General features: G+C 38.4%; 1 protein-coding gene across 1 annotated transcript; it reads right to left on the bottom strand.

The window, feature by feature from the left end:
* Nucleotides 1-20,413: 20,413 nt before the first annotated feature.
* Nucleotides 20,414-30,394, bottom strand: LOC149221046 (uncharacterized). The gene is made up of 3 exons (XM_089387302.1): nucleotides 30,263-30,394; nucleotides 20,572-20,715; nucleotides 20,414-20,467 (listed from the first exon to the last, which is right to left on the bottom strand). Exons 1-3 carry the CDS (start codon nucleotides 30,392-30,394, stop codon nucleotides 20,414-20,416), a joined length of 330 nt encoding a protein of 109 aa, XP_089243428.1.
* Nucleotides 30,395-72,089: the final 41,695 nt, after the last annotated feature.

The following is a 72,089-nucleotide window of genomic DNA, read 5'->3' on the forward strand; positions in this document are numbered from 1 at the left end:
TATGTCTTTATCTGCAACTTGAAAATTAATGGTATTTGGGGACTGCAAAGTTGAATATGAGGAGTTTGGAACAAAGTTTTCGTCACCCTTAAGAGGGACCAAATCAATACTTGTTGACAGTTGATTTCTGATTGCATGGAAGTTGTCTCTGATGAACTGACATGAATCAAAGCAAAAAGGAAAAGATCCTTTACTTACTTCAAAATTTTCTGCACTTTCCTCGTCGTTGTCATAGTTGATATGCATCGGTTGATCACTGTACTCGAGCTGTTGTAAGTGAACTTCCTCATCCCACAAACTAGCTGCTGATTTGTCTGCAAGATTAGCTTCTGTTTGGAGAACATAATCATTATAATCATACTGATCAAACTGAGGCAAATCGTCAGTATAAAACACGTCATCAAGCATACATGTCATATCAACAGGTATTTCTTCTCGCAGATGATCTACAAAACAATCCTTATGACAATTGAGGTAAGAAACAAAATGTTTTGGATCAGCAACTTATTCATGAACGTCATTTTCATCTTTTGCAGTCATTTTCCGCACCATCTCTTCTACTGCACTCACCAAAATGTCAAGCTTTTCCTTTGAAGGTGTCGTTTTCTCTGGATCCACGTTTTTCATCACTTCTTCCTTCAATCTTGTCCCTCTGATCAGCAAATGAGCCTCTACATTTACTGCATTGTTCTACATCTCTTCAAGTGTGGTGACATTCCTTTCTCTCAGCTAAAACTCCATTTCTAGATCAAAGGCACTCGAGTAGTGCAAGAGAGCAGATCTAGGAGGGGGTCTTATATCAACCTGCATTGAATAATAAGCTTCATTAAATCTGGCTGAAAATTGTTGTATTGTCTCCCCTCTCAATCTTTTCATCTGGTTATACTCTTCTATGATAAGGAAAAGGTTATGTCTGATCATCCACCTATCAAGAAAAATTTTGATGAACTGCTGTAAACCTGAGATGCTTGCATCAGGCAGGGCTTTGAACCAACTCTTGACTTTGCCTTGCAAAGAAAGAGCAAAAAACCTTATACTGAGATCTTCTTCATCAACTTCAAAAAGGTCTAGAAAAGTCTCAACATTCTGCACATGTTGCTCAGCGTTGACATTCTTACATTCACCGTCAAATCTCGGCAAATATAGATCATAGTTTTTGGGGAAAGCATGAAGTACAGAAGGTAAAACAAGAGGTTTATACCTATGTGGGACTATAAAAGGTGTAGGAGTATATACAAGAGCTATGGGATCAGTTTTGTTTTCTTTAGGCTCATCACTCTGAAGAGAGTCATCATAAGATGTGGGAAAAGTAAGGAGGCCAGGATCAAAGTGAAACTCAATATTTACACTTTTTGAATAGGTCGACCGAAGATTTTGATCACCTTTATGATACAACATATTCTAAAAATCTTTCAGGACAGCTTCAAGAATAGCAAAGAATTAATTTACAAGAAAGCAGAGTAGAACCTTAATACCATTCCACTTTGGATACCCGAACATTGTGTAAAATCCTTCCATTTTCTCAAAGAAAGAGTTAGTCCTCCAGTGGAGTCTTTACAGGAGTCGCCAGGTGAATGATTTCAGCCTCCTTATGCCTGATCGTTTTCCACCATCAACCATCAGGTCTGAACTTAATACATGTACTGGCGCAAGACAATCTATAAGCAAACCATTTTCTTCCCCAGTGGAGTCGCCACTATGTTAGAGCCTAAATCTGCCTTAGGCTGAAGGAAGGCAAAATTCAGGATAACCACAAACCACGCTCAACCTCGTAGCTAGCCCTACGAGGACAGGAGATGGCTCTCTCCGGATCACACTCAGTAAGAATAAACAATGGGGTCTGAGATGACTCAAAATGAATGCTGATTTTAGGCTAGTAAATAGATATGAAAGAGGTAATTTTTTTGAATGACTGAATTTTCTGGGCTGTATGGTACCAACAGGACCGCATGAGCTGGGAAACTAAATCAAAGACAGAATATTTTGTGAGGCCAGATAAGCAGGAGGTTTAGCTATCAGATTGAAATAATATGGGGTGGGAATACTGTTGAGAAAGCTGAAAAGGGCATACACATGAATCCTTTTTAGACAGAAGAAAAAACACAGAGGATGAATGCTTTCCAAGGCAGAGCAATAAATTGGATTCTACCTTTCTTACTTAAAAACATTCAATTGGAAATGACTATGAATGAACTGCAAAACATAACAAGTTACATATGAAATAGAGAAAAAACATATTGCTAAACTCACACCACAGGAATCTCATGAATCAGAGCTGCATCATTTTTATTAATCTCCTGGCCAAACTGTACAGTGAATAGCTGAGTTTTCTCTCCCATCGTTTCCCAGAAATTCCAACCTTTTACAAATGATTTTCCATACCATAAATAAACTCAGAAGTGGGAAAACAAATCGATGAAGATAGGGAGTCGTTTGATCATTATTAATGAACTGAAGCTGAAGAGCCACCGTTTGTTCTAAAAGAGAGCAGCGTTCAATTGATGACCAATGAGTAAGTAAAACCTGTAGCGCAAACCCTTCGAATCATAACTGAAGTCAAAAATAGGCAATCGAATCCTATTCCTCTGCCATGGTGGATACCAACGTTTTGAATTTAGGCGTTCGGTCTTTGATCATTCGCTTTCCCTCTACATTTACCGTTTGAATAAAATTTAACTTTTAATAAAAATGATTTTGAATTCCGCCAATTCCAGTTTCCATCACTCCTTTAACATCGAGGAACACATATCCCACCATATTCGCAACACTCTCTGCACTAACTCTGTCATTTGAAGCAAACATCCAAACTGAGCCTTCCCGTAGCTGGCTAGTTGAGAAAGCAAGAAATTCAAACTTTTTACTCCCTATCACAATTCCTTCATTCAAAACTGAGAGAATCCTTTTGTACAATTTTGTATGTATTTCTTGACCATTAGGCAGTCGCTGAGACAAATCAGTGGAGTAAAGTCTGTTCCAATTTTCATCAACAAAACAAACACGGAGGAAGTCATCGATGTACTCTGCATACTCCCTTGTGACACGGTTAGAAACATTGATTTCAGGTCCAAAGAAGTACACCTTGGATGGAGTTATTTGTACTCGACGCACATACATCAGGCCATTACCCGGAGAAAAATTTGTTGAGTTAGCAAACATGCTGGGCCTCTCTTCAAGTTCTTTAAAGGGAGCAAAATTTTCTTCAATCACGGAAATGTTTGTTCGATTAGGTAACTCCCAACATATTGATGAATATTGTCTAGTTGGAATAGTTCGAATCCATGCATTTTTCAGGTGATTGGAGGTAGTTCTAGAAGTTTCGGGCTTCCTGGCTCTGTGCGCCGCACACAAACCCAGTGTGTCGCGCCCGTGCAAAAATGCACTATTTGTTCGCTCCCAGTGCGCCTCGCCTCCCCAGTGTGTTGCGCCTTCTGCCCAGTGCACCGTGCCGGGGATTTACAACGATTTTTGCCCAATATCCTTACTTGTTCACAAAAATCGATTGTTGTTGCTTCCACTTCCCTAAACAACATGCAGCACCAGCTTAACATCAATGACAAGAGCTCACAGACTGCTTGGAGTAAAGGTAATTGAATCGTTTTGCAAATTTCATGAAGAAATGGTAAGAATCGACTTTGGAGGCTCTGTGCGCCGCGCGGGAGCCCAACGCACTGCGCCTCATGGATGCACTGCGCCAGAGTAATTTAACACGAAGAATTTGCGCCCAATGCATCGTGTGGCCTGTGTGCACCGCGATCTCTTCCGATGCGCCGCGGCCCTTAAATGCACCAGTTCAGCTCTTAAACACAAAATTCACTCCTCCAACACTCAAGTCGATTTCATTTGACCTCTTGGCCTAGCAATGAATGGTTCAAGCAACGAACATGTCTAATGGAGTGATGGGTTTGATTTGTATTGAAGCCATGACGGGTTTTTGTCTTGAGGTTTTGTGCTCTTGCTTATATATGTGTATTTGGGATCTAAATGCTGACAATCTTCCCCTCTGAATGGTTTTCTCTCATGGGATCCTATGTAGCTTGCCGCTGGTTCCTGAAGAAGCCACAGTGGTGGTTTTGTATTGATGTCGAAATGTTTATCCTTGGGATGCATATCAAATGGCCATTTCTCCTTTTTCCTCTTTTGGTTCTGATCAACGTTAATGCTTTCCCACTGAGAGCTTTTCTCGTCCATCTTGTTTCCTTGACTTGGTAAGCATGTTCTTCCAGAAGTGCTTTCAACTTTCGTTGGTATGGAAGCTTGTGGACCAACTGCCGCTGTGGGTTTCATATCCGCTAGCAAATTCACTTCACCTTTCGATCCTCTGAGCCTCTTTAAGGACACATTATCTGATGTATTTCTCTGTGAAAATGTTCCATGTTTGTAATGTTTCAATAGTGGCATTTTCATTTTTAACACAAACTCTGTTCTGCTTGCTTCCACTTGATTTTCTGACTGAAATAATGGCTCCTTTGTTGATTTTTTGTAGGTATGGTAGCATGTCTTAGCAAAGAGTGACCAAGGGCTGCATGTGAACATTTTCAACTAAAAAACCTTGAAAATATACATGGTAATTATTAGACGACTTTTTCTTCAAAACTGGGTTTTGAAGAAAAGTCATGATCAATCAGTATGACAATGAAATTTTTGACATGAAAATATATTTTGAACCTCCCTCTGGCCTGCTGGCATTTGGACACTTTAACGACTCAATTTGTGAAACCTTAGACCTATGATTGACATGACTCTTTGCTCATTATAAGATCAAACATTGACTGTCATGGACTTTAATAAACATTGATGAAAAGACCTAAGCCAACAAGTACAGGACATGAGGGGAATGAATGACAAAGCCCTTCCGTTAGATTATGGCATGCTCCTAATTGACATGCAGGTGATCGAGCAGAATGGGACACCTAAAAATGAAATGCAAAAAGAGTTTTGATCTCCGACGGAGGACTGACAAGACCGACTCTAACAGCATCTAAAAAACTTCACGCGATCATATCATATGATTCGACACTCTAGTGTCCACATACCATGCATTCTCATTGAAGGCATCCTTGGAGAAATGAAATATGAGAGCAAATTCTTCCTCCAACCTTCTTGAGAAGTCACCCAACTCACCTAAAGATGTAGCAGCACCAACTATCTTTTTCCTCTTGTCATTATCTCCTTGCTTCTTTCATAGACACTTGGTTACATAACGACCATACTTTCCACATGTATAAAACTTCAACCTACTTAAATCCTTCTTCACTTTTCCCTTCATATTTCTTTCAAGAGCCACATTATCTTCATTAGACTTCTTCTTCTTGTGAAGATCCTCATCCCATAGTTCTTCTTGGATGAAGTTGTCCCATAACCTATTCCAATCTGGTAGCTTATCTTGAGCAATGATCCCTTTGATAAATGGCTTTTTTTCCTTAGAGAATCCATTCAAAGTAGTCATCCCTAGCTCTGACTTTGGAATGTTATCTCCATTGTCAACAAGCTCATCTCAAACTTGATAAATTATCATCAGATACAGAGCCACACCTTCGCCATCCAACATCTTGGGGCTCTTTAAGTTGTCTCTCAACACCAATAACTGATTCTCATTCTTATTCTTATTCTCACAGTCCCTTTACTCCATCAAAGTGATTGTTCATAGGCTATAAGACATGCTATCCAAACCCTCTTATTGAAAAACCTTCAACACATGACTTCAACACCCAATATCGAACGTATTAGCCTTTCTTTCTTCACTTTATGACAACCCTTATTTTTGTCCCAACTTTTCACTCTTCTTTATGCAATATGAGGTAAGTTTCAACCTCCTTCAAGATCAGACTACACACTGAAAATCCCACACAATATTCCTAAGGCTTAGCGGCCCTATCATAGAGACAAAACAAAGAAAAATATTATCTTCTTACGGTCTCAGCCCTCCCCTTCATGCACATGATACTAGACCGAAATAACTTAACTTTGCGATAAAAAGTTGGATGGTTGTACATGCATAGAAAGAAGCCTTAACTAGGGCATAAATCATCACAGAAGGTGACCTCAATTCATGCTAGTACAAACCTCCATTAAGGGACGAAATACACACTAAAAAAATCATATTACTCCTAAGAAAGTTTGACCATCAAATAGATGTAAGATAACTACAAAATGCTCCAAATTATTCCTTTCTTAAGGTCTACAACTCTCTGAGGTACCTCACACTCCTCTGGGAAAATATCACTTGAGATGTTATGCTCACTTGATGCCAAATGAACTCACTTTCACTCCTTCTTATAGTGTTCTTGGTGGAGTCACTTTTCACTAAGGGTCACGTCTTAAAGCATCATTGGCCTTAGCCTACATGTTGAAACACCATCAATTTAAGAAATAAAATTCTTCTCGTTTTCTTTCATGCTATCCATTGTAGTATTATGTGCCCTTTAGCCCATGAAAGGTGCCTCTCATGCATCCAATAGAATAAACAATAATTTTCCCTTGAGTCTTTCACCCACAACTTTGGGTATAAAGCCCACCACTTGGGTGCATTCCCACAAAACACATTTTTCGTTGTTCAACTCCTCACAAACCTAGTACCCCAAGGGTTGTGGGAGTACTCCCAAGTTACACATCTCAACAAGTTGGTCAAAATCAAGATTAAAAAATATTTATGTTTGATATTAATTATAATAAAGATGACCAATATTAATATTAATATTAATATTAATATTAATATTAAGGTTTATTATTATTATTATTATTATTATTATTATTCTTCTTCTTCTTCTTCTTCTTCTTCTTCTTATTGAATATAATATTAGTAGTTGATAATGTCTAAAATTTAGTCAACGCTGAAATACTACATTACAAAATTACTAATGTGGTTGTAAGGTTTATAACATCGAATATCAACCACATTTACTAATATGATTGTGCTAGGGCTTATAACATATGGGTTCTTAACTTTTGAGGTTATAATATTTGGGTTTATAATATAGGGTGTTTGATATATATGGTTTAATTTATACATATTATAATATTCAGGTTTATTATATAGGATTTATGATATAGGGTTTATAATATTAGCGTTTATGATATAGGGTTTATAGTATTGGGTTTAATATTAGGGTTTATAATATTGAGTTTATAACATTTGGGGTTTTTAATATTTGGGTTTATACTATTGAGTTTAATATTAGGGTTTGTAATAGTAGTTTAATATTAAGGTTTATAATATTGAGCATATAATAAATATGGTTTATAATATTATGGATTAATATTATGGGTTTAATATTACTACTTATAATATTAAAGCTTTATATTAAGTTTTATAATATTAGGGTTTATAATATTAGGGTTTATAATATAGTGTTTTTAATATTAGGGTTTAATATTAAAATTTATAATATTGAGTTTATAATATTGGGGTTTATAAGTTTAGAGTTCACAAAATTGGGTTTATAATATTAGGGTTTATAATATATAGAGTTTATAATATATAAGATTTTAGAATATATAGGGTTTATAATATATAATGGAGTGTTCATGACATTTTAACGATATTAATAATAATATTAATGATATTTACATTAAGATTAACATGCACTCTAGGGTTTCAATGTTAATTGAAAGTTATTCACTTAGTTGAAAGCTTATGTTTATTTATATAATTATATAATAATTAATATTAAATCCCTACCAGACACTTATAATTATTAATGTGGTTGATATACTTAGTTTATATCAATTACATTTAGTAATATGGTCGTACATATGTATTTGATATATGCCTATATCAACTACATTAATTATATAATTATGCTAATTAATCAAATATTTAACATCTTATAAATAATCCTAAATTTGTTAAAATTAAATATTATTAAAAAAATATACTAATTTACTTTAATTGACATCTTCTAAAAACAATTATAAAAAATTAAGATAGAGGAAAAAACAAAATAAAAAAACTTTCCAAATTAAAAAAATATGAAAAATATAATAAATTTAAAAAAAATAAGAAAAAAATTCAAAAATATTATTATAAATTATTAACAAAAATAATTTATATATCTATATTTATATATATATATATAGATATATATATAGATATAATTTTATTTTATTTTAATATCTTTCAAATTTAATTAAAATACATAAAGACAATATGAAAAATTGTAAATTTAACTAAACAATAACATTTGAAATAATATAGTCCATACCTCACTACTTCTAAAGTACCTCGGATGAGCAAAACCAATGGTTCAATATGTATCTCCCTTAAAAACAATAACAGTAATGTAGTTTAAGATTTCTAATTAGTTGAGATAGAAAAAAAATTAATTATTTCCTATTGTTCAAAGATATCATCATAAAAGAAAACAATCCACAAAGAAAAACAGTTATTTCCGGTTGGAATAAAAGTAAGTGTGTGTAAGTGTATATATATATATATATATATATATATATATATATATATATATTTTAAAAATATAACATTTTAAAATTAAAATAAATTTATATAATTTTTTTTGTATGTTTGGTAAGACTTATTTTTCATTAACATTAAAATAGGGTAAGTTATAGATATATCTATATGGTTAAGTGGCTTTAACCTACCCAGAAGGAAACTAGATTTGTTGGCCACCTAACTGCATGATAAACCATTTAGTAACAAAATGTGATAAGTCTAATCATCCATGGCAAATAAGTCTAATTGTCTTTGTGCTGCCTAAAATCTAAATAATTGTAAACATAAATATAAACGTACTGGACATTATATGACTACTGCATATAATAAAAAGAAAGACAAAGGGAGAAACACTAAGCTAATCATCTTCCGATAGAACAATTTGGTCTCAGCCCCACTAGACAAAATTTGATCTAATGCTTTGGCTAGGAGGCTCTTCATCAACCAATACAAGTGAAACGATTACTTGAAGTGAGTTTCTATGTGTCTAGTATGACCAATATTATGCACTAATGTTTGCCATTCATCCAAATCGATGTCCATAATCCCTGCTTTTCGATTAAGCTCTTCTTCCCATTCCTCGATCAACTGATGAACTTGGGCCGAGGTGCCCTCATGATACACTGTTGTCGCTTCATTGATGATGCTTGAAACCAACTTCCGGCCCTGAGCTCTGCCCCCAGAGGAGCTTAGCTGGTTACTCCCAAGGGATTCCTTGGAGCTTTTCCTTCAGTCATGCGAGCTCTGGGCAACTTTTCCCTTCATGGAGGCGGAACGAGCCATGAGAATTCAGTACCTACAATTACTTTGATCAACAAACAGAGACCTCGTAAACCACCTGGATGGGAGCTTTAACCCAGAAACACAAAGTGTCCACGGGTCAACACAGAGCCAGGGACCTGTGAACCAGACCTTCAAACAACCGAAATTGAACTCGTGCCCAGGGAAAATGCATCGGCAAAGCCTTCTCCAAGCCACCTTTCAGCGTAGACCAGATGATGGTGATCCCGAGACAGTTGTGTGGCAAGACTTACGTGGCAACTGGCCTGTCCTTGGTCCTTCCCGCACTGGCAGACATCGAGGTTTGGTGAGGGTTTATGGCGCCTTCAATGCGCATCAGGCTCGAGATTGCTCTTGTTTTGTGTGAACACGGCATCTATGGTATGGCTCAACCTGGGCTCATTTGCATTGTTGTTCGTCTGAGTTATGCTTCCGTTCCTCTGTGGCTCGTCTAGTTCGGCTCTGGAAGAAGATGGGTCTCTGTTGCTCGCTATCCTCTTGGTTCTTCTCTGGTGTTGTTGTGTGCTATATAGCTATACTTCCTCTCTGAAAATCTTCTTGTCACTGTGCAGGTATCCCTCTCCTCTTTGCTGTGGATGTAAGGGGCTGGCTCTCGGGATGAAACGTTGTGGTCTCATCCTTGAAGATTTGGGTCCGATGTGCTTAAATCAGGTAGGGTCCTTCCTTGAATACGCTCTGTGGCTGCATTTTGGTTTTGGGCTATATTTGTTTAACCCTTGGGGTTTCAGTTTGTTGGTCTGTCGATACGTGGTTGCCTCCTGTGCAACGAGCCCATCTTGTCGATTTTGTTTTCTATTTTGGGAATGTGTTTCGGCCTTTTGATGTTGGTTGTTGTGTTTGTTGTTTCGTCTATGTACTGCTTTGGTCTATCTGGGTTGTGGAAACCCTCCTCGGCCTATCTCATTTGTATGAAGGACTGTTGGTTATTTTTTTGAGGGCTCTATGTCTCGAGGCCTACGTGGAATCTGGAAGTTCTGTTTTGTACTTTCGTGGACTTGATGAATATATATATATATATATATATACTGTAAATTTCTAATTTAAATCAAATAGTATGTATTTCGTGATGTACCTGGATTCTTTGGCTCTGTCGTATTTGATCTTTTCAGTCTTGGTGCGCAGTTTGAATGTTAATCACACAATTTGTTGTTTAATTGCTATGCACAGTGATTTATACGTGTTGCTTCTGAAACAGTGAATACCTGTAAGCTTTTTTTAAATTCATTAAAAAAAAAACTTGTTTAGAGTTATGCTTTCTTTCCTTTCTTTTTCATCTAGATGGCAACAACCTCACTTTTGATTCTGGGTTGCCTATTTATGCTTGTTGGTAGCCTCATACTGTTGAGGAACCACCCTCAGTTACATTATAGTTATTTTCTAGTTTCATTCAGTTTCATTTCTAACTTATTTTAAACAAATCCTATTCTAACTACTGTTCAGTTTATAAATAAAAACATTGGCTGTAACAGCCTTCATTTAAAAATAAAAATAAAACTAACTAAAAGTGAACTTAATCAAAACAGCTTGTCCAGCTGTCGCCTCCCTAGTCAGATGCTCCTGCATCAAGCTCCCAGGGTGAATGAATCTCATGGCTCCTGTCCATGAGCTCTTCAATCAAATACCCGACGCTTTGAATCTCGCCTCCATCCAACCAAGAACTATCCTCAATTGGACGATCCTTCCATTTGACCAGGTACTGCAAGTACTCTTTCTATCGAGTCCACCTGGCCATTTGAGTATCCGAGATTTGTTCGATATCTAGAGGCTTGGCTGGAGGCATCTTTTTGACCCATGACATAGTCTCTCCCTCGGTGTCCTGTGTGTGTTATGTTGAACTGTCCTCCACATTAGCAGTAATGTGAGGGTACAGGTTTGCCACATTGAAGATGTGAGATCCCTATTCCTGGGGGTAGTTGCAGTTCATATGCATTTGCAGAGAACTTTCGTAGTATCCTACAAGGTACTATTTTCTTTAGTTTCAGTTTGTTATATTGGCCTTTAGGAAACCTTTCTTTGCATAGATGTGCTAGTACCAGGTACCCTACATTGAATTGCACTTCCTGCCGTTTTAAATCTACCTTTTGTTTATACCTTTGGCTGTTGTCCTGTAATTTGGATTTCACTTGTTCATGAATTTCACTAATCACCTTCGCGAAGTCTTCACCATCAACACTCCTTCGTTCCAACTGACCCAAATCCCGTAACTCATGCACACCATGGGGGTGCATCTCGTATACGATCTGGAAAGGACTTTTGGCCATAGTCCTGTTGGGTGAATCATTATAAGCGAACTTTGCTTGTGTGAGTACGTGATCCCATTGCCGTGAAGTTTCACCAACTAGATTACATAATAGATTCCCAAGACTTTGGTTCACCACCTCAGTCTGCCCATCAGTCTGTGGGTGATAAGCTGAGCTGAAGTTTAGTTTGGTATCTAGCTTTCTCGACAAAGTCCACCAAAAATGACCTGTGAACTTCACGTCCCGATCTGAAACAATAGACTTCGGCAAGCCATGTAATTTGACAATCTCTGTGAAGAACAAGTGTGCTACATGTGTGGCATCGCTGATCTTCCTACAGGGAATTAAATGTGCCATCTTGGTCAAGAGATCCACCACCACCATGATTGAATTGAACCCCTTCTATGTTCTTGGCAAACCTAACACAAAGTCTAAACTGACTGAGTCCCATGGTCTGTCCAGAATAGGCAGGGGTGTATATAATCCTGTATTTTGACTGTCCCTTCGCAAGCTGACACATATTACACCTAGCCACAAATCTTTGTACGTCTCTACGCACTTTCGGCCAATAATAGAAGTGGCTCACTTGATCCAAAGTCTTATCAATGCCAAAATGTTTGGCTGAACCCCCACTATGTTTTTCCTAGATTAATTTTTCCCTCATCGAACATTCTAGAATACACAACTGTCCTCCCCTGAACAATAATCCTTCCTGTATGTTATAATCTAGCCATGAACTGTTGTCTCTCAATAGCGGATTATGGCAAGCTTCATACACTTCCTTAAAGTCTGCATTTTTTTCATACAGATCCTTAAGATGCTCAAATTCTAACACCTGCACTCTGCTTTCTTGTAAAATCAAATTTCTCCTGCTTAACGCATCTGCCACTTTGTTGGCTTGACCGCTGATGTGTTTCAATACAAATGTAAAACTCTGGAGGTACTCCACCCACTTCGCATGTTTATGGTTCAGCTTGTGCTATTGCATAACATACTGCAATGCAGAATTGTTTGAAAACAAAACAAATTCATTCGCCATCAAGTAATGTCTCCAATGTTTTAGTGCTTGGACCACTGCATAAAATTCCTTGTCGTAAGACGTATACTTCTGCCTACTCTCATTCAACTTCTCGCTGAAATAGGCCACTGGCTTGTCCTCTTGGCTGAGTACTGCTCCAATGGCTGTCCCACTGGCATCGCAACGAACTTGAAAAAGTTTGTTGAAATCTGGCAACCTCAAAATTGGTCTTTCGGTGATCTTCTTTTTCAGCAGCTGAAAACTCTTTTCCGCTGACTCTGTCCAATGAAAAGGTTGATTTTCCTTTTTAATGGTATCCACCATGGGTGCACAAATCCCACTGAAATCTTTTATAAATTTTCGATAAAAACTCACCAACCCATGAAAACTCTGCACTTCAAACAAACTCCTGGGGGATGGCCAGCTAACTATGGCTGCAACATTTTCCAGATCCATCTTTAATTCGTTTTCCGAAATCACAAATCCTAAATAAATCAATTCTTTCTTAAAAAAAAGTTCACTTCTTCAAATTTAAGAGCAATTTGTTTTGCTACAACTTTTCCAAGACATACCTGACATGTCGGAAATGTTCTTCCTCCATCTTAGTGAAAATAAGGATATCATCTAGATATACAATCACGAACTTTCCCATGTATTCCTTTAGCATCTTGTTCATCAAGCGCATGAATGTGCTGGGTGCATTGCTCAATCCAAATGGCATGACGAGCCATTCATACAGGCCTTCATTGGTCTTGAAAGTTGTATTCCATTCGTCCCCTTCACGAATCCAAATCTGGTGATATCCCCTTTTTAAATCAATCTTCAAAAAATATGGTGCTCCACTCAAATAGTCCATCATGTCATCCATCCGTGGTAAAGGAAACCTGTACCTAATAGTGATCTTGTTAATTGCTCGAGAATCAATACACATCCACCATTCACCTCCTTTCTTGGGAGCTAAAAAGTTTGGGACCGCACAAGGACTTCAACTCTCTCGAATCAACCCTTTATCCAACAACTCCTGTACCTACTTCCTGATCTCTTCATTGTCCTTTGGACTCATCTGATAAGCAGCTTTGTTTGGTAAACTAACCCCTGGAATGAAATCAATATGGTGACCGATACTCCTTTCTGGTGGCAATTTTTCTGGTAGATCATCCACCACAATGTCACTGAACTCCTGCAGCATATCCCGTATCTCCTCAGATAAGTCAGTAATCTCAGTATGGATTAACACCACTCTTGGCCTTTGCACAATTGCATATTTTACCTCATCATCTCCAATCTGTTGTAGAAACTCTTTTCCTCCTAACATTAATGCTTTTGTTCCACCGTTTTCTACCGTATCCTCCTCTTTCATGGGTACTAGTGTATGCTTTATCCCATCCTTAACAAACTTGTAACAGTTTGTCCTCCCATCGTGGAAAACTTTCCTGTCATACTTCCATGGTCTGCCCAGCAGTATGTGGCACACATCCATCGACGTGATATCACAAGTTACTTTATCCTTATACCTACTAATGTGAAACTCCACTTCGCACTGCTCATCAACTAACAGTTGGTGTCCTTTTTGTAACCAACAAACCCTGTATGGTGTTGGGTGCTTCAATCTTTTTAAACATAGTTTTTCTACCATTTCAGTGGCTACTAGGTTGTCAGTGCTCCTGCTATCAATAATCAATTTGGAACATTTCCCATGTGATTTACAAATAGTTCGAAAGAGTGCTTTCCGCTGTGTTTGGTCAGCTAACTCTTTAATCAGTTTCAACAATACCCTGTTTAACACTAAAGATTCTCTCGTTTCAGGAATGTTCTCCACTTCTTGTGGCGATGCCTCTGCTTCTTCTGGTTGAGCAACATATGCTCCTCTTTGCCCTGGTTGATCACTTTCAGGACATTCAAAAGACCTGTGTCCCCACTTGTGATACTTGTAACACTGATAGGCATTTCCTCTGCCTTTGCCATTACCTCTTCCTTGTTGGTAAGGCCTTCCTCCTCTAGTGTTACCTTGTTTTTCAGTTGGTCCTGTAGTTTTTGAACTACTGCCCTCTTCATTGCTGTTGACAGTTCTTCCTCTGCCAAAAGACTTTCCTCTTCCTCTGCGAGATCCATTTCCTTTTTTGGCATTCTGCTTTCTGGCGATCTTTTCTTTTGCCTTCAAAGCACTTTGATAGGCTTCCTCTATGGACTTGGGGGAAAGAATACTAATCTCATCTAGTATCTCCATCTATAAGCCATTCACAAACCTTGCTGTCTTTTCCGAGGTATCTTCAACATAACCTGCTCACAGGTTCACTCTATAGAATTCTTCCATATACTCCTTCACTGTCATTGCTCTTTGCTTTAGGTTCTGCACCTGCCTATACAGAGAAATCTGATAATATTTGGGTAGAAACTTACTCTTAATCTTTGCAGTCATCCCGTTCCACTTTTTGATCAACGGTTTATTTGACCTCCTCCTTTCTTCCTGCAAACTATCCGAGCACAGTGTTGCATGTTCCTTCAATTTGGTGGCTACAAACCTAACCTTCTTATCCTCACTGATTTATTCACACTAGAAATATTTATCCAGCTCACTAATCCAGTCCAACAATACCTGCGTAGATAAATTGCCATCATAATTCGAAAGCTCTAGCTTTGGCTTGCTACTTGCCAACAAAACTGATCTCAATAATTTTATCTCTGGTCCCTCTTCGTTTGACCCATCCGTCGTGGCTACAACTTCTTCTTCACTATCATCACCACCTTCTGGATCGCTACGCCTCCCTGCTTCCACTGCTGCCAATTGGGCACTTAGGATCCTAATTTCTTCTTGCAGCCCTTCATCGGCTACTCTCCTGATAGCTCTACCTCGAACTCTTCTTCCTACTTCCATTTTTTTTTCTTTTGAGAAAAGAACTTCCACTGATACCAAAATTTGATGGTGATCCCGAGACGGTTGCATGGCAAGACTTATGTGGCAGTTGGCCTGTCCTTTGTCCTTCCCACGTTGGCACATACCGAGGTTTGGTGAGGGTTTATTGGGCCTTCAATGCACATCCAGCCCGAGGTTGGTCTCGTTTTGTGTGAGCACGATGTCTATTGTATGGCTCGACCTGGGCTCATTTACGTTGTTGTTCGTCTGAGTTATGCTTGCGTTCCTCTATGGCTCGTTTGGTTCGGCTCTAGAAGAAGATGGGTCTCTATTGCCTGTTATCCTCTTGGTTCTTCTCTAGTGTTGTTGTGTGCTATATAGTTATGCTTCCTCTCTGACAATCTTCTTGTCACTGTGCAGGTATCCCTCTCCTCTTTGTTGTGGCTGCAAGGGGCTGGCTCTCACGATGAAACACTGTGGTCTCGTCCTTGAAGATTTGGGTCCGATGTGATTAAATCGGGTAGGGTCCTTCCTTGACTATGCTCTGCGGTTGCATTTCGGTTTCGGGCTATAGTTGTTTAACCCTTGGGGTTTCAGTTTGTTGGTATGTTGATACTTGGTTGCCTCTTGTGCAACGAACCCATCCGGTCGAATTTGTTTTCTATTCTGGGAATGTGTTTCGGCCTTCTGTTGTTGGTTGTCGTGTCTGTTGTTTCGTCTGTGTACTACTTTGGTCTATCTGGGTTGTGGAAACCCTCATCAGCCTATCTCGCTTGTATGAAAGACTGTTGGTTATTTTTTTGAGGGCTTTGTGTCTCGAGGCCTGTGTGAAATCTGGAAGTTCTATCCTATACTTCTGTGTATATATATATATATATATATATATATATATATATATATATATAGATATACTGTAAATTTCTAATCTAAATCAAACAATATGTATTTGGTAATGTACCTGGATTGTTTGGCTCTGTCGTATTTGATCCTTTCAGTCTCGGTGCATAGTTTGAATGTTAATCACACAATTTGTTGTTTAATTGCTATGCACATTAATTTATACTTGTTGCTTCTGAAACAGTGAATACGTGCAAGCTTTCTTTAAATCCATAAAAGAAAAAAATTGTTCAAAGTTATGCTTTCTTTCCTTTCTTTTTCATCTAGATGGCAGCAGCCCCACTTTTGATTCTAGGTTGCCTATTTATGCTTGTTGGCAGCGTCATATTGTTGAGGAACCACCCTTAGTTACATTATAGTTATTTTCCAGTTTCATTCAGTTTCATTTCTAACTTATTTTAAACAATCCTATTCTAACTACTGTTGAGTTTATAAATAAAAACATTGGCTGTAACAAGCTTCATTTAAAAATAAAAATAAAACTAACTAAAAGTGAACTTAATCAAAACAGCTTGTCGAGCTGTCGCCTCCATAGGATGCTCCTCCATAGGATGCTCCTGCATCACGAGAGCTGAGGGAAACAAAGTTCACTATCAAGAAACTTACTAAACTTACCATGGAAAACACTTTATTCCATCCACACTTATGCCCCTACCATATTCAAGGATGGCATTAACTCCTCGCATGCAAAGAGCCACCGCTCCATGTGCTAAATGCATATGGAGGATGGCAAGAAGGCACTTTGGGATTATCAACCTCATTAGTATGCCACTGCTCCATATGCTTCATGCATGTGGAGGATGGCAAAAAAGCACCTTGAAATTATCAACCTCATTCGTATGTAAATCTTATTACCATGGGCTCCCACCCGAATGAAGAAAATAAATCTATATAATTAAAATAATTCTATACTATTATTAAAATTTAATATTAACCTTATAAAAAACAAATATTACTACTATTAAACATTTATATTAACAATTTTTAAAATAAATTTTACCCAAATTTAAAAACATAAATATTAAATTTATATCATTGAAGTGATGTTCTGAAATATTTTAACTCATTTATATATTTTTTTGACCGATCTCCTTGTTGTTACACTACTAGTTTTTTCTTTTCATCAATTTTAACGCAATTCAATTTGCTTCCATGTCCACTCTAGTGGACTAATTCTTACAAAGGAATGACAATCTTACCAGTGCAAGTGAATACATTGGGTTATGGGATGTTTGGTTATGCTTTTCAATTAAAATTGCAATAGTTTACAGTAATAACATGCCCTGGAATGTCAAATGCGGGAATACCGTGCCTTTTCAACAATCCGAAATATGATACCAAAAATATTAACCAAAGACATCACGCTTTCTCGTCATGAAACATATAAATATTGTTTCAACTGTGGTATTTTTATAATTATAATTAAAAATGTTAATATAAGGATTTTTATCAAATTATTTTCGCTTTTTATTTCACAATTTCACCCGTTAAAATTAAATCTGTAAGTTATTGCAACAGTTAAATTAGATGTTCAAGTTATTTTACTATAAGGGTCGTAATTATATCCATGATTTTACCATCCATCTCGATGATCAGTATTCTAGCTTGTTACATGTTTTATTTTGATTTGAAATTTAAAGATTTTATATATCTTGGGATAAATATGTTGAATAAGTTAAAATGGTACTAGCTTTGTAAAATGGTTTTATTGATTTTCTTGGGGTGGTTTAAAGTTATTATCTTTAATAAAATTTTGAGATAACATGGTTTAATTAATGAATAAAATGATTTTTTTTAGTATTTTTGTGGTTAATTTTGTTCAAATTTAAATAATAAGAAATTATAATCATGTTCAAAATAATATCACACTACTTTTGAGGAAAATACTATTTTATCTATTATCTAGATTATATTTTTCAAATTTACAATCAACATAAAAATAACACAAATAGATAGATGTGCATGCAAAAGAAAAAAAAGAGAGAAAATTCATCTTCAGTGGACCTATGGGTTATTTAAATTATATAAATTAGACTCATATATGAATAATAACAATTTTTATGTTTGCCAAGGAAATGCATGTTATGATTCATCTCACTTTTAAAGGAAAGTCATAAAATAGAGTTACTAGCATTGATGCTCATACTAAATCTTAATCTTTCTCATCTATTCTTTTTTGGATGAGCAATGCTATGATTGATCCCAATTTTAAAGGAAAGTCATAATGCAGAGTTATTAACATTGATACTAATACTAAACCTTATTATCTTTCTCATCTATTCTTTTTTGGATAACCCAAATGGGTGAAGCATAATCTTGGGTGCATGCAGAAGAAAAAGAAATTGAAATAATTCTGAAATTGGAATTTTTTTTTTCAATTCTACTTTGGTCAAAATGTCTAGAAAAAAAAACAAAAATGACAATAAAAAAGAAAGAAAAAAGAGAATTTGTGAAAATGACTCTTTTTTAATCAAAATTATCAAATTTTCTTTCTATAAAATATCAATTTTCTATATTTATGGATTTTTTTTTTTATAAAATATCAATTTCCTATATGTGCATCTACTTATTAGCGGAAGATTTTACATAAATAAATTTTGAAATTATTTTAGATTTAAATTTAAAAATAACATTTTGAAATTATTTTAGATTTAAATTTAAAAATAATATAATTTATGAGTGTAGATATTTTTGAGAGAATTTTATAGGGAAAATTTTTTATTACTCAGAGAAAATAGAGCAAAGATAGAAAAAAAATATTCCCCGTATATTATCCAAAACAATATCTACAAAACTTTTTATATCACATTCGAATTTGGTAACTATGTAATTAAGAAGCCATTGCTAGATGACTGCGATTTTTATGGCATCAGTGTTACGAGGTAGTATGAGCATCACATGCACATACACACCAGAGAAACTGGTCACCAACATATATTCTACAGAAGAGTACAGTGATACTGAGATATATAAAGTGGTTATGAATCGTAAACAAGAGAGTATGGATTCATTTATTTAATTCATACTAGCGTATGGCAAACAACACCAGAGAAACTGGTCGCCAACATATATTCTACTTCTTCCTATCGGTACTGACCGAACATTCTTCAAAGCTTTTATACATATATTTTGATCGGTCACTTGTCGCTGCTACGATTCTTCTGGGCTTCATTCAACAATTTTACAAGTTCCTGCAGCGATATTCCAGTTGTCCCCATGTCCATGGTTGTTGAAGACTTCATACAAAGGAAAGGCAACCAAAGTCAATTACACTGCAGAAAAATAAATTGGCGATGATTTTCAATTTAAATCACAAGACTGTGAAGTAATAACAAATATCAGGTAGTAAATTAGTAAATTAATAAGGGTTAAAGTGATTTTTAATAGATAATTGTGTTTAGAAGTGTATTTTACAGTCTTGTATGTAGATGATGTGTAAGTATGTTGCATCTCCAATAAAATAATATTAAAACTAACAAAATTTAATGTTTATCTAAAACAAAAATGAAAATAACCATATAAATAAAAAAAGTTATAATAAAATTCAACACAAAAAGTCTAAAATCTTGTTCCAAAATCTTTTAATATTTCTTTTAATTAAATATCTGTAAAATGAATCTTTAAAAGGAAAAACCATATAATATAGATATATAAAATATTTAATAACATAAATATCTCCACATCAAAGTTGTAATATTAGAAAATATTAATTTTGTTATCATGCCATGTAAAAAACATCCAATATTAATATTAAAAAATTAATATCAATACAAGCTTATGTCTATAATTTTGTTATCGTGCTATGTAAAAGACATCTAATATTAATATTAAAAAATTAATATCAATACAAGCTTATACCACGATCTATCAAGAGGGATCAAATACCTTGAGATACAAATCTCTTTTACTTGAGATACAAATCTCATTTATTATGAAAAGAGATTTGATCCCTCTTAGAACATGATAGATGTAAGGCTAAAATAAATCTATGTTAGTAAATAAGATGAAAAATCAGTGAATTGATTATTAAATTTGCATGACCCTAAATAACTAGTAATTAGTTATAAGATAAAAATAAAAAAATAATTTATTACATCATGCTTAATATTTAACGGGATATATACTTACTTTACGCTCTGCTTTGAAGACTGCATTTAGAGCTGTGGTGCTATGTTGTGAACCATGGCAGCTTTTAGCAGGCCTGTCACCTGTACCCAAATATTAACACAAAAATGGTTATTTGTTTTAAGGTATGTAATACCAATCTGTGAGTGCCATGAGTGAGAAAAGGTGCTATAACAAAATTGAATACCTCGTTGGGGCCAACTGTGACATTCTGCTCTTCCAGTTCCGTCGGCTCCTTCACATCGAGTTTATTCCACAACTGAACTATTGTGGTAGTGGAACCAGATGGAATTACACTTAAGTCGTCTATGATGAAAAAGTTTACATTCTTCTTCACATATCAAAAGCTAAGGTGCAACGGTTTATCAACAGCTTGTTGTTGTTTATGAAAGAGCGCCTTAAGTTCGATAACCCGAAAACCATGGATAAAGCCATATGAAAGGCTCGAATATGCTATCAGAAAAACAAGCTAAAAGGGGATGGAGGTAAGAGATGGAATGACAAAAAAGGGAGTAAATTTTCCTCTAGTAGTAAGGGGAACAAGATTGTGGTCAATAAATCCCCTAAGGGGAAGGCAAATAGAAACATGAACAAAATGAGCCTGGATTCAAATTTCCCAGTGAGTCCAAGACAAATGAAAAATCAGTGAGGACTGAAGTGGAGATGGCAGCTAAACCCCCAGTACAGGGCTGGGGATGTCGAGGACCCCATTATGTTAAAAATTGTCCACGCAGTAAGGGAACCAATTAGGTGGCACAGATTCAAGAAACATCAACGGTGGGAGAAGTGGTAAGAAGCATTCCTAAAATCAATGATGCTCTTGAAGACCATCAGGCAGAATACCAGCCGACCATGATAGAGTTTGAAGGTAAAATCTTCGACCGAACTGTGTCTATTTTAATTGATCCAGGAGCTACTTTGAGTTATATTAGTCCCAACATAGTATAACAATGTTGTTTGCAAGCTGTTAAGTTTAAAATTCTTTAGTTAGTGCAATTAGCTACAAGAGCCAAAAGAAGAGTGTTGGCCAAGGTCAGTAGTTGTTTCCTACAGTTAGCAGGTCAGTCTATTATGGCAAACTTGAATGTGTTTCCCCTAGGATTGTATGATATTTTAGTAGGCATTGACTAGTTGGAAAAATATTGGTCTCTCATTAACTATAAAATCAAAGCAATTAACTATATGGATGAGGAAGGAAAGAGGTAAGAAATTCAGGGGATAATAAGACCCTTAAAGCTGAGATCGGTAACAACCTCTCAATTAACAAATTGTATCTGGAAAGAATGCCAGATTTACGCAATACAAGTAGGATACACTAACTCAAAAGAAAAGTCTGTCTCCTTAGAAAATATACCGGTAGTGAAGAATTTTCCGGACATGTTTCCTGAAGAAATTCTGGGACTTCTGCCAAAAAGGGATATAGATTTCACCATTGAATTGATTCTAGGAGTTGCTCCGGTATCCCGAGCTCCTTATTGCATGAGTATACTGGAGTTAATAGAACTAAAAATGCAATTACAATAACTGCTTGATAAAATATATATTCGACTAAGTGTATCACCTTGGGGAGCCCCGACGCTTTTTGTTAAAAATAAGGATGGAACCTTGCGAATGTGCATGGATTATCACTAGTTAAACAAGTTAACCATCAAGAACAAATATCCTCTACCTCATATAGACGAATTGTTTGATCAAGTGAAGGGAGCAACTGTATTTTCAAAAATCAACCTTCACTCGGGTTATCATCAAATTAGAATAAAGGAGGAGGATATAGAAAAAACAACCTTTACAACTCGATATGGGAAATACGAGTTCGTTGTACTACCCTTTGGGTTAACTAATGCCCTTGCGACCTTAATGTGCCTTATGAACAGTGTATTCCATCAATATTTGGATAAATTTTTGTTGATTTTTATTGATGACATACTAATTTACTCTCAGAAGGTAGAAGAACATAAATAACATCTATGTATTGTCCCACAAGTTTTAAGAGAACATCAACTGTACGCTAAGTACAACAAATGTGATTTCTTTAAAGAAGAAATACAATATATTGGCCATGTCATTACTAAGGATGGAATAGTTGTAGACCTAGAAAAGATAAAAATTATAATGGAGTAGCCAATGCCAACAGATGTGGCTGATGTAAGATAATTTATGGGTTTAGCTAAATATTACAGGCAATTTGTTGAAGGATTTTCCAAGGTAGCATATCCTATTAGCTCTCTATAAAAGAAAGGAAAAGATTTTAAGTGGAGCGTGGATTTCCAAAAGAGTTTTTTTCAACTTAAACATTTACTCACCATCGTGCTCATTTTAAGAATTGTTGATCCAAATAAAGGTTACGTGGTTTGTACAGATACTAGCAAGGAAGGTGTAGGTGGCGTACTAATGCAGGAGGGCAAGGTTGTTCCTTATGAGTCTAGGAAGCTTAAGGAGTATAAGAAAAAGTATTCGGCCTATGACTTAGAGATGAAAATAGTCATTCATGCATTAAATATGTGGCGACATTACTTGATGGGCAAGAAATTTTTGTTAATGATTGATCATCATAGTTTAGATAACTATTTTAAGCAGCCCACTTTGAATGTTAGGCAAGCTGATTGGGTTGATTTCTTAAGCGGATTTGATTTTGAAATTAAACACTTGAAAGGAAAAGAGAACCATGTCATGGATGCTTTAAGTAGGAAGATCAATTGTTTATATGAGGTATCATTCAGTGAGGTGAAAAACACATTTAAAGAGAAAATTAAAGAGGCAACAATGCAGGATCTGGAATATCAATTTTTATGGCAGTAAGTTAAAATTCTGAACAACAAAGAACAACAGCTAGGATACGAAGTAAATCAAGAAGGTATACTGATTTATAGAGGAAGGATGTACATACCTAACCAAAGGTTATTAAAAATTTAATTTTAGATGAATATCATAAAGTTCCCTATGCCGGCCACCTCAGATATTAGAAATTGATAACCGCACTCAGAAAGGAATATTTCTAGCCCAACATGAAGAAGGAGGTGGCTGAATATTTGGCCCGCTGTTTGGAATGTCAACAAGTAAAAACATAATACTGTCACCCAACTGGATTGCTCCACCCATTACCTATTCCAAAATGGAAATGAGAAGTTATTTCTATCGATTTTATAACAGGGTTGCCCAAATCAAAAAAGCAGAATGATTCAATAATGGTGGTAGTTGATAAATTGAGTAAATCTACTCATTTTATACTAGTACAATCTACTTATAAGGTAGTTCAGATCGCTAACATATTCATGCAAACTGTTTTTAGGTTGCACAGTATACCAAAAATTATAATTTCAGACCGTGATGTAAAATTTACATCAGCCTTCTGGAAAGTTTTGTTCAGAGGTCTAGGCACTCAGCTGCATTTTAGTACTGCCTACCACCCTCAAATGGATGGGAAGACTGAGAGAGTAAACCAAGTAGTGGAGGATATGCTTCGAATCTATGTAATGCAACAATCGTCTAAATGGGAGGAGTATATATATCTAGTAGAGTTTGTGTATAATAACAACTATCGCACTTCTCTGCAAATGAGTCCTTTTGAAGTGCTGTAAGGGCGTAAATGTAGGAATCCCTCAAATTGGAGTGGCCCAGAAGATAAGTTAATGTTAGGACCTGATATGCTAGCAGAAACAGAAGAAATGGTCAAAAGGGTACAAACCAATTTAAAATCTGCTATGGACCAACAAAATAATTATGTTGATCGGAAAAGAAGTTTTCGAGAATTCCAAGTGGGAGATCATGTCTATGTTCGTGTTCGAACCAAGAAAAGTACAATGCAATGGAATGGATGTGCTAAATTTGCACCTCGATTTTGCGGTCATTTTCAAATTTTAGCTCGAATTAGACTTGTGGCTTATCAACTTGCTTTACCCAAACATATTCGTGAGTATAATGTATTTCGTGTTTCCGTATTAGAGAAATATATATATGATCCCAAACATATAACAAATTGGCAGGATATACAGGTAAGTCAAAGGAGTTAAATTCTTAATGGCCTATATATATATATATAAATATTGCAAAGCTGATTTTTATTTTTATTTTTAAAAAATGGCTTGACTAAAGTTTTACTCTGGCATACAGGTCGAACCCGAAGGCGAGTTCTTGGTCGAACTAATGGGTATACTCGATCGAAGAGAAGTAATGTTGCGGAGATGCGTTATCACCCAAGTTAAAGTGCAGTGGCAGTGCTTTGGGCCAGAGGAGGCCACCTGGGAAGATAAATAGGCTATGAGGGAGATTTTTTCAAATTTATTTCCAATAGAGGAACATTGAGACGATGTTCAGCCTTAGGGGGGGAAGATGTGATGTGCCCCGTGAATGTAAATATTTATTTACTGCATTTTAAACAAACTAAATACTATTAAGTTTATATAATTAGTTAATTTTGATTAAAAGTTCATGGAAAGTGAAATGCCATAATGATGGCAATAATTGTTTGATTAAAGTTACATGGGAGTGAAATGTCTGAAGGTTGACAATTTTATTTTTCTCAAGTAGTTAGGTTGGACGGTTACCCAACCCTAACTACCTCCTTGGAGATTTATTCAAAGAAAGGGATCAAAAGGATAGAGGTATATGAGAACAAGAAAAGAGGATTTGAGATTTAATTCAGAAATGTGTCAACTGTGCTGGAAGGACAAACATATCGAAGGAGCTAAGTTTGGTTAAGATCAGATAGCTGCTATTATTCAAGACTATAAGTCTTGAGGAGAAACCCTGTGAGAGGGTAGCTCTGGGGGAGACATAGGCAGAATATCAAGGTTGGAACTGCAAGTCTCATGGTTGGGAGGAAAACAAAAAAAAAGGGTAAGGTCTATTACGAACGGAAAATAGGAGCATTAGCGACAGACATATAAGTATACTCTGGAATTACTAGAAGAATAATCATAAGATTTATCTTGTCAAATAGAATGACTGTTTTGTGTTGGGCATCAGATTTCCCCACAGCATGTTTTGGGGCTCAAAGCCCAAGTTTTGGTCAAAAGTAATGTAAGACTCTGCGAATTGTGGGCGTAGAGCGCAAAGTATAGGTTGAGTCATAGGGTTGTGCGCTCTAAGTTTTGTAATGTAATGTAATGTAATGTCAGCCTACCCATGGTCCGCGGACCATGGGATTGTATTAATATATAGAGGTTCTAAGTTGTAAAGATAGCTAAGGAATAAGAGATAGAGGAATACGAATGGTTCGAGCATAGAGGAAGAGTCTAAGTGTATTGGGTCGTAGTGGTAGGAAGAGGCTCTACAACTGAGTGCGCAGAGGTCTATTAGAGTCCGCAAATGAGTCTGCGAACCCTTGCAACTGAGTGCACAGGGCGGTGTCGTGTCTGTAACCTTAAACGAAGAATAATAAAGAGAAGTTGATTCCAAATTCGGTGCATCCGCTTGTGTATTGCATTCTTTACATTTATATTGTTTTGTTTATCGCGCGCACTTATATGATTGCTGGATATACTGTTAATTATCACTATTCTTACACAAATAAGTTAAGAAATCGGGTAATAACATATTAAATAGTACGGAACTTGGGTGTAACCCCCCAGTAGCGCTGCACGAAGGCAACATCATAGGTTGCGAGGGACTAATAGATGCATGTAGCGACGTGCACGCAGGGTTAAACCGTGGACTGCCAGAACCTCATCAGACATCCCCAGGGTGCGGAAACTTGGTTCTAGCACCCTCCCATACTACATCGGCTGAGACCTTAGTTCGCGCTCCACGGAATGTTGCCGAAAGGGCCAGTAGTACTGGGATTTGCTTGGCTAAATCACCTCTGAACCTGGGTCAGGCCCATACAAGCCAACAAATGGTTTTGTTGCCAGGACCGGGATCTACATAAGGGATGTCTGATGTCGTGCCACTGGAATCCAACAAAGAAAGAAATTGAAGAGTGGTTGGACAAGAAGATTCATGAGTTCACGGTGCAGGATAACAGAAATCCGCGAGTATCTAAGGAACAGTGGTTGGAGTGTTACTTGTATATGGAAATCCATGGAATTTTCTTTGCATCCTTTCCTTCTGAGTTGCATGAGTGGATCACGAAGCTAGCAGATAGTTAGGGAAGGTATAGGCTCGACAAACCAATCATGTGGACTCCGGAATTAGTGCTCAAACTAGAAGCATCAGGAGATAAGATCACGCGAGCTGTGGACCATTGGCTCGACTGAATTATAGGAGGATTTATCACTAAGTTTGCAGTAGATGCGACCGTCAGCTACAGTGAGGCGTAGCGATGCTTCTTCAAAGGATCGTGAGGTAAGTATATTAAATCTTTGAACACTTGGATTAAGATGCTATTGTGTGAAAAGTGGGTGATGCGAATAAGTTAATGTTTGGAGCGACACGAAGTGGGAAGATATATAGAAGCGGAGGTAGTGAAGAATTAGAAACCAGTCCTTTAATTTCAGCCTCGCGGGAAAGTGAGGAAGAGCTCGTGAAAGTTTCTTCGAGAAGCACGGTCAGTTTGATAAGGCAGCGAATTCCGCGCTTACCACCTCCACCTACACTGCCACTCGTCTCACCCCCCTCACCTCCATCTCCACCCACCCCACCTTTTCCACCACCACAATTCAGTATGGCGAGTGTGATCAAACTATCAGTGTTGAGAGAAGTAGGGAATGAAGATCCAGACCAGTTCTAGTTCATAGTAAGGGCGGTATGGGAAGCACAAGGAGTCATGGATGACAATATAAAAAAGGCTACGCTGGTTAGTGTGATGCAGGATTGCGCGTTAACATGGTACATCAAGCATTCTAATGATCATCCAAACGCAGGAATCACAGAAATCCAGACCACGCTGAACAGGGAATTCAGCAGGCCAAAGTCGGAGACACAATCAATTATCGGGTTTAAGGAGATTGCGATGCTCCCAGGCGAGACCCCCTGGGATCTGGACCAAAGACTGAAGGGTATGATTCATGAAGCCAATATGACTTTGACGGATGGACAACACTGCGCATGGTTTATAGCGACACTAACACCGCACTTAAGGATGACGTTGTCACAACAAAAACTTTCCACCCAGGCCGAAGCTTTGGAGATGGCAATGAGATTGCATGATACCCCTATACAAGACCCTAGGTTGGGAGTCCAACAAATCCACGTGTAACTGCAAAATCTGTGTTTGGAGATGTAGAGTTTGAAACAGGACAAGACACCTCGGCCAGAGGCGCGCGAGGAAGTATGGCACATAAAATGCAAAGGCCAAAAGCGTGACAAGGACCACTGTCCAGTTTTCGCGAATTACTTGGCAGGAGGAGGGCCAATGCCATTAATACTTGAGGCATAGACAGGACCAAGCGCGGCGCCTACATTATGGTGTGCGATCTGTCAGATAGGAGGAGAGCACACTATGGATAATCGTCATCTATTATAGAAGTATACGTACACGTCCCAACAATTGTTTTGTAATTTCTGCAGGTCGGTAGGCCATGATGAACGCACCTGCAGAAGCTACGAACTAATGATGGATTAGACTCCTGCCTAGAGGGTGCAGACCGAAACGCGATCCCTCGACCCAAATGGAGGAATGGCGCGTGCTAGATTTCAAGGGCGCGGTTGAGGTCGAGGTGGAATGGGACCATGAAGGGGTCACGGACAACTAATCTGTTACAATTGCGGAGGGCCAAAGCACTATGCTCGCGATTGTACAAACCTGACAAGGACATCATGTTTGTATTGTACTCAGTTTGACCATGAGGCAGAAGACTGCCCTTCGTTGATAGCGAGGATGCATGAAAAATGGGTACTCCAGCCCCCTCTGATTCAGAATTTACAGATGATAAGGTCTAAGCCGCATGAATAAGACCCAAATGTAAACATGATGCTTAGGAGCGGTATGACCACTGGTGATGGTAAAGGGAAGTAGTCAGAAGAAAGTGTGTGGGTTCGCAAGGCTCCTACAAAGGAACCTAAATTTTATTTAGAACGCGTGAAGGAGACATTCATGGAAGCTAAAAAGAGCTTCACGGAGGCCTCCACTTCAGGTAGTAAGGATCAACTAGAACCAGGGATGGATCCTTCAATGCTCACTAACTTTCTGGAGACATGCATGAACTGCTACATGATAGCAAAGTAGTAAAAGGACTACAGGAACTTATCACTAGGTGTGTGAGGTTAGGAGAACCGCGCGTGGTCTAGAAACTTAGAAAGCATGCATTACGGACAGGAAGGGAAATGAGGTTGACTGCGCAAATTAGTGAGTATGAAATGGATCAGGTAATCCTGGATCTCGGATCGGACGTGAATGTACTGCCAAAACAAACATGGGAACACATGGGCAGACCCACGCTACAGTGGTCTCCTATTTAGTTACGAATGGTGAACCAACAGAAGATCTTGCCCATGGGAAGATTGCAAGGGGTAACAGTAGATATTGAAGGTGCGAGCGCGTAGGCGGATTTTGAAGTGATAGATATTGTCGATGATAGTAATCCCTATCCCGCGCTACTAGGAATAGACTAGGCCACCGATATGAATGGAGTCATAAATCTGAAGAAGCGCAAAATGGTCTTTGAAAAAAAGTGACTTTGCGTAGTAGTACTGCTAGATCCAGCCGAAGGAGCATGATACACTGAATTGGTGCATGGCGATGATAGTGATGATGATCTTGATTATATTTACAAGATAACTGCGTGAGAACAGAATTGGGTGAATCCGACTGCAGATGGAATAATTTCGTGGGAGCGCGAAAGCTCCTGCACTTCAGATTCAGACGAAAAAGTAGAGCGATGGCAGAATCGGTTGCACGAAGTAATAATGCTTAATTGAAACATGATGGTTCGATCAATGCACTGCGTGACAACAGACGCAAGGGATCTGCCTACATATGATGGGTTGATAGAGGTGGATGAATTCTTGAACAAATTTGAAAGCCTAGTACCAGAACAACAACGGTTCGATGCTCTGAAGTAGGCACTGCACGCAACGCCCGCACGATGGTGGGGTACACATCAAGGAAGTTTTGAGGAATAGCACGGATGTAGAAGGATGATGCACCTACGCTTTGGAGAACCCCAACTTAGAACGAGAGCCAGTCACCAGGGGTTCAACAACTTGCGCGCCCACCTTTCCCGATGGATACGAACATATGTTGTACATCCCACACAAGCACACACCACTCCCATAATAGAGAATCAGAACAAAACGCAGCAACAGGAAAGGTGATGTGCGCTACCAATTATCCACGGAGAAGCATTCGATAGGGTGTGCGAAGTACTGAACATGGTTCAGTAGGCGAAACACACAAATTGGGACTTGCATGTACCAATGGCTCAATGGGCCTATAGGACCATGTGTAAAACCCTGACCATGGAAATGATTCCAAAGGTGCAGAACAGAGTAGCAACTGTAATTTCTGAAGAGAATGCAAAGAGGAATCCACACGTAATAGCTCCCGCAGATGTGATAGTGCGCGAAGACTAGGACAAATAAATCACATAGCTACGTAAGGTGGAACACATAAGGATTCAGGAAGCCATTCAGCGAGGGAAACTTAGACTTCACGAACTGGAAAAAGACCAGGTACGACTGAGGAAGAAAATCATTTTGATGGATGCAGAGGTTAAAAGGCTAGAAAACAAGATCAAGCAAGCATGTCTCGTCAATAAACCAATGTTGACAAGCCAAGGTGTGGAAGATCATACCACTGAATTAGAAGATTGTCGCCGAGAATTTATGACTCTACTGCCATGGCTATGAACCACATCTCACCAATGTAGCAACTAGGGGAGCGCACTACATATGATAGAATGTGTAGCGTAGGCTGTCGTGAGGGTAATTCAGGATTTTCCGTGGACTTTACTGGAAGGCAAGTTGAAGCTTCGCACAGGTGGTGCGACCACCTGACTAACCGTAGGAAGCACAGTTTCAACATTCCAGGTAGTTGAAAGAGAGCGCGGGACTATAAAAGAGTCTGTTTGGAAGCTGTGCGATAAGGGAGGTGCGCACAGAATCAGCATGTCACAAGGTTCGCACCCGCGCATGGGGGCTGCACTGTCGCGCGGTAGGTTGGGAAGTGACCGTTGGTGTCACTATTCATGACGGGATGTTCGATTTAAGGCCAAATGTAGTGGGCGGCGGGAATTTAAGACTCAAATTAAGGGCAAGATTTGGGACAATCTACGGCCAACAAAGCATTGATGGCCCATAATTGGGGGGAACGGTCGAATTTGAATTCATAAGGCGCTACAAAACTCCAGGGGCTAGCCACAAGACAACACTTGTTCACGTGAGATTTGAGCAGCTGATTAGAGCCCAAAGTGTTGACCTCCGAGCAATATTGAAGCCCCGAAGTTGGTGAACGACTACATATAGCTCAAACAAGATGGCAGCTACCAGGAGAGGTTTGGGATTTGTAAAAGGAATCGCCGATGAGGCTGCGCAGAACCCCATGGTACACTGTGTTCCCAAAGATACTAGGGATGTGCTAGAAATCCCGAAATCACATCGGACGCCGAGACCCAAAAAGGATAAGGAAGTAGCGGGACCAGTCCGCATATCCTCGAGGAATCCGTGGTTTGGTAAGCTCTCAATGGAAGAAAAGGGCAACACTATCACCATTGAGTCAGATGATGAGGAGGAGGACTTACAGGCTTTGATTGCCAAGGTTGAAGAGGAAGAAGAAGTGGAGGTGGACATCCAACCAATGCACTCTGCAACAAAATCGCCCGAGTATGTCCCTCCGCAAAAGACGAAAGTGAAGGTACCAAAGGATCTGGATGCAACGAAGACTGCAATCCAAACCCCGCTCCTCCCCAACGAAATTACCTTTGAAGGTCCGCTCCTAGGACGTGTACCTACCCTAAAATTCAAAGATTGGGACCTCGCGGACAACGAGAAGTTCCCACACTTAGAGACGGAGAGCCTAATGAAACAGACTATGGAGGGGTCGGTGATCACATTACAGCCGCGAAAATGGTTGTGCGGTGTGGAGAAGGCTGGGTTGCTGCATCTGCTGTGGATACCACACTTTCACCGTGCGCCCATCACCATTTTTGTCATCAGGCAGCTACTTTTCCTAGTGCATGATGGGTACTTATGGCTGGAGGAGCCTATTCCCATCACGGCGGATCTCATCCATAGAATTTCTTGGCTTCCTTGTAAGGGAAAGGACCCCGTGACGATAGCAGGAAAAAGTGACGATTTGGCTCTCATGGAAGCCATGAAGAAAAAATATAAGCTCGAGAAGAAAAAGAGGGGTTACGCCATCAACAGTATCAAAGATAAAGGGGTGCGCGTAGCCACCCAACTCTTGGTCGGGAAGGTAATGAGAAAATGCCGCAGCGATGAAGTACCAACGCCAATAGTTGTGTTGGCCGAGCAATGCACAGAGGGGGTCCAATTCAACTGGGCTGAGTTCCTCTCCGAGGAATTCTTGAAAAAATGCAAAGAAGCCCAGGAGTAGAGCAAGACCTTCCACTACGCGTGGCTGCTCTTATCCATTTTGCTGGTAGCGGGAGAACTGCGAGAGGACAGTCAATTCTCGAGCATTGAGCATGACATATTAGAGGCTGCAAAGTACGCGTCGCTCTGGGCTACCAAGGATGCAAAGCGGATTCGCGATACGAAGATTTTCTGGGTGCTCATGGAGGCGAGTGTCTGGATGTGGATTAATAGGAGGCTGCACCTGTCCCCCACAATTTACAACAGTCTGCGGAGCTTTGCAGACTTCAAGGCAGACATGCACAATGTTTACATCAAGGTGCGAAAGGATCCGCTGCAGTAGTGGGCCAAGCTCCCCTTCATCGCCACTGATGAAGCAATTTTCACAGTGTTAGAATCATGGCCTCCCAAGTGGCACGCACCAGATTTGGCAGAGTTGGATAGGACAACAGCACAGAAAAGAAAGGATGAGGCCAAGTTACACGTCACACAACTGGTCGAGAAGAGGCGCAATGAACAAGTGGCATCAGAGGTAAGGGTAGTCCGTGAGGCAGCACAGGCAGCCGCGGAGCAGACAAAGGCTGCCGAAGTAGCAGCAACAACACAGACAATAGGGGCCACAACAATGCAGGAATAGGAGGGCCAGGAATTGTTTACAGGACAGGAGGCAGAGGACACAGACCTTTCCGAAGAAGGTGCGGACACAGGCACAACTTCCACCCAACTCAAAAGGCCACGCGTCACAGAGAGATCAGGTCCACGGAAAAAGGTCAAGGCCTTCAAAATTGACCATCGACTCGATCACGTTAATAGAAGCTTACCTCTACGACATTGGCGAGACGGTTTGCGATGTCACCAAGGAAGCGCTCGAATAAGTCATGTCAGAGCAATAGACTGTGTTGGGAGCCCTATGGGCGCAGCTGCAGGAACTACAGATGCAGCCCCCACAAGAAGGAACCATAGTTACCAACGTCGCAACAGGCACATCAGCAGCAGAGCAGATGCTATGTGCAAGGATGGCCAATACCATAGTACTACTGGAAGGGGCGCTAGCAGCAGAGAATGAGATAGACAGAGCCACGGTTGGCAGGATCAAGGGACTTGGCCTCAATTCGGTTGCCCTTCCAAGAGACACGGTACCAATTGCAAAATAGAATAACAACAAAGCTCCGCACCAAGGAGGGCCATGCGATTCAGGTGATGAGTGAGCAAAAGAGAAACATCAAACAACTCAGCCTGCAGTGTGACCAACTGGTGTCACAAAACCAGCAGTTAGTACAGACAGTGGATGAAGCGTGCCAGCGTGTCCTCGCCGCGGACCTACGAACAGAAGTGCGGATCCACTGTTTGGAAAGTGGAGTCCGAAACGTGCGCGAGGAAACAACGTGAGTGTAGTTGGAGCTGAATCTCCAGATTACCGAGTTGCGGTTGAAGGTGCAACCTTCCACTCCCCCGGAAGTTCGAGAGCAACGCGTTAGCGCTATCCAAATAGGGTTGGAATAAATTGGACGGGCAGTGCAGGACTGTACCAGTATGTTGGACCAAGCCTTTGGCATCCTCACATCCTTGCAGGAGGACCCCAACATACAACGCCTAGAAACAGAGGCGCATGAACTTCAGGAGTAGTACGATAGTGTCTAAGGAACTGCGCAGACAGTCGTCCTCACTCAACGGCTCGCAAAGATGCAGCAAGCAAGGGCACTGAAAGAGCATGTGGATGTCGAAAGACAGAAAGAGGCACTTCTCAAAACGTGCATCCAGCCATGGTTAGATGAGGCCTTCACCATTATGATAGATATTGAGGGCAAGCTCGCACAGATGTAGAGGCTCTATGCACTAACGTAGGGATTTGATCCTCACAAAGAAGGATCGGAAGAGCGCATGCAGCAGGTCCAACAAACCGTAGAGTAGTGTGTAGCGGACCTCCGAGCAGTGCGAGACTAGTTGGAGGGACTCCACGCCAAGATCTCTGTGTCGACAGAGTGACTCGAGGGCGAGTCACGATGTTTGTGTTGGGGGCCTGTTGGGCATCGGATCCTCCCACAGCATGTTTTGGGGCTCAAAGCCCAGGTTTTGGTCAAAATTATTGTAAGACTCTGTGAATTGCAGGTGCAGAGTGCGAAGTATAGGTTGAGTCATAGGGTTGTCCACCTTAAGTTTTGTAATGTAATGTAATGTCATGTTGGCCTATCCATGGTCCGTGGACTATGGGATTGTATAAATAGAGCGAGGCTCTAAGTTGTAAAGATAGTTAAGGAATAAGAGATGGAGGAATACGAATGGTTCGAGCATAGAGGAAGAGTCTAAGTGTATTGGGTCGTAGTAGTAGGAAGAGGCTCTGCAGCTGAGTGTGCAGAGGCCTAGTAGAGTCCGCAATTGAGTGCGCGGACCCCTACAACTGAGTGCATAGGGTGGTGTCGAGTCTGTAACCTTGAACAAAGAATAATAAAGAGAATTTGATTCCAAATTCGGTGCATCTACTTGTGTATTGCATTCTTTACATTTATATTGTTTTGTTTATCGCGCACACTTATATGATTGCTGGATATACTGTTGATTATCATTAGTCTTACACAGATAAGTTAAGCAATCGGGTAATAACAGATTAAATAGTAAGGAACTTGGGTGTAACACGGATCATGCCCCGAGTAGGGCTGCGTGAAGGCTGCATCACAGGTTGTGAAGGACTAATAGATGCGCGTAGTGACGTGCACGCAAGGTCAAACCGCGGACTGCCAAAACCTCACAATACATTCCTAGGGTGCGGAAACTTGGTTCTAGCACCCTCCCATACTACTTCGGGTGAGACCTCAATTCGTGCTCCGCAGACTGTTGCCGAAAGAGCCAATAGTACCGGGATTTGCTTGGCTAAATCATCTCTGAACCCGGGTCAGGCCCATACAAGCCAACATTTGGCCTTGTTTCAAGTAAAATTATCTTTCTTATTTATAGACTCAGTAGATAAAGAAAATATTGTGTGTAACCCTGTAGATAGGGTAAATGCAAATAGTTATTTGCTGTTATTTCATAGACTCAGTGGATAAAGAGAAGTCTGTGTGTGACCCTGTAGATAGGGTAAATGCAAACAGTTATTTGTTGTTATTTCATAGACTCAGTGGATAAAGAGAGACTGCGTGTGACCCTGTAGATAGGATGAATGTGAATAGTTACTTCTATTATTTGATAAACTTAGAAGATAAGTATAGACCATGTCTAACCCTGAATATTGGGTAAGATGTGAGTAGTTGTTTTCTGTTTTTAAACAAGAATCTTAAAAACCTCAGAAGGGAAAAATAAAGACCGTGAGTAAACTTTGAAAGGTAGCCTGTCGAAAAGAAATAGGTAGGCTCGAAGACATTAAGAACTTAAATAACCATGTAATAAGGCAGAGCTGAAAAAACATTCTATGGAACATTATAGTCATTAAAATTTGCAACTAAGTAAACTAAGGTGGATGGAAATTCTGCTTTAACAATCCAGGGTGCATAAATCATAACGGACGTGAATAACTTTGTATAGAAATATCAATGTACAACACTGGATGCTAAGATGTTGTAGGTCAACAAAAAAACAAAAGGCCATAGTAAAAGTCCTAAACCGAAATTGTCGTTAGAGAATTCTAGAATTCCAAAACAATAGTGGAACAGGGTTACGAATCCCAAGCAAAGGAAAACCTTGAGCATACAAGCATAGTTGTAGTCAATATCTAGAAAGGAAATAACTATATATATATGAAAACTAATGAAAAATCAAGTTTAATTCCGAAAACACAAGCACAAACCAAAACCCCCAAATCAAGGGTTTCTTCATATGTCATTGAACTTACAGTGCCTAACCCCCAAATCTTACATTAAACACTTTATAAGTAAAAGCAGGAAATTACACGCTAGAACATAAACAATGCGGGCCACAACCTCTTAGTTACAAAAATCTGGCTCTGGGCCCTTAAATATTTACATAGTCCAAGTAACCGCTATTGAAATTACACAGTCCAAATTAATTTAATGGAGGATAAATCTAAAAACCGTTTTCCAAAATTAACCTAAATCCCTCCGTAAGTGCTCATGCATACCCGATGATTCCTTGCTTATAGATTGTGGGGTCCAGTAGATTGGGCAAGGGCTCCAAAAGCTTCAACAAACGAGCATGAAAAGCTCTGGCAAAACCCAGAGAGGCAAAGCAACGAAAATTAAGGATTAAGCTTAAAAAGGAGAAAGGGAAAGAGGAAGACGAATTGCAGAGAACTGTAGCTAGCTAAGGGAGCGGAAACACATACCTGACCGAGCGATAATAACCCACAACAACACCCGAAAGCAAGAACATCAACGATGGGCGATCTACGGAACATAGGAACAGACTCCATGGTCAAGAAATAAACATGCCACAGAGGGTAAGCATGAACAGACAAAGTCATTCACCTGAGAGGCATCTCAACAGAGAGCCGGAGCCTAACCCTCTGCATGGAAAACACAACAAATGACCGGCCTCCCTGCCATGAAAGAGCTTAGACCGGCGGGAATCCATCTCCACTATCAATTATGCCGGAATGGCAACTCCTATTTCCACCTCTATAGCAAATTTAATGCTATCTGACATGCAAGGGGAATATGAGCTGCCTTGCATTTATATTTGCCTCAAAGTTGACTTTGGCATGTTAGTTGCAACGCAACTCCTATTCCCCTTGCATGTCAGACAGCATTAACTTTGCTATAGAGGTGGAAATAAGAGTTGCCTGCCGGAATACCGTCGATGAAGCGCAGTTAACTAAGCACGGAGAACGAGTTGTGAAACACAGAAGACTACAAAGGCAGTGTTCCCGCGTTTCTAGGGCATTCAGCCGCCCAAAAAGATAAGAGAGTAGTAAAGTGTAATGACCCCAGATTTATGTAAATTTGAAAGTTACTGTGGTAAAAGACTAATACAGTTGTTGTTATGTTTTAAACAAAACTGTGGCAAACTAATTCTGATTGAATAATTTAAATTTAAATATTTTCTTGGAATTGCTGGCAGCCTCTAAGAGGTGAATCTTAAAGAAAATGATCAGTTGGGATAACTGATGGAACTACCCTCCAAAAGGGGGAAAAGCCCTGACTGAGGGATTCTGTGCTGTTGGGACAGACAGAGGAAAAACAAATCTTGCTCCAAGAGTAAAGGAGAAGAGGGAGGTTAAGTCTGGTGAGGACCAGATAACCTGGCACAAGAAGTGCACTGTTCCTGTTGAGGGCTGGAGGCCTGCAGGATTGCTCGGGGGGAGAACACCGTCTGAAGGATGGATTCTCATGGCTGGGAGGAGAGCAGAATTTAAGCTCAGGTGACTTTTACTTGAAAAACCATTCGTGACGTTGGAAATCAGGTACGGTTCCAAACTGGTAGTCCCTGATAGAAAAATGAAAATGCATTAAAATTGCAGTAATTTGAATAGGAAAAGACTGTTGTTTTTCCTAGATACTGTTAATAGAATGTACCATGTGAACTTGAGGTAGAAAACTGTCAGTTAATGGACAGACTGGGATAGTACCCGGATCAAGTAAAGGTTACAGAGTTTGAGCAAGGCTGTATAGGAGTAGGTAGCCTGAGTCTGAGCACTGGTTACAAGTAACAGTCTCGACTCATTTCCATTAACAGAGTTCTTTACGTCCGACGAAAAGATAATGAAATTAGAACGTAATATAGCAGACCAAAAGACTGAATCTCGAGTCTAGATTTGGGAAAGATCATTAGCATCCAGACTTAGCACTCTGAGCTAAAAAGCCGACTGCGGTTGGAAACAGTTCCGAATAATGGAGTAGTTAATAACATAAACAGACATTAACCTGTGCAAAACTACTTAATGACTCTGTGTAGAGAGTATTGTTAAACGGGCGTACTTATAAAACAGAGAATAGCTATATTCTTCCAAATATTTACTATCGGGTCACTGTATTCACTGCATAAAAAGACTCCAACAAAGAACCTGTGACAAGGTCTTAACCGTGCACCGGTGGAATACAAACAAGTGAAAGAACTGTGTGATGTTGTACAGGCAAGACAGTGGTATTAAATGTACGTTACATTGCATGTAGCCAAAAAAGAAACATTTAAGCCAACCCGAGAACTGAAGCAAATAACTGTAAGAGATGATTTAATCACAGCAGAGAACCTGTGCAAGCACACGGTGATGGGTATTATTCATAGTATGGCCGAGAGGCGATGCATGCAAATAAAATTACAAACCCTCGTATTTAACACATGAACTGTGAAAAACTATGCATGCAAATATAAAATACAAACCCTCATATTAAACAGATGAACTGTAAAAAGTTGTGCATGAAAGCTCGCTGGATTCCTTAAGGAAAGGGCATGAGCGTTCAGACGCTGAACAGCCACCGAGACATATCATGTAGAATGATAATATGCAATCTTAGAAGTCACAGAGAGCGTGAACTGAGACTGTCAACATAACTCAGTAACACAGAGGCGGAGGCCGCGTGTGAGCAAGCAATGCCATAGTAAAATATAACCCACATATCTATTTGCAAAATCGGCAACCAAAATGAAAATTCCATTAAAACACAGGAAATGCCCGAGGGCTTAATGTCTATACACTGTTGCAAATACGAGCAGCTTCGACGGAGCACTGTCAAATATAAATATATCATTACATTCAAAAGGGGGTCAAGCCCCATAAAACTAAGACGGGTTCTGACCTTAAACCCAAAGATTATATGGACAATACAATCAATATCAAGTTGTTACAGGACGGCCTGATAACTAAATAGTAAAGATTGAACATACATAACAGAACCGGAGGCTGTCTACAAGCGTAAATCTCTCAAGAGAGGATTCTCCGTCGTATGCAGCGAAGGCAGCTGTAAGGGTTTCCCACAGGGAATACCCGGCAATGGAAGCAAGGAATCCGTGCTGAAACAATAAAGATTCATACCAAATCATATGTAACAGCTTTAAATTGAAACCTCTAATCACTATAAACCAGGACAGGGTACGAAAAGTCATAACATACCTGTGTAATGCCGGTGAGATGCGCCGCTGGAGAGAATGCCATAGATTGATCTTCAGCGTAGCAGGTTGCAGCTATACAAACCCGACAATGAAACTATGAGAAAACTGTAAGCGGTACCTCCGGGTTAACAAAGCTTTAAACTTAACCAAGGAATGTCAACTAAATGTACCTGCGAGGATTCGATGCTAAACAGGGAGAAAACCCTGGAGGGTTGCAGTCTAGAAGCACAAGGGAGTTTGGTGTCGAACTGTGGGAGGAACATCGAACCAGGTCCGCAAAGACCGCGGCACCAAATGAAAACAATGACAAACTGAATCCACTTAAAAGTCTTAGTAAAACCCTTGACAATTGCCAACCCTTCGATCACCAAACATGATCTGAACCGTCGAAGTAAGGCGGGAGCCTGTGGTGATAAAACCAAAGTCCGCAATCCCAAAGCATCACGTGGCTGGTGAAACCAGGTCATGCCACTTGCCCTGGAAGTACTGCCGCTTTTATGGTAAGGATGAGTTGTCATCAGGCACTGCGGCGGGACATCAAGTCCACACCCTTAACCATTGGAAAATATCTCGAGCAGATTGTCATGGGTAGAGTAAATCCAAAGTATGGGATATGTTAACTCTGTGCTGTATGTATATAGAAAGACATAGACCTTAATCGAATATGTATACCCGCAAACATTTGTGCATATATTAAGATACTCAGGCTTATGTATACGTTTTAATAATTGAAAAAAAGTAAAGTGCACTTGTAAGCATATAGATTGGCATGTTTATGGGTATAATGATTGGAAATCATATGAGCGTTATGTTTAGGAAAGTTGATATGTATAACTTTTAAAATTTTCTTTATGGATATATGGAAATGGTCGTGACATAAAGACACTCTACCAACTACAAGTTTTAAGTGTTGCTAAGTTATAAAGTTCATACATGCAACTTGAATGCACTTTCGAGCAAATAAACCTTATACTGACATAATATGACGGGTATGTAGCATCAAGGCAATGAAAACCGTATACCGTAGTGCAACAATATACTTTGAGATTATAACTATAATTGGCTCGTTGAATGATAGAATATATATTGTTTGGTTCGTTGAATGGTAATATACATATTAATGTTACTGTTATTGACTAATAATTAAAAAAAAAAATTGCTTATGGGTTTGTGACATTAACGTAATTCAATTTGCCTCCATGTCCACTCTAGTGGATTAATTCTTACAAAAGGATGACAATCTTACCAGTGCAAGTGAATAAATTGGATTATGGGATGTTTGGTTATGCTTTTCAATTAAAATTGCAATAGTTTCAGTAATAACATGCCCTGTAATGTCAAATGCGGGAATACCGTGCCTTTTCAACAATCCGAAATATGATTCCAAAAATATTAACCAAAGACGTACCCTTTCTGGTCATGAAACAAATAAATATTGTTTCAACTGTGGTATTTTTATAATTATAATTAAAAATGTTAATATAAGGATTTTTATCAAATTATTTTCGCTTTTTATTTCACAATTTCACCGGTTAAAATTATGTCGGTAAGTTATTGCACCAGTTAAATTAAATGTTTAAGTTATTTTACTACAAGGGTAGCAATTATATCCATGATTTTACCATCCATCTCGATGATCAGTATTCTAGCTTGTTACATGTTGATTTTGATTTGAAATTTAAAGTTTTTACATATCTCGGGATAAATAAGTTGAATAAGTTAAAAATTTGAAATGGCACTAGCTTTGTAAAATGGTCTTATCGATTTTCTATGGGTGCTTTAAAGTTATTAGGTTTAATAAAATTTTGAAATAACATACTTTAATTAATAAATAAAATGATTTTCTTTGGGTGGTTTAAAGTTATTATGTTTAATAAAATTTTGAAATAACATACTTTAATTAATAAATAAAATGATTTTTTTAAAATATTTTTTCTGGTTAATTTTGTTCAAATTTAAATAATAAAAAATTATAATGTTGTTCAAAATAATATATTTTATTTTTAAGAAAAATATTATTTTATTTTTTAGTTAGATTATATCTTTCAAATTTACAATTAACATAAAAATAACACAAATGGGTAAGCCAGGGACATGCAAAAAGAAAAAAAAGAGAAAATTCATCTTTACGTGACTTATAGGTTATTTAAATTATATAAATTAGACTCGTGGATATATGAATAATAACAAGTTTTATGTTCCTAGCATTGATGCTCATACTAAATCTTAATCTTTCTAGTTTATTCTTTTTTGGATGTTTGGATGAGCTATCTTATGATTGATCCCAATTTTAAAAGCAAGTCATAATGCAGAGTTATTAACATTGATACTAATACTAAATCTTATTATCTTTCTCATTTATTTTTTTAGATAAGTCAAATGGGTGAAGCTTAATCTTGGGTGCAAGCAGAAAAAAAAAGTAACATAACTTTTAAGAAGAAAAAATGAGTGTAGATTTTTTTTGTAGAGAATATTATAGCGAAAGTTTTTAATTATTCAGAAAAAATAAAGCAAAGATGGGAAAAAAATGTTTACCCTATATTATCCAAAACAATATCTACAAAACTTTTTATATCAAATTCGGATTGGGTAACTAACTATGTAATTAAGAAGCATATATATATCGGTCACTTGTCGCTGCTACGATTCTTCTGGGCTTCATTCAACAATTTTACAAGTTCCTGCAGCGATATTCCAGTTGTCCCCATGTCCATTGTAGTCGGAGACTTTGTACAAAGGAAAGGCAACCAAAGTCAGTTACAGTGCAGAAAAATAAATTGGCGATGATTTTCAATTTAAATCACAAGACGGTGTATTAATAATAAACATGATAGTAGTAAATTAATAATAGGTTAAGTGATTTTAAATAGATGATTGTGTTTAGAGGTGTATTTTACAGTTTTGTATGTAGGTGATGTGTAAGTATGTTGTATTTCTAATAAAATAATATTAAAAATAATAAAATTTAATTTCTATCTAAAACAAAAATGAAAATAACCATATAAATAAAAAAGCTACAATAAAATTCAATACAAAAAGTTTAAAATCTTACTCCAAAATCTTCTAATATTTCTTTTAATTAAATATTTATAAAATAAATCTTTAAAAAGAAAAAGCATATAATATAGATGTATAAAAATATTTAATGACATAAATATTTCCGCGTCAAAATTATAATATTTGAAAATATTAATTTTGTTATGAAGCTATGTAAGAAAAATCTAATATTAACATTAGAAGATTAATATCAATACAAGCTTATGTCTATAATTTTGTTATCATGCTATGTAAAAAACATCTAATATTAATATTAAAAAATTAAGATTAATAAAAGCTTATATCCATTTTAGCTAGGATCTATTAAGAGGGATCAAATATCTTGAAATACAAATCTCTTTTACTTGAGATACAAATCTCAGTTATTATGAAAAGAGACTTGATCCCTCTTAAAACTTGATAGATCTAAAGTTAAAATAAATCTATGTTAGTAAATAAAATAGAAAATTAATAAATTAATTATTAGATTTACATGACCATACATAACTAATAATTAATTATTATTTTTTTGTAAGCTAAGGTAAAATTCTATTACTAAAATTGAAAACTATGTACATATACATATTGCCACCCGCCCAACAGGGAAACCGGGTGAACTCCTAATAATATATAACCGCCATCGTAAAGAAATAGAAGTTCAGTTCCTCAAAACAGACTAAATATCCCGCTAATCTATCCAAAAGCATACTGTTCAACACTAGAGATAGATCCATACTGTTCAACACTGCTAACATTTAAACTACTACTATCTGGAAAAAGCACAAAAAACTCCATATAAAAACCTTTAAATGTCTGCAACTGCTTTGGCTACGGATGCATGGCATCATTCTTAAATGCATTTGCTGCATCTTCTGTCTTCACGGCTATTCCATTCTCTTTCAACAACTTTATGAGCTGATCCATTTTCCTGTCCTGCATTAGAAGGGTCATTTGTATATTTTTCAATTCTCTTTTGAACATCGGCATTCCCTGTGCGAGCTCAACCATTTCTACTGCTACCTGCTCCAGGGCCTTAGCCAGTAAACGCTTCATTCCCCAATATACATGCAGGGACTGCTTATAGAGGGACATCCGCCCTCTTGTATGTCCAGGGTCAGGTAAAAAGGTCTCCCAATCAGCCATCTCTGGGTCAGATTGATCTTGCAGAGCCTCTTCTTCTAACTTATCTATTATCCTGCGGATTTTGTAATTAGTTTCCTTGGTATAAGCGGCCTCTGCATCCTATAATTTCTGTCGCATATCCTTCTTGGCCCGACCGCGAACACCACGGCCAGAGCCCTCCTCAGAACCACGATTCTCGTCCCGTCCTACATACCTCCCTCTGCCCCTAACTCCTCCGCGACCCCTTCTCCCTCGACCGTGCCCTCTCCTTCCTTCATCTTCCTCGTCATCGTCCTCAGAATCTATGTCTGTGTCGTCCCTGGCCTCCTCTGGAACCGAGTGCCGCATCCACCTAACAACTTTTCCGCCAGAGGACGGGCGTGGAGTATCCTCTGCAAGAAACTCACGAATATCTACTTCCGGCTCATCCGAGTCTTCAGGGATATCTAGGAAAACGGGAGGGAGGGATTCATCGACCACCTGCTTCCCTTTCTCTGCCATCGTGGCTCCCTGACTGCGAGTTCGCCTACCTTCAGGTCGGTTTAGATGAATGTCCATAGTAGTACACACCCAGGCAATTATCCTCTGCAAACAAGTCTCCCACGGCTTCCTCAGTGACAACAATTCTTTTTCCCACTCTGAGCTTATAAACAGGACAACAATAACCCTTACTTCCACTCGCCTATCTTCAGGAAAGAAATTTGCCTCGGTGCCGCTATTATCATACCATCTCCTAAAGAGATCGTGCAGCATAAGACCCTCAGTCGACCACCTTCCCACGTTCTGAATAGTTATTCCCCAGAGCAGCTCATTATTACACGTTTCATAGCCCAAATCCTGATGTGATGCGCTCCCTCCCCTCCGGACGCCACCGTTCTTCCACCTCAGTACCTGCCCTGCATCCAGCCTTGGGATGATCATGCCTTCGTATGCCTGGATATATTCATGCCGCCCATTTAAATTTTCAATACATCTATTCAGTAGACTTCGTATGTCATCATAAATGCATTCGTCATATTCGTTTGAAATCATCAGGAGAAGGTGGTTAAGTCGTCCTATCCTCCCCTCTCGCCTCATGATTCTATTTAATTTTTCAATGCATCTATTCATTAGGCTTCGTATAGCACCATAAATGCAGGTGTCATATTCGTCGAAAATCATCAGGAGAAGGCATTTAGGCGGTCCTATCCTCCCCTCGCGCCTCATGATTATCCTGGCGCAATATGGCTGCCAGGTCATGCCATCTCAGCTCCTCCTGTAAGGCTACCCAGCTTCCATCCAATACACAATGGGAACCGCCACATGCCCAATTTGCCAAATAGTCGGCCGCTCTATTACCTCGGCGCAGAACATGGGTGATTGTAATATAGTCAATCTGCTGCATTTGATCTTCAATATCCTAAATAATTGCAGCCGTCCGCCAGCTCTTCGCTACATGGTCCCAGGCTTTACCCCCCTGCAATTTCCGCAACATTTCAATGACAATTTGGGAGTCACCTTCAATATCCAGGTTGCGATAACCATTCCTCGCAGCAATCCGAATACCATGATAAATTCCCCAGAGTTCCGCCTCATTATTTGACATTTCACCACCCCATTCAGCATATACCCAGCGCGAGATACCCCCACTATCTCGGAAAATACCAACCCATCCTGCATCCCCAGGATTGCCCTTTGATGCACCATCGAAGGATAATTTCATGCAGTTGTCTGCTGGGAACCTAAAACGATTTGGGCTTTGTATACTAACTCGACTACACTTATCAATATTAGGATAGAGCATTGTATAATCTATGCTCAGTTGGCGTAAAATTCGTTGCTCATCCAAGTTTAATTGCCAATCCTCCTCCCGCCATGGTTCAGACAAGATCGTCTCTTTAATCGAACAACAAACCGCATCCCATATGCTGGCTACATGGGAACTTCGATCTTTAAAAATTCGTCTATTACGTTCCTTCCACACCTCCCATATTACAAAACCCAGCGCTAAACTCCATATCCTCCTCACCAGTTTGCTATGGAAATGACCTGTTCCCCATTGTAAGATGGTATTTCTTAGACTATGAGGATCCCTATTGATCTGCCCGAAGAGAACTCGTAGCTCTTCCCACAAATTTTGAGTATACAAACACCTATTCAACAAGTGTTCCTGGTTCTCAATATCATTATTACAAAGATAACACCGCGATGGACCAATCATCCCACGTTTCTGCATATGATCCCACGTCAAGATCCTTTCTCTACACACTAACCATGCAAACATAGTTACTTTGGGCCACCATTTACCTTCCCAAAGTTTTTTCCACTCCACTGGGTCCTCCTGTCGATCCTCTCTTGTGAGCCAATAATAAGCTTCTTTAACTGTGAACATACCTTGCATGGCCTTACCCCAACGAAGAATATCGCTGCCTGGACGGATCTTGATTTTCCTGGAGTCTAATTCTCTGATGAACAGGGTTTGAGTCGCAGGACTGATTCTCTGCTGCCATTCCGTCGGGTGTTTCCATAACCTCCACAGTTCATTCGGATTAGCCGGTCTCCAGTAATCCTTAACAAATTCGAGTCCCGCACCTCTCGCACCTTCTTAAAGATCATGTAAATGTGGATTACTTTGCAACTTCTCACGTTGTTGCCATCCATCCGTCCAAAACCTCGCTAGATTACCTTCCCGTATTTCCCAGAACGCAAACTCCCGAACTATATCTTTGTTACTTCTTGCTAGCTCCCAGATTTGGGATCCTCGTGGAGTTTCTTGTACCCGGACTCGACCTTCCACCGAGCCTGGCATGTTGTATTTTTGATTCCAGATACGTTTCCATATATCCCCACCCCCCTACACCCATCTCCACCAGAGCTTCGCCCCTAAAGCCTTATTCACTATTTCCAAATCGCGAACACCCAGGCCTCCTTCCTCTTTCCACCGGATTACCTGCTGCCATGAAACTAAAGTCCATTTTCTTTGCTGTGTTGGACCCCCCCAAAGAAATTTACCAAAGATTTGTCGTAATTTACAGAACACTCCCTTAGGGGCTGGCATGATTGACAACGGGTATATAGGAATGGATAATAGTACTGATTTTAAGAGGACCACTCGACTTGCTAGATTCAACAATCTGAACGACCAGTTATGTAATCTTTGTTGTATCCTATCAATCAAATTTTGCCAATTGTTTATGCGCTTAGAATTACTATCTAACTGAATACCTAGGTATTTTGTCGGTAAAGCTCCCTGTCTAAAACCTAACACTCGAGTTAAATGGGCTTTTACAACTGCAGGAGAATTGAAAATAAAAGTACAGGATTTATCATTGTTAACTGCCATACCTGAAGCTGTCATAAAAACTTCCAAGATATTTTTAAATCCCCTTACCTCTCGAAGTGAAGCTTCACCAAACAACATCAAGTCATCAACAAACTGCTGATGAGTGATGATTAAATTTGACCCCCATAATCTCAGACCTTTGATTCTACGGTCCCTGACCTGCTGCTTAATTTTCCTGCTCAAGCCTTCCATTGCTAAAATGAACAGAAATGGTGAGATTGGATCCCCTTGCCTGATACCCCTAGTGGCATTAAACGTATCAGTAGGTATCCCATTGAGCAATATTGAGAAGTTCGGAGTAGAGACCAAACTACTTATCCAAGCAATCCACCTGCTTTCAAACCCAAAAGCCTGAAGAACAGCGCGGAGATAATCCCAATTCAGACGATCATATGCCTTTGATAAATCAAGCTTCATAAGCATTCCTTGCTTCTTCAGCTGTTTTAAAGAGTGGATAACTTCCTGTGATACCACTATACCATCCAGGATTTGCCTACCTTCCACAAAACCAGTCTGTTCAGGCGCAATCAAATTAGGTAGGAGAGGTTTCAGCCTTTTTGCAATCACTGATGATATTATCTTATAGATTACGTTGCAGAGGGCAATGGGTCTGAAACCCTGTGGTTCTTTAGATGCATTACTCTTAGGAATCAAAGTGAAAAAGGTTGAATTAATACCTGGCCAGACTTGCTGTCTGAACCTTGATTCCTCCACTGCGTCCACTATATATTTCCCTATAAAGTGCCAGCTCGCCTGGAAGAATTCAATCGTATATCCATCCGGCCCTGGGGCCTTATTCTTTGCCATGTTCATCACAACCTCCTCGACCTCCTCCATAGTGACTACCCGCATTAGTGCCTTATTCTGGTCTACTGTTATGATCCTTGGTATTTCACGACAGATAGTATGAATAGCCTCTGCTCTATCCCTTCGAGTTTCTGTGAGCACCTCCTTAAAATAATCCACCAGAGTCCTTGCAATACCAACCTGCTCTACCTCTCTTTCACCCTCCGCATTCCTGATAGAGAAAATTTGATTCCTCTGTCTATGTTGAATCATGGCTTGGTGGAAAAATTTTGTATTCCGTTCGCCTGCTCTTAACCATCGAACCCTTGATTTTTGTTGCCACAAAATCTCCTCTTGTTTGCGTCGTTCCTCCAACTGGCCAAGAATCCGTCCTTCCTCCCTACTATTATCTTCATCTCTGCCTTCCAATATTATCTTCTGCTGAATCTCTTCCATTGCTCCTTCCAGCCGTTGTTTAGCTTCCAAAATGTTCCCGAATTCCTTCCGATTCCATGCCTTAATTCGCTGTTTTAATTCCTTTAGCTTCAACTGAAGAGTATGCATTCTCCCGTTCCCTCTACTAGTACATTGATTCCACCAGGTTTCCATGTTTTGAATGAATTGTGGATCCCTTAGCCAAAAAGATTCAAAACGAAAAGGTCTGTTCCCTTTGATCTGCTTAATATCTACCTCCAATTGAATGGGCCAATGATCTGAACCAATACTAGGCAGAATTTTCGCTTCAATAAACACATCTCTATTCAAAATTTGCTCTGATAACAAAAATCGATCCAAACGAGATGCAATCTGGCTCTGCCCACCACGGCGATTATTCCAAGTATGTACACCATTTATTGTTTGGATGTCTACTAATCCTAGATCCTTTATCACATCATTAAACTCTTTCATACTCGGGTCATCTCGCCTTACCCCTCCTTTCTTCTCCCCTAGATGCCGAATTAAATTGAAATCCCCCCCTATCATCCATGGGAGATCCGGAATGAGAAGTCTCATAGTACGTAAGTTCCTCAGAAAATCCTTCCTATCACTACGATTATGAGGGCCATAGACCCCAGTAAACAAAACTCTTTCCCCCATCCCAACAAGTCTAAACCTTCCTGAAAGAATTCTAGGGAAGGAAAGCCAATGCTCAAAAATGACCTCCTCGGTATTCCACAAAACTGCCAATCCCCCCGCTGTCGTTGTTGCATCTAAGGCCATAACCTCATATCTGAGCTTCATTCTCTTAAGAATTGCTTCGATCTGCTGACCAGTAACCTTCGTTTCCTGAACCACCATAATACTCGGCTTGTCTCTTTGCATTCGATCCTTCAAGTATCTCTGTTTCCCCTGACTATTAAGTCCACGGATATTCCAACTTACAACAATCATTTAAACTTTCGAGGGGTTTGAAGAAATACCTCAGACAGAGGTATCACCTGTCCAGAATTGACCAGAGTCTCGCCCACTGCTTGAATGGATTCCGTCAACGTTCGTCGACCTTTTTTCCTGCCGGTCTTACCATCAAGAATTGGGGAATCCTGATTATCCGTCACCGACCTGGATTCCAAACATCCAGCCATCTTCTCCTTATATCGTTGAAAATTTTCCTTGTATAATTGTTTCTCGGTGTTTGGTATGAACCTCTCATCCAATTTTTTCCAATCCGTAAGTAGTTTCTTCATAATTATTTCTTCCTCTGTTCCACCCTCTTTAACACCTTCCTTCCCCTTCGCGGATTGATCTAAATGTTTATTAGTTTTACCCTTTTCCTCTCCTTCCGGCTCGCGGCTAGGGCTTCGACTTTTCCTCTTTCCATCCTAAATTATTTCCATCGGCGCAGTCACATTACCCTCTTTGTTCGATACAATTGAATTTATTTCATTTCGGTCTTTCCCCTGATTTCCGTCATCCTGTGTATGAAGAACATTAAATTGATTTCGACTCTCTGGAATAACATTCCTTTCCTGGGAGGGGGGTTTAGGATTACCAGGATTAGGTCGTCTTCTCCGCTGAACCTCATGAAAACCATTTGCTGCCCCCACACTTCTCTCAGACGAGCGAATGTCCGCTGGTTTATCCTGTGTACCTTTCTGATCATTACCTTGTGGGCAATCCCTTGCAAGGTGACCATAGACATGACATCGACGACAGCGAAACGAAACATGTTCATAATCAAGAGGCTGCTGCCAAATTTCATCCTGATACTCCAGCTCAATGGATTCCGGTAACGAGGTCGAGATATCCATGTACACACAAATTCTAGCATACGACGTATATTTCCCCCTTTTCGTAGTCTCTGCAACCTTCACAAAAGTGCCAATGGAATTTCCAATGCCTTCTAATATCTCTGGATCCCAAAATTCATCTGGTAATCCAAATAAACGCACCCAGAGTGGTGCAGCCTTAATTTTCTCTGCGTCAGGGTTGTATCTGTCTTCCCAATACCGTGTAAATAAGCCCGCATTATTCATAAAATAGGGCCCCTCCTCAAAGACCTTTGCCTTGTCCTGTAAATTAGCAAAAATTACTGTAAAAAATCCCTTAGCACCCAATTTGAGCTCAATATCCCCACGAGGGTTCCAGCATTGATGAATCCACCGCAAGAGATCTCTTTCAGACGGCCAATATCCAATAAATTTACAGATTAACGCATGGTCTCTCATATAACAGCGATATTCCTCCAATTTGTTGTTTGGAATGACATACCTGGGTTTCTTCTGCGCCCTTGGAAGACATTTATTAACCAGGCGAGCCTGCCACTGGTTGCCCAGAACTGGGGTAGCATCAGCGGCATCCGAGCCTTGCCCATTCGCAGTACTAGTTCCAGCATGACCCATCATGACATCCCGAAAGGAGGGGATTTCGCCCCTCCCCTGCCGTACTTCCATTCCTAAGGTCAAAAAGTAAAAAACCCTGATATACTACGATTCCCAAGAGAGTCTGCTGTGTTATGTTCACAAGGAAGCCCTTGTGCAAAAATACCTCCTGAATCTTGTGCAATTATTAAGCAGAGCGTTTTATGTCTTCCACATCTCACAGGCATTATAACTAATAATTAATTATAAAATAAAATAAAAAAATTAATTTATTACATTATGCTTTTAATATTTAACGGGATATATACTTACTTTACGCTCTGCTTTGAAGACTGCATTTAGAGCTGTGTTGTGAACCATGGCAACTTTTAGCACCCCTGTCACCTGTACCCAAATATTAACACAAAAATGGTTATTTGTTTTAAGGTACCTAATACCAATATGTGAGTGCCATGAGTGAGAAAAGGTGCTATAACAAAATTGAATACCTCATAATAAAATGGTATATTAAAGTTTTCTCAATCATTTTATATTAGTTGTAAAAATTAAAGTTAGGTACAAGGATTTTATTCCTTCTTTTTAATTGTATAGAATAGCAATATATATAAAAGATAATAATAATAATAATAATATAAAATAGCTTTATATATATATATATATATAAGAATAATAATAAATTAGATGAATATTTCATATATTATCTATTCTATATATATGAATAATAATAAATGAGAGGAGCATTTCATATATTATTTTTTAATTAAAAATGTATTTTTTATTAAAAACTGTGTTAGAAAGTTTATTATGCTTTTTTGTGTTGTTTATTTTGTTAGTCCCTGCCTCAGACTAATAGCGATCGATTCAATGTTGACGGCGTATTAATCCTCTATTTGACCAAAAATATTGACGTGCATCACAATTTTAACCAAAGTTTTCATATTAAAAAATAATATAAAATTTATTATGTAATTGTTGATTGGCCAACAAAGTTGAGGGTCTTATTGCGGGCTTCGCAGGTTTCAAGACGGGTAAAAGTAAGATATCCTAAGTTTTTGGTACCTCTTCTGCGTGTCCTGCATGCAGGACAGATGTTTGCATATGGTTGAAGTGTGCCAGATGTTGCAGATGTTTTGTTGTGGAGTCCGAAGGGTCTGAAGGAGTAGTATCAAGCTTGCTCGTAGCTCACCCGTAACCACCAGCTAGTTTTCCGAGCAGAGGAGCAGAGGGTGTCGAGCAGCAGGAGCAGAGAGTGTCGAGCAGCAGGATCTGTAAGTTCCATTTTACAATGACCTAATTTTACTTTCCACGATTACAGCAGTTCCACAATTACAGAAGTCACGATTACAGAAATTGTTTTTGTTCATACCATTTTTTTGGTTTGGCTTCAGTCAGTTTTTCTGCAGCTAGTAGACACCCCCGGAAAGGGCCGTTTCCTTGGAGCCCCAACTGCATGCGTCAAACATCCTACCTAGTAAGCAGGCAGACCAAGGACGAACACTCATCGCTTACGTCATGGACTACCAGGGTATCTGATCCATGCTTTCGCACCCCAGCGTCGGTGGGGACCCAGAGAGCTGCCTTCGCGGTTGGCGTTCCTTCGTATATCTTAGGATTTGAGATATGGTACCCTAAGTTACGTACGTTGCTATCTAGCCCCCCCTTGCTCCGTATATTGAATATGCTCCCTTCGTTGTCTGCTATAGTAGGTAGTAGGTGTTGCTGCTTTCACTGGATCACTTGCATTAACTGGATCATTCACTGGTTTCGGATCAACTAGGTAAACCGTCTTTGGTCCCTTCGCTGAAAGCACTTCTGGTGCATCTGTATCTCGATCAGGAACATCCGGAACAGAATCACGATCTCAAGTACCCCCACCCTCGGTTCATGAGCCGACTTATGCCCTAAAGTTCTTTCGCTTCCTTATAGCCTTCCACCAACAACAGATTCGTGTGTAGCTTCTTCCTTTGGTGCCTAGTCTATAGGTCCAATCTCATCTGCTGGCACAATGAACTCGGAACGCTTCGCTTCTGCCTTTCATTTTATACCCCCGAATCGGGGAAGCCAGGTGCGATATTGAGTGATTTTACCGAGCAAAAATAGCAGTTTCACCATTCTTTTTTTCATTTCTAGGCTTATGTTGAATGGCTCTAGCCCTTCCCTACTGGCTCGCACAATTTTCAAGATCAAGTCAGTTACGATATTCATTACCAAACTCCAGTAATTTACTATCTTTATTAGATCCGGTGGATTTCGTCGGTTTTGGGGTTTTTCTTTGGCCCCTACCGGTCAATGATTTTTCCCCTTTTTTGATTTCGATTTATTTTTCTTTCAAAGTTTTAGTCTGTCACTGTGTATACAAACGTTAGGGTTTGAACTCTGGGAATTATTAAAAAATGGTTATATTGATGGTCTATTTTTTTTTTTCAAAGTTTTAATGTGTGGTTGATGTATATACAAGGGTTACGTTTTCGAAGTCTAGGAATTATTAAAAAATGGCTATATTGATGGTCTAAAATGAATAAATGGAATCCGTTTGTTTTAGTGGTCGAATACTAGCTCTAGCCCCCCCTCCCTGGTGTGTTGGTAGGGAGCCAACAAATCGGACCAACTAGTCTGGTTTTCAAACTAGTCACGTACTAGTTGGTCTGATTTCAAAACTGGTCACATATTTTCATTAAATATTGATAAAGCAACTAATTTATTCTGTGCTAAATTTCATTATTAAGAAAAATCAGAAGTCATTTTGTTGTGCAGAAATTTTCATTATTGGAAAAAAAATAATAATAATTAAAAAAAAAGTTTGTCATATCGTGTTTTTAAAATCTAGTTCTCTGGTGAGAGCCGGAGTGAGTGAAACTAACCTTCCTTCATGATATTCAAGTAAAAAAATTGCAATAAGGTATAAGCAGGTGACCAATATAAAGATCAAATTGAGACCCACATTGAAAATAATTTGCAGGTACCAGATCAAGAGCTTCCAGATCCAATTTCACTGCTAAATATTGCATACATTCCTTCAGGGAGAGAATGCAGAGCTCTGTTTCTCCAAGAGAGAAAATGCACGATAAAAATTAAACTTAACAAGACTGGAATGTATGAATCTATCGAACAAAGATTAAAGGTAGTAAACACTGTTAAATGAACACACATAATCCACAATCTGTAGTATAACAACAAGAAGATCCATAAGCAAGAAGATGCCATACGCAGTGAAAAGTGGATGATACACAAGGCAGATATGATAGTATAGGAGAAAGAAATAAGAATTCATCAACGAGTAATCGCATGCCGAGTAGGCTCCCCTTGTCTGTAATAGACCTCGAGTTAGGTCAGCCCTTCCCCAACCACCCCGTAAATGCGATTTCCCGGTCATCTGGCGCATTCCCGGGTTCAGGGTTAAGCCTTGTAATATCCAGTGGTGAACCCTGAACTCCTACTTTCGCGTTGGTTAGCTAGGAGGTAGACACATTGGACATTCTTCCTATATTATGCCTGAAAACTATGAAGTTCTGGAGCTGGTATTTCTTATTTGTTTTTTTTCCCAATTTTCCCTAGTTTCAGATACATACACTGAAATGCTACATTGCAACAATGAACTTCCATGGGCTTAACTGCCACATTCCACCAAACTATTTAGCACTTTCAACCTAGCCTCCTCTCTCTTTGCTACTCTACTATACACGTAGGGTTGGATTATAGGGAATTGGAACCCTAGTGAACAGTTGTAATGGTACTTTCATCTCACTACAAAATCGAGATGCATAGATGTCCCAAGTATCAATAGCTGGTTTAGTAGCTAAATATATCAAAGTATTAATAGTTGTTCCAATAACTACATCAAGTATTAATATCTGCTTTAATAGCTAAAGCTAAATAATCCATACCTAGGATAGATCTATTAAGTATTAATAATTTATTTTTCTGTATAGATCTATTAACTGTTAATAATTTATTTAATTTTCTGTACTATGGCACTTTCCTCTATTATATTAAGTACTGCAAACTACTCAGAAGCAATATGTTAGCATACCAGGTAAACTTTATAAATACCACCAAACTATATGAACTTTAAAATGAATTTATGTTGTTTGAAGATGGAATTATCGCATAGTGCTATACAAAATCTACTGATAACTAGCTATGATAAGAGAGCTTTGCTAATCAATGGACAGCGTGCGTTATTAATTTCTGGCTCCATACATTTCCCTCAAGGCACTGTAGAGGTTTGTATTGCATTTGGTATTATTTTACCTATGTTTTCATTTATTGTTAACTGTACAATTTGCTTAAATTTTTAGCATGTTATTAAACAGATGTGATCCAATCTTATTGCCAGGTCTAAAGATGGGGCAATAGATGTTATTCAGACATATGTCTCTTGCAATGGGCATGAGCCAGAGCAACATCAGGTAATAACCATTTAAAATATTTTAACAATCTTGAAATATATGTTTGACTTCGAACTGAACCTATAATAACCTATATGGTTGAACATTCTACAGGTGCTTGTTCATTGACCAAGTGGAGTAAACCATCCATATGCACACAAGTCCAAGGAGACATGTTGCAGAAGTCTGATGAGTCTACAAGTGTGAATACAGAGGCAAACCTTTTCAGTAAGTTTAGAATAGAATCAAAATCCATTTTTCCCATAATTCAATCCACTTTCTGCACTGTAATGGCATGTATTCCTCACTCCATAGGACAATATCCAGCACCAGGCCTGCTTCTAAATTTCACTTGTAGCAAGCTATTTGCTTCTTTCAATTTATTGAAGAGAAGAGTTTGGAATAGCTGGATCATTTCATTGACCCCCTGAGAAATCTGTGTAGTGAATTGAACTTTCAGTCACACAATTCCTTCAACCATGCGTGGATATTAGATATGGTTGGGTATGCATATACTATATAGGCATGCTTCTGAGGTGGGCAATGATTGTCTTGGAGCATCCTTCCCTTAGGTATCATTTAAACATGTCTCTAATGAAATGTCAGGGGACCAAATCACTCTATTAGAAATAAAACCCGGTTTTTCTTTCTTAAAATACCTGAACTCAGAAATCAATGTAGATGCCCAAGGTTCAGCATAGCTAGCTAGGTTCATAACGATACCTATACCTTTTGAAAATTCAATATGACCATCGATAGCCATGCCGTTTATTCTACCAATATTTATTCTACCAATATTCAGCATTGTTTTGGTGCTCTTGGATTGCTTTTCCTTTCTCCAAACCCGTGTTTCCTAGAATATTTTTATCATAAATTAGATCTGCTATCTATGGACAACAACAAGGTTGGGTGATATCTAATTTAATGGGTGAGCATCATAGCCTTCAGTCTGTTGGATTAGTAGGTGCATGCTAAATTAGGTAGGCTGCTCTCACTAATTATGTTACCCTCTGGATTATGAATACAGGGAACTCGAACTCTTGCATAAGATCGTGCAGGATGTGTTGAAACTTTTTCCAAACCTACCGGCTAAAATTGCGTGTGAATGATGCTGCAGCACCCTAGGCATCGCTGAAATCCTACACCTAGGTTCCTGAAATTGCTGACAGCGGTCATGGCGAATTCCAAAAGACCTGAATTAGTGATGAACATAAATAGTGATAAGACTGCTTTTTTATTGCAATAAAAGAATTTTATTGCTTATTCTAAAAGATGCCAACAGATTTTATACCTGTCTTACAGGCAAATATATTGTAATCGAATTGAAAATCAATGGATTATTGTTGATTGGAAAATTTATTTCTATATCCAACTTGATTTATTTTAGATTACAAATTTTGAAAATGGGAACTTTTTTTATTGTGTTTGTTATAGTTTAGATGATTTTAGAAATGATGCAAGAATATTTAAGGCTTATTATCATTTTATGGCTTGCTTACAATGGCTTCCCAGTGCTTCCTTTATCAAGTTATATTGTTCTCCAGAGCAAATTTTCCATTTCCAACAATTTTCCCATTTCCAATTCCTTTATTATTTATAAATATGACTTATGTTAGGTTGTTATTGCATGCTAAATTCATTTCCCTATCAAAAGCAACCAAGGCATTTGTTCTAAGTGCATTTTGGTGCTCTTGGATTGCTTTTCCTTTCTCCAAACCTGCGTTTCCTGCATATTTTTATCATAAATTAGATCTACTATCTGTGGACAGCAACAAGGTTGGGTGATATCTAACTGATCTAAATTAACTTTATTTTAAATGTTGCACTGACTAATTAGCTCTTAAGGCATATTATCACTTATTGGGCATTGGTCTATTTGACAGGTTTGCTTCCATAGACAGCGGAAACTTCCATGCTTTCAAGGAATTGACCTAAAATGAAAGGAAAATCATATTACCCTGCATCACCATGGTTATGAAATTCGTAAGGGTGCTAATTTGACTAGCAACAAACACAAAATGCAGTTTGTTTCCTTGGGTCATCCGCTTACGGCAGGGACTACTAGCTGCATGCAGCACTTGTTAGAATACACTTTTTGAATATTTTCTTTATTTTAAATGCTAATGAATGAGGTTAAGAAGATATGGACATCCTGAATATTTATGGTGTTTTAGTTAAATTAAAAAAAATGTTTTATAGATGAGAGAGATTTTAAAGAGATTGATGATTTTGTTAGTTTATCTTATAGTATTATGATGTACCGGAGATTGCTTTCTGTGGTTTTATTTTTTTATTAATGCTAATGAATGAGGTTAAGAAGATATGGACATGAATAATATTTTATTTAGTGTTTTAGTTAAATTAAAAAAAATGTTTAATTAATGATAAAGATTTTAAAGAGGTTGATGATTGTTGTTAGTTTATCTTATAGTATTATGATCTACTTGAAATTTCTTTTTGTGATTAAGACATCTTTTAATGAATTATTTTTCTATATAAATACTATAATCTACTTGAAATTTTTTTTTGTGATTAAGACATTTTTTAGTTAATTATTTTTCCATATTAAAAAATATTAATATTACAAAAATATTTTTAAAATATATAAAATTTAGAATTATTTAAGTTAATAACAAGTATTTAATAATGAGTATTTTTAGAAAAATATTTAAAAGGGATATTATAAAATATTATTAGTAAAAGAAAGAAAACCAGATATAAAATATATAGTTTTTTATAAATTTTGTATTTTATATATAAATAAAAGAGACTAACTATATTTTATATTTTATAATTATAAAATTTACTTTGTTTAAAATTTCTATATTTTATATAATTATAGTTTTATTCAAATTTTAATGATTAATTAGCTTTTGTATATCTACTAAAAAAAGAATCAAGTTCTATTGATTATGAGTAGTTTGATCATTTAATGTTTTTATTAAAGAACTATTTCATACATTAAAAATAATGAATTTTGATTAATAAAATACATCTATTAGAGAATTGTATCATACATTAACAAAATTTAATTCTAATCCATTCACTTGAAAAATTAATTAATAAAATAAATCGATATAAAAAAAGAAATAAAATTCTATTATTCATATAATCTCAATTTTTTTATTTGTATTTGTGTTTTGTTTATGAATAACTAAAGCAATTTAATTGCTTAAAGATTTAAAGGTTTTGAGAATTATCAACTATGATAGCAACACATTCGTGTACATTCCTCACGCTTATCATTATATCCATTGAAGTGATTAATGTGAATTGTGAGGAATTCAAAATCAAACTCTTGGAAGAATTATTGATACTATTTGGACAAGGGGATATTATTAAAGGTTTTTGGATTCTCTTTTCAATAGTTTGGTAAATTAGGAGTAAGAAATAAAAATTGTAAATTTTCTGATTTTGACATTTCATCGGTGTAATGTAATGTAATTGTGTTTACATGTCATTACATGAACCTTGAGAGATTTGATTTTTCTATCTACATTGGATGCTTTGATGGGTGCATAGGGGATATATGGTGTTTGGAGTTGAGTATGTTAGAGTGCTTTATTAGGTATTTTATCTTTTTGATAGACAAAATAATGATGAATTAGCTAGATCTGAAGTGGGATATATTTTATTGGGTTTCCCCCTCTCCTCTTCCAATTTCCATTTCCCATTTGTGGAGTAAGAACTAGATTAGTGAATGTAATACATCAAATATTATTTAGGCCTAGGAGTTAGTGAGGAGGCTTAATATGGTCATTGCTTCTTGTACACAACTTAAATATGATCTCTTCTTTGTGAGAAGGATACACACCTAGTGCTCTTCACTTGTTACAAGGATGAAAACTTAGTGCTTATTGAAATTCTTGAATACAAAGTGTTTGATGAAATGCTTGACATCGAGAAAACTACTAGGGTGGCCTTTATCCAAGAGGGTTTTAATAATAGAGGTGTTAATGATCCCGTGGAGGCCTTTAAATTAGTCGTTAGGTCATATGAAAGTAAGACTATCCTATTATAGATACAATTGTTAGAATATGTTGCATCCATTCATATAAACCTACAAAAAAGAGGGGGGTCTCAATGGCCTGAAAACACATTTTATATGCTGGTAGGTAGTGGTACGATCATTTTTTCTTTCACATTATGAAATTGGTAAGGATTTGATGTTATTATTGGTTCTTCATCTTCATGGATATATGAAAACTCATTAGGGTACCATCTTACCATTTTTTATTTTTATAATTGCATACAACAATGTAACCAAATCTAAAATCATCATAGTATATATAAATAAATCCACCAAGAATACAATATAAGAGAGCATGCCATGAATCCAAAAATCATACACAATTACACCATGAAATCATGATAATCATCAATGCATAAATAAGTCATAAAAGAAAAATACTTGTAACTCTAAGCTAATTAGATTCCAAGAGCTAATCCAATGGTGCTCCAACTCCCACTAACCACTCTTCTACCAATGGTTGGGGGATGTTGGGGGTTGAGGGATCACACCACAAGGGATTCACTTGGGCAACAATACTATACCATGTGCATTCATATTGGGGGATATATAATGATGAAAAAATGACATAATATATTGAGCATATAATAGGGGCTAAATGTTTTTTATATTGAAAGGTATAAAAATGAAGCTCAAAATTATTGAAAAAATTTAAAGGGGTCTAAAAAATGTTAATGAAAAAATAGGTACCTACAATATCTAGTGAAAGTAAGGGTTTTTTAAATTGGGAAGGAGTATTGGGTTCATATTGGTAGGGGGTTAAATAATTTGATTTTTAGAAGTATTTTCTAATATGTAGTCAAATTAAGGGTATTGTTTAGTATGCCACAAACTCATGTGATATGTCAAAGGTTCATTGAGTGAATTCCCCATGGATCACACTAAGGGTCAATTTCCTTGCAACCCATGCAAATACCTTCACAATTGTTATCCCTTGAGTAGGGATCTTAGCTTAATTAGGTAAGGGAGGTATGGGCATATAATAAATATCTATAAATACCTTATTCCCATAATAATTTGTTATGGGTGTAGGGATCTTGCTACCATTCAAGCATTGCATGCATACTCGTGGTTGGTTATGTAACATATTTAGTAGTGGCACCCTCAAAAAATAACCTACACAATTTCCAAGAAATATTACATATTAGATTATTAGATAATTAGTTTTAGTGTGGTGAAGAGGATCCTCAACTTGTAGCACTCCCAACCCCATGAGGTTATAGTCTCTGGGGATATTACGATTACACCCAACCCCTAGTGATTGAACCACACTTTAAAATGCCATCTTGTAATGGGCCCAAAAGAATGGCACAAGGATATAGGAATAATATGAGCATAAGTAATCATAGTTGGTTAAGTATACACCTAACCCTTATTCCACCAAAACTAGATTATAATAACTAATAATATGCTCTATCGAGTATAAAATTTCAAATCGTACTTTCTCACATAACAATGAGACATTCCCATAACATTTTGTCAAGAGTCATACAACCCCTTATGTAAGGCAAGAAACTCCTTATATATTCTTTCCCAATGTAACATCTTCTCAAGTTTTGGCTCTTATCCTTTCCCCTTCTCATGCAAGGGTGAAATTGGACATACAAGTGAATTTACACATGTCAAGAATGTGATACAAGAAAGTTAGAACACTTTCACTTTTGCCTTGTTACTTGAGTCAAATTTGAGTTTACTTTTATAATGTTTTTCCTTTTCCCAATGTTTCCTAAGCTCTAGTGGTGAGCGCCAGTATTGTAGCAAGAATGCCACAACTCATGGGCTACCAAATTTACTTTTATCAACCCGGTAGTTTGTAACAAACTTGGAAGCGTCGGTACTATATGCACAAGTATTAGTTCTCACTGCAGGTTGTCACATGGTCAGCTGACGCGAGATCACTAGGAGCTCAAGCCAACTTCTATAGATTTCAGAAGAAGCTCTATGTGTGATGAAAGGAAAGAAAGATTACTCTACAGATGCTATTCAGACTGTAGAAAGGAGAAAGACTGGAATATAAAGCAAAACCTAGTAAATCCTAATTAACAAGCTAATTCTACTTTTCCCAAAAACACTATGAAAACCATGAAAGAAATTCCATTACCTACTCAAGGAAGTAAACAACATCTAACCATGCTATTTCTGGAAGTAAATAAGCAAAAAACATGTTTTTGGATTTTTATGTGTTTTTGTGTGAATTTATCTTGCATCTAATTTATTGTGTGTGAGTGTGGCATCGAACAGGTGGCGGTATAGGGCGGTTTTGGAGCTTGGGAGGATGTAGGATGATGTGGATGGGTCCTAGGAGGTCTTAGGTGGACTTCTGGAGGCTTTTCCCACACTCGGACTTCAAAAGAAAGCCTATAGGAAAAACTATAGGACACAGGAAAACTACAGGAGGAAAACAGGGAAACTATAGGAGGCCTACAGCAATTTTCGCTATTTTGAGGGTGTAAGAGTGGGTGGAAAAGGTGGATGAAGGTTCGAATGAGGTGTTAGGGCGTCTAAGGTCTACCATGAATCACCAGGAGAGAGAAATATGATTTGGTTTTCTCAAGGAGAGAGGAAGAAGTTCTATGAAAAATGAAGGAAAGTAGGGCATAATTGACGTGAGGTTTGGGAGACCTATAGGGCATGGATCAGATGGAGGGTGTGATTACTGGTAAGCTAGCCTACTACTGGAAGAGATCTGCTGCATATAAACTGACAGTCAACCAAGAAAATCAAGAAACCAATGAAATGAGTGCATCTTAGGAAAAATAGAGTTTTGCATTAAAATGGCCTAAACTATGATGTATAGAAGGAAATGCTGGGAAATACTGTAAGAAAGGAAAGCATGAAAAAAGACTATTGCAAATCAAGAAGTCAACATGATAAAGAAGATCTAAAGCAAAGCAAAACTGGACTATCAACCTACTAGAGAGCTGGAAACACTAGAAGTCCTAGGAATCAGGAAAATCTGTGTTTTTGGGGCAGCAAGAGAGTGTTTGCCTCAAATTATGGTCCCAGAGGGAGGAAGAGAGGCCAAGGCACTATTGCTAGCCTTTTGAATCTTCTCTAGTCACTGCTTAACCTGCTACAGAAAGCACAAATGGAAGCAAGCTACTAAATCATCAAAAGCAACCTATTCTTAACCATAAGAGAAATACATCTAACAACAAACTAATCTACAAATTGAAGTAAAGCATACAAATACAAGTAAAGAGAAGCTTGGATGCTTGGATTGGGCCCTAACCCAAGATATTTAGCCCTCTGAGGTAACTCAGTGCTAGCTCAAAAAGGATTCCACCTTCATTATCAAAAAATAGCAAGATTACGTGAAACTGTCATAAAATAGTAAGCTCGAAATTTGAGCAGAGTTTACACAAGAAAAAAAGTTGACCCTAGTGAGGCCCTAGGCCTCTCTACTTATACATCTGAAGCTACCAACATCTTCCTTAAAATCAAGGAGGCTTGGCTCCCAAAACTTGAGATAACTATCAATCATCTTCCACTTGCTCGGCTGCCTTCTAGTGCATGGTTCAACTGCTTGTACTCAGAGTTGAATGAAGAGGAATTCGTGGTGAGGAGCAATAAAAGAGGGGGATTCCCTCCTATAAGTCCTCTCCTTTGTCTACTTCGAGTTATTACTATAGTTTGACCACTAGATCCTTGACTTTGACCTTGAAATCCATTAATAATCTCCATTAAATACATGTTAGACCACATAGCATAATAACTAACTCAACTCACCCTATAAGCATAAATATAATCAGAAAATCATACAATAAGCTAAGAGAATGGTTGATTTGACTAGGTTAGGAGGTAAAATGAGCCCATATAATTACCCATTTATGAGGCTCATCATCACCCCCTACTGAAGGTGTTTCTCATCCTCTGAGCAACCTAGTCAATCTCTTGCTCTTTCATGGCCCTGGTGGCCTCCCTAGCATTCCAGGCTTCTGATGTGGTCTGCTCATGTTCTCCATAAAATCCTACCTTTCTGTCTATGTCCTTCCACTGCTCCTTCTCTTCTTCTTCTCTTTTGCCTTCCAACATGCCTAATATGAGTGGAGGACTCAGTTTGAGGCCAATCTAGTTGACATTCAGCCTTTGCATGGAGCGCTTGTACATTGGCACTCTTTTCAATGCCTCCTTCATCCTCATGGGGGAATGGTATTCTCTGATCTGCAAGCTGTGGGGTAGGGTATTCCATCTTCTCATGCATGCATGCACACAGTCATCCCCAAGTAGCCTAAGCATATCTTCAAAGTGTGCAATGGCTTGTTCCTGATTGGCTAGATATTTAGGGGCACTCTGAGGGTCATCGGAAAGCAGGTTGTGTGTGCTGATGAGTGCCATAGGATTTGATGGCTCAGCTCTTATCATCAATGGTTCATTCTACTCTTTTATTAACAATCTTTTCATTTCTACTGCCCTCAATTCTTCATGGTTCATCCATGATGCCATGGCCATTAATTGCAGATCCCCTAGCTTGGGATTGGGGTCCCACACATTCAAGTCTGTGAGGGCCATGTTGTGTAGATAGAACTCTGCCATCTTTGCTTTGTCCTTGAAGGTTCTTTGGTAACACAAATCCGTGAATTGCCTGTAGTCTTGGAAAGGCATTATGCCTCTTTGTGCCAAAGTTTTTATTTGGGATTGAAGCCATTGATCCTTCAGATAGAGGCCATAAGATTTGGTTGGTGTTCTACATTGTAATGCTTCTATGGATAAGCTGGCCATGTATGCCAAATGAGTCTCTTTCTCCTACAGCTACCTCCTTAGTAATTCATTCTCATTCTCAAGGTGGCTTCTTGTAATGGCTTCTCTGTCTCTGAGAGCACTTAATTCCCTGCCTATTTCCCTGAGTTTGTCTTCCATGTGGTCAATATCCTCAACTCCTTTGGACTTGGCTATTTGCATCCACCTATGCGTTCTCACCCTCTCTTTTTCCAATTCGAAAAACAGTGGAATTACAAATTTCTATGGGATTATCTTGCCTCCCTCAAGTAGTCTGTAATAGGAGTCAAGATTAGGCTGGGGGTCAGGTTCTTGTATCTCTTGTGCTTCCTCTTTCACCTCTGGATGTCCTCCTATTTTTTCCTCAAGTTTTTGTGTCTCCTGTAGTTTGGACAGTGTCTCCTATAGGACTTTTTTAGCCTCCTGTAGGTCTGGTTTGGGGTCCTATAGAATTGCCTTTCCCTTCCATGTAGAAGATCTTGTAGTCCTCCTTTCATAGGTTATGGGTGTCTTGGAAGGAGATTCTTTCACCTTGGCAGATGGTGAATCTTCAATGTTAATGGGAGTCTTTGATGAAGGCTGAGGTTTGGCTGTTTTAATTTTGGTACTCTTCCTTGCCCTAAAATACATGGAGGTTTTTCTTTTCCTCTTCTGCTTCTTCTTCACTGGTGTATTGAGGGCAGTGAGGGCAGCTGCTGCTTCTCTTTCCAAAGTTTCAAGGGACTCTTCTCTTTGCTCTACCCTCTCTACCTCCTTTTCTCCCTCTTCTGTTTCTTTTTCCTCCTCATGCTCTATCTCTTTTTCTACCTCATGTTCTATCTCTTCAACTCTCCCCTCCTCTATTTCTTTTCTTTCCTCCTTCCTCTCTTGCTCTGCTATGTCACCACTGGATTCATCTTCTCCTCCATGCTGTTCTCCCTCCTCACTGATAGTAGTACTGACATCATAGGTTAATGCCTTGATGCCATCCTCAGCTGTCATATTTCTGAAAACTTCCCATGCTATAGGGATTGTAAGGGTATGGAGGCCTTCTTCTACTAGGATCTTGATTAGGCCATGGTGAGTTAGCTGCTATGAATTTCCTTCTTGTAGCTTGGTGCTCGAGTCAATGAGGGATTGAAAGAGAAAGTAAGGGATACTGAGCTTTTGATGTGCTGGGGTATCCATGCCATATCTCAATTCTTGGAGGATTCTGAAATGATATCCATAAACAATGTTGTGCCTACCCTCACAAGAAATGTATTTGATCACTTGGTAGCTAAACTCATCCCAGGGATATGGTACATTAGCCCTCCTAATTCCATTTTTGTCTTCAACATGGGTTTCATTATCTTGGAAAAATTTCCTCTTAGCAACCTGGTCTATTATTTTCTCATATTTACTACAAGGCAGCCCAAGAGGAAGGGTAGTGACCCTACTGATGAATTTAGGGGTTATTTCAATGGAGAGGCCTCTAATGGTTATAGTAGCATGAGTTCTTGTGTGAGGGACCAGAGAGAGATCAAATTCATGGGTAATGTCATCATCAAACCCTCTAAACTTGTCAAGGAAATTCATCCAGTTTTCCCTTGTTATATTTCCACCACTTGAGGATGTGCATGGAGTCTAGTCGAGTTAGTGGGATCTTTTCTCATAAAACCCCCTGTCACACTGCCTGTACTTCTTTTGAAAAACCAGATATGGAGGTGGAGACAAAGAATTTTGAGTGAAATAGAAAAATAGAGGGGACTGTGTTCTTTTTTCTTTTTTTTAAACAATTTTTTTATATGTATTTCTACCCTCTTAAAGACTCATTTTATCTTCAATTTGAGACCAACTCTTTCACATTTTGATATTCAATAGAGGGCATTCATGAACCCTACCTCTTCAAACTGAAATTCATGCCAAAAATCGCGTTTCCTCCCTTCAAAATGACTCACTGCCCCTCCTGTAGAAGCCCGCTGTTCCACGTGAAGATTTCTTATAGGTGCTTCTGTAGAAAACCTGTAGGGCTCTTGGAGAAGATGCCGAGAGAAAAAATATGGAGGAAATCGATGGAGGATGGTGGATACGAGGCTATGGGGGCATAAGAAGACTACTGTGTGGCTGAGTTACGAGGAGAAACTGAAGAAAAGGTGGTGAGAATGCGTAGGGAGGAGTGCTCATTACCTTTTATGGTTGTTTTCGGTTATGAGTGCTCAGATGGTAAGGTGTACGTTTCCCAGATTAGGACCGTTGGTCCCCACGTACTTGGTCATCATGACCCTCCTTGTAATCATCCCCTCATTACTGCATCGGAGTTAACTCTTCCTCCCACTACTTGTCCTTCGCATCTTTTGCTTGAGTTGACTGTGCGCACGTGTAGGTGATATCTCGATTAAGTGGAGTCAACTAAATGAAGGTGGCCAAGTTAACTGGCCACCTTTCCCTCTTTCAATTTTAACCATCTCGTTGCCTTTATATGATTCCTAATTACACAAATGGAGATAGAGGAGTGACTTAGCTACTTACCTGTAATCCGAGTGTATTTGCTACCATCGACTGTGAGGTGATATGGCTTTCTCTGCTGCATTCCTTCATTTTCCTTCATGCATGTTGTCTCTACTTGCTGATGTGTTGTTGTGTGTTTTTGTAGGTTCTTCTCTTGCTGGAGTTGAGCTGCATGTGCCTTTTCAACCTTCAGATGTGCTATCCCTTGCTGCTGGTGCTGGACTTCTATGGGATCAGCTACTACAGGAATTCCTACAAGAGCTCCTATAGCTACTTCTCCCCTTGAAGCTTCAGCTATTTCCCTGTACTTGGAGCTCGAGAATGAAGCTAGATGTGGAGATGAATGATGGAGGGATAGTAGGTAAGCTTCAGGTAAAGTTAATGGTGCCTTTTCCTCCTTTTATTTTTGTGTTTTTTTTTTCAAAACTGAGAAACTGTTTTCTGTGTTTTTTCTTGGAAAGGAAAAAAATAATAATGATGCTTGGAGTGTGATGCAGGCTTGGAAATGATGGAAAGAAGGTTTGAAGATGGTAAGAGGGATTATAGGTTCCTCATGAAGCTTTTCTTGTCCCTCAAAATTCCTCCTGTAGACACTTTTGGCTCTCTTTAATTCCTACAGGAGCCTCCTGTAGAAAAAATAGAGCCTCCCATAGAAAACACAGTTTTGGAAGAAGAGGTACAATGGGGTGAAAGAGATGCCAAAAATGATGGAGGACGTTGTGGAGAAGATGAGATGGATGTTGGTATGAATTTCAGGGTCCCCTTGGCACCTTCTTCTGCTCCTTGTAGTCCTCCTACAAACCTGTAATGTAATAAAAATTCATTTTTTCTTTCTCTCTCTCTCTTTTTTTTTTGTGAAAACAACTAGGGCACCTCAGAGAGGTTTTCACCTTAATTGCCTGCCCTGGGTGCCTCCAAGGGAGGTTTTCACTGAGGGATCTTATTCTTTCCCCCACTTTTTTTTTTATGTCACTGGGCCGCCTCAGAAGAGGTTTTCAACTCAATGATGGGACTCAAGTGCCTCATGGAGGTTTTCACTTGCGTCCTTATTTTTTCTCTTTTTTCTTCAGTGAGTGGGTGAAGTGGAAGCTAAGACATGCTCCACTACCATCGTTATTTTATTCAAATCTTCAATAAACTCTTGCTTGGAGAGGGGTTTCTTGTAGACTTTCAACCGATGTCCATTGACAAGCATGGGGATGGCTTCATCATCAATGGTTCTCATCAAAACTGAAACATTGTCATTGCATTTCTCCACAGTGTAGGGTCCCAACCATATTGTCCTCAGCTTTCCTTTGAAATCCTTGTATCTTGAATCATAGAGTAGTGCCCAATCTCCCTCTTGGAATTGGTTCTCCCTGATATTTTTGTCATGCCATATCTTTCTCTGAAGCTGAACTACCTCTGTATGGAGAAGGGCTTGCAATCTATATTCATCCAATCCATTGAGCTGAAGTAATCTCTCCTTCTGTGCATGGCTAAGGTCTAGGTTCAGCTGAGGTCTAGGTCCAGCTGAGTTACCATCCTTAGGTTATTGAATTCAAACTCTATTGACAACAAAGCCTTCTTCCCATATAGACCAGTTCATAGGGTGTGAACCAGGTGGTGGTCTTCCATGTTGTGTTGTAGGCCCAAGTGGCCTCATCGAATCTATCTGCCCAATCTTTTCTGCTGCTTCTCACTGCCTTGGTTGGGATCCCTTCCAATGCTCTGTTAGTGACCTCCACTTGCCCATTGGCTTGTGGATGGTAAGGGGTGGAAGTCCTGTGCTTGATCTTATGATGTGTGAGCAGGTCTTCAATCAGGTTGGAAGTGAACTGACTGCCTTGGTCTATGACCAACTCTCTCGGATACCCGAACTTGTAGAATATGTTTTCCCTCAAAAACTCAGCTACTTTTTCCTCTGTCAATGCTTTGATTGCTGTCTCCAGGGGAATGTTTTCTTCTTCTTCTTCCCCTATAGGTTCTTCAAATATGTCTGGATGTTCACCTAAGGGTTCTTCTTCATTGCAGGAACCAAAGAAGAGAGAAGGTTGGCTGTGTGAAGCAGTGGGGGTGTTGGGAAAAATTTTTCCTAAGTTATCTCTACTCCTACAAGGCATGAAAGGAAATATTTTTGGTTGATTTTTTGTTTACTTTTCCCCACACTAAAAGTACCTGCAGAAACTGAAATTCTGATTGAACAAAACAAATTGAAACTAGTTGAAATGAACTTGCCGAATGGAAATTTGTAGAATTGAAAAGGAAATCAAGGAAATGCAGAACTAAAAGAAAAGAAATGACTAGTCTACTTTTGCCGAAATAAACTATTAGCAGAATGTTGCAATAGGAAATAGAAGAAAGAAGTAATCATAGAATACTCTGACGCTTCCCCGACAACTGCGCCAAAAAGTGGTGAGCACCAGTATTGCAGCAAGAATGATGCAACTCCTAGGCTACCAACTTTACTTTTATTAGCCCGATAGTTCGTAACAAACTTGGAAGCGTCGGTGCTATATGCACAAGTACTAGTTCTCACTATAGGTTGTCACTTGGTCAGTTGGCGCGAGATCACTAGGAGCTCAAGCCAACTTCTATAGATTTCAGAAGAAGCTCTATGTGTGATGAAAGGAAAGAAAGATTACTCTACAGATGCTATTCTAACTGCAGAAAGAAGACTGGAATGTAAAGCAAAACCTAGTAAACCCTAATTAACAAGCTAATTCTACTTTTCCCAAAAACACTATGAAAACCATGAAAGAAATTCCATTACCTACTCAAGGAAGTAAACAACATCTAACCATGCTATTTCTAGAAGCAAATAAGCAAAAAACATATTTTTGGATTTTTATGTGTTTTTATGTGAATTTATCTTGCATCTAATTTAGTGTCTGTGAGTGTGGCAGCGAACAGGTAGTGTTAGAGGGCGGTTTTGGAGCTTGGGAGGATGTAGGATGGTGTGGATGGGTCCTAGGAGGTCTTAGGTGGCCTTCTAGAGGCTTTTACCACACTCGGCCTTCAAAAGAAAGCCAACAGAAAAAACTACAGGAGGAAAACAGGGAAACTATAGGAGGGCTACAGGAGGAGGCCGAGAGAAATTTTCACTATTTTGAGGGTGTGAGAGTGGGTGGAAAAGGTGGATGAAGGTTGGAATGAGGTATTAGGGTGCCTAAAGTCTACCATGAATCACCAGGGGAGAGAAAGATGATTGGGTTTGCTCAAGGAAGGAGGAAGAAATTCTATGAAAAATGAAGGAAACTAGGGCAGGATTGAGGTGAGGTTTGGGAGACTTATAGGGCATGGGTCAGATGGAGGGTGTGATTGTTGGTAATCTGTCTTACTGCTGGAAGAGATCTTCTACATAGAAACTTACAACCAACCAAGAAAATCAAGCAAGCAATGAAATGAGTGCATCCTAGAAAAAATAGAGTTTTTCATTAAAATGGCCTAAACTATGGTGTATAGAAGGAAATGCTATAAGAAAGGAAAGCATGCAAAAAGAATATTGCAAATCAGGAAGTGAACATGATAAAGAAGATATAAAGCAAAGAAAAACTAGACTATCAACCTACTAGAGAGTTGCAAACACTAGAAGTCCTAGGAATGAGGAAAATCTATGTTTTTGGGGTAGCAAGAGAGTCTTAGCCTCAAATCAAGGTCCCAGAGGGAGGAAGAGAGGCCAAGGCATTGTTTCTAGAATTTTGAATCTTCTTTGATCACTGCTTAACCTGCTACAGAAAGTACAAATGGAAGCAAGATACTAAATCATCAAAAGCAACCTATTCTTAACCATAAGAGAAATAAATCTAACAACAAACTAATCTACAAACTAAAGTAAAGCATAAAAATACAAGTAAAGAGAATATTGGCTACTTGGATTGGGCCCTAACCCAAGAGCTTCAACCCTCTGAGGTAACTCAGTGCTAGCTCAAAAAGGATTCCATCTTCATTATCAAAAAATAGCAAGATTACATAAAATTGTCATAAAATAGTAAGCTCAAAATTTGAGCAGAGTTTACCCAAGAGAAAAAGCCGACCCTAGTGAGGCCCTAGGCCTCTCTACCTATACATATGAAGCTACCAACATCTTCCTTAAAATCAGGGAGGCTTGGCTCCCAAAACTCAATATAACTATCAATCATCTTCCACTTGCTCGGCTACCTTCTAGTGCATGATTCGGCTGCTTGTACTCCAAGCTGAATGAAGGGGAATTCGAAGTGAGGAGCAATAAATGAGGGGGATTCCCTCCTATAAGTCCTCTCCTCTGTCTACTTCGAGTTGTTGCTGCAGTTTGACCACTAGATCCTTGACTTTGACCTCGAAATCCATTAATAATCTGCATTAAATACATGTTAGACCACATGGCATAATAACTAACCCAAATCACCCTATAAGCATAAATATAATCAGAAAATCATATAATAAGCTAAGAGAATGGTTGATTTGCCTAGGTTAGGAGGTAAAATGAGCCCATATAATTACCCATCAATGAGCTATGAACCTTTCTCTTGAATGTATTTCTCCATACTATCCACCAATGTATAAACCTGGAATAGACTAGTCCTTCCATGATAACAATGCATGCATGCATACTCACATACATACATTTGTATCGTGGAAGGTAACAATGGCTTTTAATTACCTTTTCAATTGTTTGGAGAGAAAACCAAAAGATTGTTCATTTAATTGTGAACCTGGGGTTCATAGGGGAACTTGTGAATCATTGTGCATTGCATATGCTAGTAAAATCATGTATGTTTCTTGAAGTTGTAGTAAGTAAATGATTATCATAGTTCAATATATATTGATTCTTTTACAATTCGCCAAGTAATCTAAGCCACACCTTCAATCCAATCCACACTTGTAGGAATGTAAAGCACACTGTCTGATCTATGTTGCAAGAAAGTAAATCACTCTTGCAGGAAAATTATATCACACTAGCATCTACAGGAGACTTGCACAAGTGATGAGAATAATCTTTATTTTTTCAATTAATATGTAATTTCATGTGCAACATAAATGCATTCAATTACAAACCATTAACTCACAATTCTTATAAAGAAATTGAAATTGTAATCCAAATGCATAAAATAACTAATCCAAAAAGAAAACATAAATGCTAATATTATGGAATCAAAATAATGTTAACAATAAAAAAATTCACAACAGAAAAATAGAACTGTTAAGATTCTAGAAATATAGTAACGTTAACACTACAACAAAGTTACAACTATGGGAGCTGCAGAAAAAAAAACCCTAAATCGTGCGATGCTACAATTCCTTCAAGAAATCAATTAGTGAGTGAATAAATAAAAAATTAACGCCTAAGTTATAGTAGCACACCTGTAGTTTAGAGTTACAACAATGTAATCTATCAAAGTTGCAAAAAATAGTAATTTATCAAAGCAGTAACAATTAACAATTAGATTTGCAACAATATGAAAAATAAAGTACATACAAAAATTAAGATTGAATAGAAATTAGAACTACAACCACATTATGGATATAGATCATACCTAACTAAGGATGGGCCATACATCCTTAGAAGAGGGAATGGTTAGAAAATAAATAAAATGTGATTTCTCAACACAACATTACTCAAACTAGAGAAATTGAATTGTAGAAACAAAATCCTTAGTTCTGATTACAAGCTACTACTTTCAAGCTTACAGGTTCTCTACAAATCAAGGATAATAGGGGTTTTTATACTAAATAGCTTCTATCTAAAATAAACCCAACAGATGGATGGACATCGATGAAAACTAGGTTGTTCATCTTATTACATTTATTTCTTTAGAAAGTGGTAAAAACATACATATATTGACTCAATTTAGTTGTGCGATAGGTGGTGGATAAATTAGATCATTTTCTTGGCCATCCACTTGTTTTTATCATTTTCCTACATTATAAAATGTTTTTTAACCCATCTGAATGGTCCAAAATTAATAATTCAATAGTTGAATATCACATTAGCATAATAGCCACAAATTTGTAACACTATTACCAAGGCTGCAAGAACGAGAAAAACAAAGAGTTGCAACAATTACACCATAGGGTTAGCACAAGTTGCAAAAACGATGTTATGAATAGCATGAGTCACAATAGTGAAAAATGCACCCTAGAGTTGAAACAACAATGAGGAGTTTCATAACAGTGAATAGTTGCATCAACAATGAGGAGTTTCAACAACAGTGGGGCAACAACAATGAGGAGTTGAATAAAAGTGAAGAGTTGCAACAACAATGAGGGATTGCAACAACATTGCGGAGTTGCAACAATAGTGGATAGTTGCAACAACTTTAAAGACTTGGAGAAACAATGGAGAATTGCAACAACCGTGGTCACATCTTGGAGTTTCAAGCATTGAACCTTGCCTAAGTAGATAGATTTACAATACCTACGAGGAAATGCGACACTTATGTGGAGTTGCAACTAATATCAAAATCCTACGTTGAGTAATACTTGTGCTGTCCTTGAATCTTGTATGCCACTATTAATATAGAAAGACAAAAATTCTCTAAAAATGTGCCCTACAATGTGTGATGGTTACCCATCTATTCTTACCTTTAAAATATGCATGTTAGGTAAAGCAAGCCCAATTCTTATGAATGTTAATGACTTGTAAAG

The sequence above is a fragment of the Pinus tabuliformis genome, chromosome Q, assembly GCF_031772625.1.
Source record: "Pinus tabuliformis cultivar Carrire ecotype Pingquan chromosome Q, CPIR1, whole genome shotgun sequence".
Classification (NCBI taxonomy): Eukaryota; Viridiplantae; Streptophyta; class Pinopsida; order Pinales; family Pinaceae; genus Pinus; species Pinus tabuliformis.

Bases quoted from the DNA above. Each gene is read 5' to 3' on its own strand.
- LOC149221046 (XM_089387302.1), bottom strand. From the start codon at position 30,394: ATGCGCGGGTGCGAACCTTGTGACATGCTGATTCTGTGCGCACCTCCC. The intron at 20,716-30,262 runs GTTAGTCAGGTG...TGATATGTGAAG, and splicing joins TTGAAACTGTGCTTCCTACG to AAGAATGTAAACTTTTTCAT. The intron at 20,468-20,571 runs GTATTCAATTTT...ATTTGGGTACAG, and splicing joins TCACAGTTGGCCCCAACGAG to GTGACAGGCCTGCTAAAAGC.